The 72,089-nt window shown below is 42.7% G+C and overlaps 2 protein-coding genes across 3 annotated transcripts; one reads left to right on the forward strand and one right to left on the reverse strand.

Annotated features, from left to right (window-relative positions):
- Window positions 1–9,217: 9,217 nt before the first annotated feature.
- RPAP3 (RNA polymerase II associated protein 3) lies at window positions 9,218–35,080 on the reverse strand. 2 transcript variants are annotated; one of them, XM_066633543.1, is made up of 17 exons: window positions 35,049–35,080; window positions 33,381–33,590; window positions 31,984–32,124; window positions 30,072–30,194; window positions 27,383–27,510; window positions 25,911–26,032; window positions 24,807–24,877; window positions 24,590–24,721; window positions 22,605–22,732; window positions 20,696–20,817; window positions 19,100–19,170; window positions 18,854–18,970; window positions 17,804–18,033; window positions 13,491–13,689; window positions 12,985–13,082; window positions 11,604–11,704; window positions 9,218–10,737 (listed from the first exon to the last, which is right to left on the reverse strand). In XM_066633543.1, the coding sequence occupies exons 2-17, from the start codon at window positions 33,531–33,533 to the stop codon at window positions 10,652–10,654; spliced, it is 2,022 nt and encodes a 673-aa protein (XP_066489640.1). In that variant the 5' UTR covers window positions 33,534–33,590; window positions 35,049–35,080; the 3' UTR covers window positions 9,218–10,651. The 2 variants fall into 2 exon arrangements, with proteins under 2 accessions (XP_066489640.1, XP_066489639.1); XM_066633542.1 differs by lacking the exon at window positions 35,049–35,080 and adding an exon at window positions 34,957–35,039.
- Window positions 35,081–35,423: 343 nt separating this feature from the next.
- Window positions 35,424–48,672, forward strand: ATP23 (ATP23 metallopeptidase and ATP synthase assembly factor homolog). Its single transcript, XM_066634131.1, has 6 exons — window positions 35,424–35,761; window positions 39,271–39,316; window positions 39,419–39,500; window positions 45,083–45,220; window positions 46,890–46,973; window positions 48,210–48,672. The coding sequence occupies exons 1-6, from the start codon at window positions 35,575–35,577 to the stop codon at window positions 48,411–48,413; spliced, it is 741 nt and encodes a 246-aa protein (XP_066490228.1). The 5' UTR covers window positions 35,424–35,574; the 3' UTR covers window positions 48,414–48,672.
- Window positions 48,673–72,089: the final 23,417 nt, after the last annotated feature.

A 72,089-nucleotide genomic window follows, 5' to 3' on the forward strand; every position in this document is an offset into this window, starting at 1 on the left:
CTCAGAATAATCAGTTTCATAGGTCAGTTTTGAGTTAAGAAAATCCATTTTTTGTTCCCTAAGGCAGTTGTGTTTTCATTTTATGGTTAATTGGCCATAACTTTTGACAGAATACAGCTATTCCAATGCCGTTTGTTGCGTTCCATTCAGCATAACTAGTACCACTGGCTCTCAAGTGGTCGCAAACATGCTTTATGGCATGTTTTTAAAATTCAAGGCCAGAGCAGCAGTCACTGTGTCAGCAAAGCACACCATTAGGATAACACTGTCAATCTGATTTAGGGTCAAATTACACATGCATGGAACATCAGGTGGCAAACAATCATGAGTAAACATGTCCGCATTGCGCACAGACATGTTCCTTCCCTGCTCCATGTCTTCATATTTCCTCCTGAACATGTGCAAGACACTTTCCTCCTATGGCAGTACATGTTTTAATAATGCTCTTCTCTTTTGTCTCTGAAGAAGAAAAGAACAAGGCAAGTGGTACAAGAATATCCCGCATATAGCATTGCGCTGAACCAGTTTGAGAGCATTTCATATAATGAACAGCAAACAGTGCAATATAGAAAGCCGCAAGGAAGTGCCACAATTCATCTTAAAATTGTTTCCAAAAAATGCATTTTTTTCTCTAACTTGGAATTTTAAACCAAAGGAGATCTGGATATGTCACAGTTATCTAACATTCATAAATGTGTGGGAAGCAATGGGAAAGGTATTAGCTAAAAATAGCACATCGTCATTCATTTTGTTTATTTTTGTATGACCAAAAAGACTGAGATGGTCCCCCAGGGTTTTGTGAATTTTCTTGCTATGTTATAGTAGGTGTTGAACATGAAACAACATACAGATCTACCCCCACCATAAATATTTTGAAACGGTCACTTCTGGTTACCCACCAATTTTTCGTAAAAACAACCATCAGGATGTTTCAGTTTAGTAACTATTTATTAGCAGATTTCTGTCACTCTTTTCCCAATCAGTCCCCAAGACTAGCTGTCATTGCTAACATGAGCAGCTTTTCACATTTTCCTTGCTCTGACTTACCTTTGATAAGATCTGAACACCATGAAAAGGAACAAGTTGTTAAAAGTGCATAAATAGATACTCAGGCAGCTCTGCTGTGTGTAGTATATTTATAACCCTATATCGCCTCTTACATAATAGCCATTGTGTTGAACTTCTGATCCCTTCTTGGTTGAATTCTGGCACATGGAATTTCAGCATGGCTGAAGATCAGTGGGTCAATTTCTTTATCCATAGTAACAGTGATGAAATAGCTTTACACAGACCTCCTAAAACTTCTCTTGCACTCCTGAGCTATCAGTAACACTCTGATGCATTTGTTCAAAAGTCAAAACACTTTGTTTTGTATTTTGTATTTGTAGCTATGGTCCTTCTCTTCATATTGTTGTGGTTTACTTTCCCCCTCTGCACACACAGAAATACTTTAAAGTGTATTCATTGATGTTGATTAAATTAAATATACTTTGGACCAGTAATAGCTTTTTAAATGAGAACGTGCACCAACTGGGTTTGCTAAACAGTTCACCTCCGTAGAGCTGTCCAAAGAAGTGCTCTGAATTCCATTCAAACTGGCATATGTGCCTGTAGTAAGGATTCTATTCTCACACAGAACTTGGCAAAATGGTTAGCCCCCATCAAATCAAAAGGGGCCTGGAATGGATCTCAAAGGATTGCAATAGCATCATTCTAATTTATCTGTAAAACCTTGCAAGGAGGAGTGAATGCTTCCAGTAACAAATGCTGCCATCTATCCTTCTATTACCTTTCCATAGCCATGGGATAATGGCTGCTGGTACAGGTATAGGCTAAGCCGTTAGTGACTTGACCCACTCTGCCTCCTGCGGCCAGCCTGGGGCAAGCTCCTTCATTGGTCCTCCAGCAAGTGAGGGCAGAGTTGAGCTCTGGACGGTGCATTTTGTCCAACTGAGCTCAGTCCAGGAGCAGCAGTGTCCCCTCCCTCCCTTTGTACAGTCTGAAGACTAGCTGGTTGTTGTTTCCAGGGCCAGGTAGGAATTTTTTGCTGCTATCCTGACTAGCCATGGATGGCAGTTTTTTCACCAACCCGATTGGTGTTGGTTGGGATGGTTTTTGTTGGTTAGTTAAGGTTTCCACTGGTCACTTGGCATGAAGCATGTGGGGTTGGAGTGGGTAGGTACATCTCAGTGTCCAATCCAAGGCAACAAGGTCAGGGGGTGAGCCAGTACCACTCATATCATGGCTTATGGACTCAAAGGGGCAGGCTGGCAAGTCCCTTGACTGGACTCACAAGGCTTGATAAGGTTCATCCTGCAGGCTAAGCAGTCCAGCTGCCTTGACCGTTTGGGGCTGACTATGACAGGCTGTTTCAGTCTGGTGACTGAAGATGGTCTCCAGTTGGATGGTTCACCCTTGAGACTCTTGGGGGAGGTAGACGGCTAGGACTGTTTCCCTTTATTATGTTCCCTCATGCTGGGGGTTAATTCCATCTTGTTCCCCAATCTGCCCTGCTGCAATGTATACATTTAAATAAAGTGACTCCGTTAATACCCAAGCTGGTGTCCTTTTTTGGTGGGCGCAAGGGCAATGCTCTTTAAAGTCATTTTTCATCAGCATTGGTGACAGAGGACAATCATGGGCATACCGTTGGCTGAATTTTGACCGTGACTGTAGTTTCACGGAGTGCCAGAAAGATATGACTCTCTGCCGTACAGAAAAAGAATATGAACACTCAAACTTCCCTGGAATGCTACATGAGATATATTAGTAAAATAATGACATGACTTTTATCTTGTACAATAATATCAAAAGATGTCAGAGGATTTGAAAAGGCTGCTAGTTGGCTTTCAAGCTTGAAGGCTGTTCTGACAAGACTAAAGAGGAATTTAGGGCAATAGATGCGTTGCTGTAACCTCTCATCTGAAGTGGCAGGGAACAGAGTGTTCCTATTGAGGAAGATTTTGAATTGACCTATTTCCCATCATAACACTCCACAAATACAATCTTCAGGCAGCTTTGACAGGCTTTGACAGTCTATAGTTTGCCATAGCTTTGACAGTCTATGCTCTTTGGAAGGAAGTCACAACCCTTTCAGTATTTTCATGAGGTGTTCATATTTAGCTTAACTGAACAAATCATTCATTGTCCCCCACTTTGGGGAAGTGGGGACCATGGAGCAATATCAGAGTTCTTCCTAATATGTGATATCTTTCTTGTCCAGAATCCAAACTGATAATTTTGTCCCCAAATATCACTTGTATTTCCTGATAGTTTTAACTGAAAAGCCCTAAAAGTGACAATGAGCAGGTTCAAATGTCATCAGAGCCCTTGTTTATCAGAACTGTAGTTTAAGAAGTCTGGATAAGCACCGCAGATGATCACCAAATCTGGCTTTTTCCATTTCATCCTGATTTGTTTTGGCTTTGTCCCCCACTGCTGATCCTCTCAGTGAGGGCCCAGATGAAATCTCAGTTCTTACCTGACACTGGCAAAATGTCACCTCATCAGCTAAGCTGTTACTATTGGTTGGGAGGGGTATTGTTAACCAATCACTATCTTTTGTGGATATTTCTGATTGTCACAACCAAGTGAAAATTACAAAGGCCAGCTCTAATGCTTTCCAAGAAAAGTTGATCATTCTTTACTCATACTCCACAATTATATTAAAAGCTCTCTGATGTTAATGCCATAAATAAAGTCCTTGGAAGTCTTTTAAAAACTTTACTGACAAGCCATATCCCCATTACTGTTGAATTTTTTTGTTGGAATGAGTAAGAGTTGATACAAGATACCTTTGATCCCTTCCACATTTCTTTGTTTGGTAAGAGAGATGGTATAGCAGCAATGCTAGATATCTATGTATTTCAGACAAACCATAGTTACAGAAAATAAACCATGGTTCCAGGGGACATCCAAACAGACCAAATTTGACTGAAGCAGCATCTCAACTTCTTCTAATTACCTTGGAAGAATTCAGGCACTAACATGTTTGCATGAACATGTAGTCATTGCTTGGTTGTATCTAGAATTTCAATTTCATGAAGATTTTCCCCCCAGTTAATATTTAAGGCAGCAACAACAGAACGATAAAAATAACTGAAAGTAGCATTAGAACACGTAGAGGAATAAGCCCACCAATTAAGTTACTTAAAATAACCGACTTAGGAAAGGATGTCAGAATTTTTAGCAGGGCATTTTTTAAAATTCTGACAAACAAGTTCACAGAAAAAAAGAAATGTCTGATAATTTTGAGGACATCTACATGGCTTTCCTTCCCCCCCCCAAGCCATCAATACATGTACAACGCATTATAGCTCTGAGAACAATATAGTATTGTGAGATTTAAGGCCTACAACAGCTTGAATACCAAGCAAGTCTCTTATTAATGCAATAAAGAGTGATTCTGTGAAGCTTTAGCAACATATCATTCATCACGAAACATTGGACCATCTAGTGAAAGCATTTTCCTAAGTTATCCTGACAATAAGTTGGCCCTCAAAGTCTGGAGGGGATCTGTTCCAGGACCCCCTCCCCCCCATGGATACCGAATTCCAGATAATGAAATTGGGGGGGGGCGGGCGGGCTGCACAGCACCACAATTACTTACCTGGGGGCTATGCCCGGCCCTCCAGAGGCCGTGAGTGGTCTCTTATCTCTTCAGAAGCCTCTTGGACGCAACTGGAAGGCGCAACTTCCAGTTTGCACTGGAGAACCTGAAATGCCTTCCAGTCACATCTAGGAGACCTTCTGCAGCACGGGCTGTGCCTGGCTTCACTACGCCTCAGAGCACATCCAGACATGACCGCTAGCCCAAAATGGATGTGCCTTCTGGTCGCAGCCAGGAGGTCCGGATATTCAAATCTGTGGATCCCAAGGATCCACTGGGATTTTAACTGCTAGTTAAAGTTAATATGCAAATAGAACTTGGAATTTCCATATATGTCAGACCAACATGAAGTTGGGAAGCCCTGCCAAAAACTAAGTAAATATGGATGAATTCTGAAGTGGGTATGCAGCATTTTTCTCCATTTACACATCAAGGACCCCAGTGATCAAGAGAGCTGCTGTACTCAAAGCTTTCAACAGGAACTTACAGGAATGTTGAAAACTCTGAAATATCCTTGATGAATCTTCAAATAATGCTTTCAGAAAATCAGCAACATCCCAGAAGCAGTTCGAGGAAGGGAAGGCATTGAAATAAAGTGTTGTCAGCGTGTTTTTTTGTTTTTTTTAAGACAGAAGAAAAGAACAGGGGTCCAACTTGGTTGTACCCATCCAGGAAAGAGCCAAAGTAAAACGCTCCTTGAACATAACAGTTCAGAACACGACAGCAGTGAAAATAAGAATTCAGCTTAGGAATTTTTAGGCAAGGGATTCAAAAGAAAATGGTAGGTATACTGCATTCTACAAATCTGTGGCACAGAACACTGCATACAGTGTTATCACAATTAACAACAAGTGAAGAGTTTTAGGGAACCTGGACAATACTTTCAGGTGTTGAGGACAGAGATTACCCAAAGGTGGAAGCGATAGAGTCCAGACTACATGTGATGTCCCATTATGAGACTTAGGGATCAATTCTACCTAACTTTCCAGTGCCGTTCCAATGAGGCATGCTCTGCGATTTGTGGTGGGCAGTCAGAGGCCTACTCAATATAATTTTTGTTCTATTATGATTGTGGCTGCACTGGTGCTAGAAAGTTGAATAGGATGGAGCCCTTAAAATGCTTGCCTTTGCTGCCATAAATAGTATGTGTGTGTGGGCACGATCTACATCAAGACGGTGGGGCTAAGAGGGACAACACTTCTGAGAAAGTGCATTGCAACAGCAGACTGCACATCATGGAAGGAGTAGGAGACCAAATATGGGAAATCTTATCTTTTAGTGGTATAATGCACTCTTAATTATCTGCAGGTTCAGAACTCACACATTTAACTCAACACAGGTCACAACCCACATCAGGAGGGCCTCACTGTACCTCCCAGATGTGACTGGAAAAGACTTCTGGTCATACCTGGAGGGAATTGCAAGGAGTGGAGAGGCCATGCGTGGCCTCCCTGTGCCTCAGAAGGCTTCCGAAAGGCTCTTCAGTTTTTGGTGAAAACTGGAAGCGTCTTTCTTAGGCCTCCAGAGGAGGCCGCCTGCAACTGGAAGAGTCTTCTGGTTGCGTCCATGAGGTACGAGCCCTTCCTCACAGATTCCATTATTTGCAGGTTTTGGTATGTGCGGGGGTCTGGGAACAGATCCCCTGCAAATATAGAGGGCTGACTGTATTTACTGTAGGTCTTTGACCTGTGATGGATGGCTGGAAGCAAATGTGGCCATGAGAGTGGAAGTCTAAAAACAAACTGTTCTGGACTTTCTCTTATTTGTTGATGAAACCCTTTGGGTCAGAGTAACAATAGTCAATGTTAGTGCACTCTGTTACACGTCTTTCATTGCATAGATCATAGCAGATCACTCCAAGGCCACAATCCTAACCAATTTTCCAGCACTGCTCCATGCAGGCGCATGTATTGTATACACAGTAGCTTGAATCACTTTACTCTTCTATTTGTTAAATAAAAAACAGGCAGGGGAGAGGGGCCAATATGTCCATTGGGCCATCATACATGTTTTGTTTGCATGAAACACCCACTTTATACTTTCAATGAATGAAATGTCATCCACTAGCTCCCCCACACATTTAAATGGCAGTGCTACCTAGGTAAGTGTAATGAATGGATCTTAAAAGTGATTCAATGCAGACAGCTAGTACAGTTTTGATTCTGTTGTGGGCTGTAACTAAACCCTAGTACTGAACCAGGAGTGTACCTGGTTAAATGTCAATCACAGCAGTTTTGAAAGGAAAACCCCCTCTTAAGATGAACTGAAAGCATGGACAGCAGCCACACTTACTGCACATTCATGAGTCCCGCCCCAGCAATGCCACCTTCTAAAGCACAACACCTTTACACATAACACAGCATTTGTCTGAACGTGACAAATGCAGTACTTGGGGAGAGATGATCCCTGGGCACCTAGCATCCCTCATCACAGGAAGGATCTTTTCCTCAAAATACAAAGCCTAACACCCTAACGCATGGGGAGTGAGGCGCAAAGCTTGCTGGGTTGCTCACGGCTGTACGGTAAACATGGATGCGTCGCACACTTAAGAGTGGCTGAGGAAGGCTCAAAGCTATTGCCTCTTTCAAGCTTCACTGTGTACTTGAGAAGTATAAAATGCTTGAGACTGACTGACCTATAATAGAGACTAAATTTCTAGAATCTTTCCCCAGAAGCTAGAAAACTGAAATTCGAAATGCATTTAGTCTAAGGGTCCAATCCTATCCAACTTTCCAGCTCTGCTGCAGTCACGATGCAGCCCTGAGATAGGGGAACAAATACTCCCTTACCTTGAGGAGGCCTCTGCGACTGCCCCACCACCACTGGATGCTGCACACACCCCATTGGCATGGATGAATCAGTGCTAGAAAGTTGGATAGGATTGGACCCTAAGACCCTAGATATTGAGACAATTCTGAAAACAATGCTTAGGTAAGAGCCTAAGGGCACTAACAATAAATTAGATGAATTAACAGTTGGCCAGCAACATTCATTTACCCAATAAAATAGTGAGTCTGGATTACATCAAATGAAATGCTTCATTATGGTTATTTGTCAACAACAAAATGTTGCCTGGGGAATAGCATGCATAGATAGCTCCTCAATAAAAACACAAAATACAGTTTCAGTAAACTATTACCGAATGATTTAGCACTTAGAATTTGGACATCTTATTGCATCGCTAAAGATAGCTCAAATGGTACTTGAAAACCAGCCTGCCTAGGAGCCAAGGGAGGAGCAAAATACTCTTATCTAGCCCAGACACAGTGTATTGTATATCTTACTGAATTGTATGGCTGGCAGTTGCAGGCATAAAATTACATTTACAGCCAGCCAACATTTGAATGAAACAAACAGATGTGATGTTCAGATTCAAGCCTCTTCCATTAGACTGAAAAAATCATTTTATTCAAAAATCCTCAGTAATCTGGTCCATGTTGCTCATTTTTTCTGCATTAGAATAACTGGTGCTCATGCTTATTTTGACATTTTAATACTCCTGTCAAGTTGGACATCAGTATGAGGATATTCAGTAGATAAGCTAGTCTGCAATATCAGCTAAATGGCAGTGAACATGAATCCCTCCACCTATAAAACCTGTTACCCTTTGGGTTAAAGGAAAAAAGTCTTTAATTGTTTGCCCGTATTAACCTGGCTGACTGACTGCAGAGGGTTCAAACTCTGAGTAACCAGAAAGCTAAATATTTTCACAGACAAGAATATTCACCATTTGGCATGCAACCTAATCCGGCTACATTGGCATTGATCAGTTGCATCCTCAGAAACCCCTAAACGCAAAGCCTGGTACTCCAACCGCTCTCTGTGGCAAAAACAGAGACTCCCAAATCAAAGCAGAAGCCACAAGTAGAATTTCCTTTAGACCTTCTTTCTCTATGGTTGTGGGAGAAAGAGGTAAGGGCTGCAAATGTATGCTTTGAGGTTTCCTGAGTGGTTGGTGGCAATGACCACTTTGTGGACCTTTGGATTCCTCTCCCCTCTGGTCTGTATACAGAAGGTTGCCAACCCCTGATATACACCATGTAAATCTTTTCCATGCCACTCCATGGGAGATATTAATTGAGATATTGGTGAGCTGTTTCCTGTCCCAAAAGTCATTTTTCCGCCAACAGTGTGAATTCTGAAACTCCACAACACTTTGTTTAATAAAACCAAGAAAAGCATCCTTGTCATCTTATCTTTAGCTGTGCAAGCTAAAAAGCTTAACCTGGGCTTAGACCCAGAGAACTTCAAGCAGAACTATTCTTATGTGCATGGAGTTGTGAGTCCCATCTTCTGAGTCGCTGCAGCCCTCTGTACCCCTCGTCCCTTACAGCCACTCTCAAGGGGTTCCCAAGGGGAACCTACAGAAGATCAAGAGATTTACTGCAAGAGAAAGCAATGGGCTGATAACAAGCAGAGATTATTCTTCCACTCACCCAATTTTCTCTGAACCCATCCTGTAACTAAACAATTTCAGATTTTATCTCATCTAGCCTGAAAAAAATTGGCAAAGCAATGAATGATGAGTTCTTAGCAAAAGTTGGTCCTTTGGACCCTACCCTATGTTAACAACTAAAATAGGAACAAAAAACAGACAAACCAAGAGAAACAGAATTAGACTAGGAATTTATTTTCCTTAAATAAGAACTATACAATACCTACTCAGAGAAAAACCAACGTGGTTCACTGAAACATGTAAGTAATTATAAATAAAAGTAAAAACAGCAAACTTGGGTGGTTGAGTGCCTATCAGGCTGCAAGCAAAATGGGGCAAACTACTGATGCACACAGGCAGCCCAATCCTATGGGTTGCTGGCGTCATGCGGTACAGTGGCGCAGAAATGTCTCCCATTGTAGCCCACTGGGCCAGAGCAGCTGCTGGAGTCTTCTTGGGGTAAGGGAACATTGATTCCCTTACCACCATGTAGAAATCTGCTGGCCTCAGTGGGTCTCCTTGGATCTGCACCAGCTCAGGTGGTGCACAACCAAGGAGGTCTGTGTTGGGCGGTGTAGCTCTGAAGAGGGCACAGAATTTGGCAGCAGCTTCTGCCTCCATCCCTGTCCCCCTCCTGGGCCCGATCTGCCCACCAGTCCTCGCTACCTCACCCAGTTTTGCCACTCCCCCGTCCCTAAAAGCCTCCTGCCACTTGGCAGGGATACTAACTGCTGGGAACTCTTCACCAGCGTCCTTCTGGCACTAAGGCCAAATGCCAACTGGCACTGGCCTTTCTGCCGGCACTGGAAGTCTCTCAACAGTGAGAAAACATCTTATGGCACTTTTGCAACACCTGGCGCTGGTGCTGGGGATCTCAAGATTGGGTTGTACGTCTGCTCAGTGGCCCCCTGAAACCATGAGTGCTGAAGTGGCAGTTGGGTGGGGAGACACAGAACAACTGGAGGGTGACCCTTAAATAGCTGGAGGTGGCATTACAGTATGGGAGATGCAACATCTGCAATAGATTCCTCTTCAATTAAAAACCATCAACTCTGAAACACTGTAAACAAACAATGGTGAATTTATTCATAAGAACAAAAATACAGAATCATTCTTAACAAGCAAATTAGTTAGTACACAAAAGACAAAATGTATAAAATATTTTCATAGCCCATTATCAGCCGTGATTCTACAATATGACCAATGAGAGAGCCTATTCAAACCAGGTTCTGCAATGCTATAGGTTCTCGGCCTAACTGCAGGGTTACTTTATCTTTTTCTTTCCAAATAAATATAACTTCATCTGTTTTTACAAGTGTGGATCCAAAAATAAAAAATAAAAAAATAAATGCATGGAATACTGCATGCGTGGTGAGCTTTTTCTTTTGCCCCTTTCTCACTTCATCTCCAAAAGCCATTTCTGAGAGTTGGGAGACCTTCCAGCATGGCTTCTGATGTGGCACGCACTGGGAAGATGCAACCTGGGTGGTGGGGAAATTGGGAGACTCCCTCATGTTTGAGTGAAAGGCACTTTGGATCCATTATCTAAATTACTGCCTTCAGGCAAGGTGTAGAATGAGCTGTACTGAAGATAAGACCATCACATCTCAAACGCTGTATCTTACCCTAAGGTGTTGCACTGAAGAATCTTTCAATCCTGACTGTTCCAAATGACCAAACAATGAACGTGCAGCTACAAGGGAAGAGATTTTAACACATTTTCTTATGCTTTTTCTCAATTATATATTTTCTGTTTTAGATATAGAGTTACAGAATTTTCATTAAATCCATTCCTGCATAATCATGGAAAGGCAGCCTCGATATCCATACAAAACAATCAATGTCACTTTCAACATTCACTAATTCTTGAGGTCAGAATGGCCATCACATAGAGGCCCATCATACTTTGCCTCAAAGAAAGAAGGAGGAAGGAACAAAATGATAAGCATTCTAAAACAATAGGATCATTTAAACAAATGAGTAAATATAAACTTTCCATGGTTATCTGCCAATCTGACTTTGGGAAAAAAAAAATCCTATCTTGTCACTTAGGACCCCAACACTGACACACTGGACAACATAGCACAGACTCATGCAGGGTGAATCACATCTGAGGCATACTTTTGGTAGCTTATGTGTGCTTAACTATGAACAGGATTGGGCTGTAACTTGCAATTATGTTTTCCTATAGAAAACAGACACCTTCCGAACCAGATAATTAGATGCAGCAAAACATGTACTAACAGGTTCATCATTTTCTACTTCTACTAGAGCAATAAGTATTTGCAGAAAATTCTGCAAAGAAAAAAATGTGAATTATATTAACTGGCCATCAAACTGGAGCCAGATAATCTTGTTTTCTAACTTTTCCTTTGAGGAGAAAGCAATATTTTCCAATTTCCCCCACAACAATTGATTAAAATATCCTTATCAAATAAATAAATAAATACTCTCAGGATTCTGCAAGATCCTACATCTGAACGTTAATCATAGTTGGCTTAAATCTCTGAACACAAGAACCCCATTGCAAGAGAGATTCATGATTGCATTTTTACTTACTGTTTTTCTCAGAGTCTGAGAGAAACATTACTGCCATATCAAATCTTTTTGATTCTGACAATTTCTGCAGAATTTCTAGAATGAGTGAAGGTTCCTCTTTCCTAGGAGACATGAATAACATACATCTGTAAATAACATGTTACAAATAACTAACTTGGAAAAAATCATGACATGACTATAAAGCTGATAATAAAAAGTAAAACATACAAATAATAATTAAAAAGATCTAGCTGCATGTGAACTAATGTTAAAAGGGACAGAAGTAATTACCCTGAAGACCTATGACAAGCTACAAAGAACTGCTGATAATCTGAAAATCAAGACAGATCCAGAACCTGAACACACACACCTTAATGAACTTGTCTGTTATTAATTCTGAAAATTAGAATCCTTTGAATAAAAGAGCCAGGAGTTATTCCCACCTAAGGCTAACAATCTGTCACTTTTCCATGACAACTATTCCATCTTTTAGAATTATTCAAGACCATTTTACTGACAATGAGTTTTTGTTTATGCTTCCTACCAAGATCACTTCAAATAGATAATGTCCAATCTTCATTTTCTCCTTAAAAAGACCTTGTTTATCAGGTCCTGGGGCTCCAGCACATTGCTTTTGTTCAAGAATAATCAATAGTCCTATACTTAGATACCTAAGAACGCATGAGCTGGCCTTAGTTGAAAGTCATTATTTGTGGTCACCACAAACACTGCATCTCTCAAGGCCCAAGAACTTTGACTCTAACTTTGCATTCCCCACTGGAAGCATTCCGAGTATCTCCAAAACACAACACAAAGCTAAAAATTGATCCTCACCCCCCCCCCCGAGAGTTGGGGAGAAATGGTTTATTTTGTTTTGTGGAAGCAATAAAAATTTCTCGAAAGCACAGCATGAAGTCAGAGATGGCAAATGTCCCCTCTCTTGAGTTACAAGCTTGAAGAGGGGCAAGGAATCGCTTTGGATTTTGTGCTGTACTTTAGAGGTTCTTGGTGCCTTCAATGTACAATGTGAAATCATATGTGAACAAAGTGACAATTGTTATGGAGACCATATTTATTGGCTGTTGCACAACAAGCCATTTTCATTCAAGTATTCTAAAAGACAAAATGGCAAGAGTATGTCTTCTCTCTGAGCATTACTTTTGCTGCTGATCTTTTTCCTGAACTGTAAAGTTTCCTACAGAATAAGATACTCTCTCTTATACAGAATATCTGAAGCAATATTGATTCTAGATACTGACAAGCTTTTAACAAGCAGAACTCACTTCCAACTGCATCCAGAAATATGCTGTGAAAAACAGCAACACCATTTTCAGCCAGGGACCAAGAAAAAAAAGCACTTTTAAAAAGGAAATCATCAAAAAATCCAGGAATTTAAACTTACCCAGTATAAAACTCCTGCAGAATTTTCAAAATTTGGCAAAATACATCTGGATCCAAGGATTTTTGGAACAGACTTGGATAAAGTGATGGATCAATTTGCTTGGGGAGAACAAAAGTATTGACATGTAAGAAAGTTATTATTAAACACTATTATAGTTAATCTTCTACAGTGTATCAAAAAGAAAAATTTAATGAGTGAAACAAACCCGTTAATACATTAATACTACCTCCATGAACCTAAGAATGCCTTCTAGAAGGCCAAAAATTGCAATGTCCGGTTTTCGGCCAAAAACCAGAATTCACGATTTTTGGCCTTCTGGAGGCCTCAGAAAATCTTCTGAGGGCCAGGAAGGCATCCCCAGCCCTCAGACGGTCTGGACATGACCGGAAAGCAGCACTGGTCGCTTTCAGAGGATTTCAGTTGCCCAAACCCCTTTCTTCATCCATGAGGACCCACTGTAGGTTTCTCCATTCCAGACCAAATGTTAGCCATAACTTTTATCTTACCTTTAAGTATATGTACAATTGATCTGGGTAGCCTTTTAATTTTCTGAAGTCTGATTCAAGTTGAAAAGAATTTATAGGAACTGGAGGTACAGGAAATGCAGAAACTGGAAGAAGTGTTTGGTTTTCTATCTCAACTTGTTTTTCCATATTGGGAAGCTGAGAGGCAGGTGACGGTTTCTCTTTCACATTGCTAAGAGGCCTAAAAACATTAAGGCAGACACAATGAGGATGATTGCTTTTATTTTGAGTCAGGTTTTAGGAAATGCATACCATTCTATAATTTACAAAGCAGAACACAACTGCTTTTGCAGTCAGCCTTATTATGGTTAGCATGGACATTTCACTGAAATGAATGCAAAGCATGTAAATTGCTTTGTGAAAAGCCTCAGATTGAGAAGTCAACAGCCACACAAACATCTTTCACTTGTTAGTTCCTCACTGGACCAAAATGATCTGCATGTTTCCTATATGCACACATAAACTTACCCCATTTTAGAAATGCATGCTGTCTGTTAACAGCGAGTGAATTTACACCACTGCACAATGCAAGAATTAATTGGTGCAAATTACATGAAATATTGCACCTCTTCAACATGGTGCATGGTCTTCCACCAAGAGTGACAAGTCATGTGGTGATCTGCAGACACAATCTTCCCCAAGACAAATTTCAGTAGTAACTTCATTTAAAACTACTTGTGTGAACACAGCCATTTCTCACATCCTGATTAGACTATTGTAACATGTTCTATCTGGGGCTACCCAGATAGTATTAGGAAACTGCAACTGGTGCAGAATGCTACAGTCAAGTCACTGTACACTGAAGCCACTTTCGGCTCAGATATGTCATTCCTTGTTGTTCAATTTCCATTAGCTTCAAATTGGTTTCTAATTCAAGATGCTGGTTATTAACCTTATAGCTCTAAGGGTATGGGCCTTAGGTACATTAAGAACTGTTTGCTCCCACAGGTTTCTATCCACTCACATCTTTTTGAAGCCCCGCTCCACATGCTGACACCTGCAGAGGCCCAACTGGCTGGTATGTGTGACAATATCAGGAGTGGCGTCCACATCCTGGAACTCCCTTGCCTAGAAGTTTGCACTGCCCATCTCCTGGTTTTCAGGCACCTTTCAAAAGACATCTCTCTCTAGTGGAGATTTGGGGATTCTGCAAAGTTCAGGGCAGTGTCTCTTAGTAGTCATGGTTTCCATCTTGTTTCTGGACTTTTATTGTACTGTGTTTTCTACATTGTTTTAATGTTGCTGTTAGGTGCTCTGAAGCTTTAGGTGACAATGTGAAATAAAAGCCAACTACAAATAATCCTGTGAACAATCATCAGCCCTAAAACCTACCGCAGATACCCGTCTATAAGTTGATCTCACACAGATAAGACGAGGGCAGGTTTTGAGCCCAAAATCATGGAATTTGCTATGACCCTCGGCGAGGGGGGGGGTTTAACTTAGGGAGGTGTCTGACTATAATTTTGTCTGATTTTACCCGAGGCCAGATCCTGAAAAATGTCCAGTAATTGTTATCTAAGAACTATACCATCTAATTTATTAAAAATAAAGTAAAAGATCATAAAATACATTTGTGTACATGGAAGGGGGGGGGCAGATCTCCATACATACCAGTGCAAAAACAGGGGAAAGGTGTGGGGGCTGGAAGATCTCTATATAGGCATCACAGCAACACCAGCTGAAAACCCCTTGCACACTCAGAGCCAACAGATGGAAGTGGGGGGGGGGGCAGATCTCCATACAGACCAGTGCAAAAACAGGGGGAAGGTGTGAAGGAGGGAAGATCTCTATATAGACATCACAGCAACAACAGTGCAAAAGCCCTTGGGGCTGAATCCTATGCATGTCTACTCAGAAGTAAGTCCCATTATAGTCAATGAGGCTTAATCCCAGGAAAGTGTAGGTATGTACCTCTTTACAATGCAGATAGATTTTATCTTATTTTTACAATGCAAATAACCTGAACAAAAGCACAAGGGAGGAACACTGAGTGGAAGGAAAAGGGATTGCCATACCCTACCTTCCAAGCGGAAAGCACAAATTGGAGAGATTTCTAATGCAGCCACCTTGCTACCATGTGTAGCTCCTCACTTTCTCCTTAGGCAAGCCTGTCCACGTGGTGCTCCCAGTCCCATGCTCCTGCAAAGTCTTGCAAAGCAAGGCTTTGCAGCTTGTGTCCATGCTGGGGCTGCAGCCTGTTTCTTTTGCAGAACAAAAGAGAGAGCTCCGGAGTCCATGACTTGCTCCCATCATGCCCGCAAGTACAGGCTGCAGTCTCTAGCAGCGAAAGAAGCACAGCAGCAAACGGAGGGCGCTGCAAGCCAGAGGGAAGCTCTTCTGGGCTTTTGATAGCTGCCGCGATACCCTTAAACCACCCAAGCTCCTCAGTGACCCGGAGATAAGACGAAGAGGCAATCCACACTGGATTTCAAAGCATGAATTTTTCGCCTTATAGGCAAGTGTCTACGGTATTTACATTATATGTGTAGCCCTTAAAATGAGCTATAAGGACTAACAATATAAACATACATTTTAGATCCACTTGTAATTTTTAAAGGGCTATAACTTGCCCGGGTTCTTGGTTCTTCCTGAGAGTCCTGATTCGAGAAAGAGAGCCCCTCAACATCGGAGGTGAAGTGGGTGGTGACTGGAACAGGACATTTTGCCTGTGCAATTTCCTACCAAAAAATGTTTTTTATTTTCTTTTCAGCACCATGCAAGAACAACTTTATTTGGCCAGCTCTTTTACATTTTGTTGGGTTTTATGCTACAATTTTAATTGCTTTTCTGTCGAGTTTGTTCTTTAATATTTAAATTGTTTTCATGGCTATACTGCTGATTATATTTTTATTTTAAGTCTTTATATATAGCTTTGGCTGAGGAGTGGCTAACACATGTTATGTGTAAAACTTGAGTTTGTCTGAGGTGGACCAGAGGGAAAACTGCTGCAGGAGAAGAGGCTGCAGTACCAGCAGAGGGAAGGTAGAGGCTGCTGTGTGCAGAGGCCTATAAAAGGGGCTGCACAAGCAGAGAGGGAATGGACCACCAGGGAAAAGCTGCCGTGAGGAGCCTTGGAGAGTGAGCTCTACAGAGGAAGGGGACCACCAGGGAAGCTGACCAGAGAAGAAGCTGCAGGAAGGAGAGAGCTGGGGGAGAGACCAAGCTGCAGAGCGGAGCTGAAACCTGAGAGCTGAGGAGAGAGTTGCAGCAAGGAGCCCCTGGGAGAGCCTCAAAGATCCAGGGAACAAACATCGAGCCTTTGCCTCAAGTCCTGCTGCCTCCTGCCTGCCTCAGGTCCTCACTCAATTGGGGAATTTGGAACAAAGGTGTTTTTTGGTTTTTTTTGGTTCAGGTTCCATTCCTCACAATAAAAGCCTTGAACTTACGTTGGTTTCAGTGGTCTCTGTCAACCCTGCATCACACACACAACAATGCTTCTGGCAATCATGCAACAAAGCTTTTAAATTAGAGTTAGTTTAGAACTACAGACTATTTTTTAAGAACGATTAAATACAAAAAGCTATGTACTGAATATTTTAAGACTATTGATATGAACTGTTATAGCCAAAACACATTTGCTAAGGAAATGAGTAAGAAAGACCAATAAGTCCTCCTAATATGCAATTTCAGAACAAAATGGAGTTTAAATCACTAAACTTTCACAACTGCAGTAGTAAAAGCTCTGCTGCAAATTCATAACAAAGAAAAAACATGTCAAACGTACAAGCCCTCTTAACGCTGATTATAGTGTAGCCACTTGCTTTCCTGTAATTTATCTGTCACTTCATTTGACTTATTCAGGGGTTGGAACTTGGCATCAAGAATGCATTCTTATCAACTGTATAGCATATGGAGTTTCTTGAAGCTATAAAAATATGAGAAATGAGAAAATCCAATACGTCCCTTGTGTATTTACATAACAGATGTATCTGAAAAAGCACTGTTGAAATGTGATATTTGAAATTCATTTAAAAGCACACATGCTGTCAAGTAATGACGATGATGATGGTTACTATTAACTGCCTTGAACAGCACAATCCTATGCGTGTCTACTCAGAAGTAAGTCCAATTTATTTCAATGGGAGTTACTCCCAGGTAAGTGAGTATAGGATCGAGCACTGAATTTCTCCATACCTGTGTGTAGCTTAAAAAAAGCAAAGTACCACCAAAACAACAATCTGAATTACTATTCAGTTATAATTGTATTAGTAAGACTTCCCTCCCACCCAACAAGTACTTAGTTGAACACACGATCCTGCAGCCACAATATATGATACTAAAATCAGCACACTTACTGTACTGCTGTGGAATTGCCTATTTCTTCTATTTTCAATAGCTTTGCTTTAGGAGTATCAGCTGGAGAACAGAAATCAGCCTTGTTTGAGTTCTTTATAGATGCAGAAGCCTGTCCTGCTTCTAGGCTCACAGAACCAGACTTCTTAGATTCTAGATGGGTGGTAGTCACCAAACTATCTCCTGGCATTTCTTCATCCACTTCTTCAATGACTATTCTTCTCAAGGGTTTCTAAACAGAACAAAACCCTGTAGTGAGTCAATGACAATTATGGAAGAAGCTCAGCCAGTATTCTGATGAACAACAAAATGCATTCCTGAAGAAAAGATGTGTGAGTTTTAATATGCTGTCGTGCTCTTCATTTTTGCAACATCAAGTTCATTATGGCATGAATGTGCACAGGTAAGTACACAAAAGACATTATCATCCCACTAGTAAAAGGCTTTTTCTTTCCTTTTTCACATCCTAGTCAAACTGGAAGAGCAGGATAACCATAACTACTAAATCTATCTGAATGTTCTGCTTTTCCTTTTACCTGCCTTCCCTGCGTTTCTTCTCTTATGCCCCTAAAATAAAGAAACTGAGCTCTCAGAGTAGATCTATATGAACTTCACATATTTTCCTCTCTCACGCTCTGAAGATGTTTCTCTTTTATACATGCAGCCTGGATTTTGTACTCCAAGTTCAAGGAACTTGGCTTGGATATGTGCCATCTCAGATCCAACAAAAGTATGCCTCTGAATACTAATTGCAGGTGTAGGATAAATAGTATGCCTTTCTCTCCTGGTTGTGGGCTTTCCAGAGGCAGTTGGTGAGTCACTGGGGGAAACAGAATGCTGGGCTTCAAGGGACTTTGGCCTGATCCATCCGAGCTTCTCTTATGCCCTTATGCTGGAAGAAGGGAGGCACTGGCTGCTGGCAGAGGGCAGGGGAGCAAGCTACAATTCTGTTTGTTAACGCATGCAGAAATTCCTGTTACATGCCACACACATATTTTGATGTGTTATTGAAAGTTATTAAAAAAATGATACCATTTATCATTTCTACTTACTGTTGACCTAAGATGCAAAGGTTTATCAATGGGTTTCACCAAATATTGTGTTTCTGTTTCATTCTCTGATTGTCCATGATATTCCTGAACTGTCCAAAGCCCTTTTGCAATTAGTTCCTTGAAAAGATTTATCAAAAAACCATCTTTAAGAATTTGCAAGATTTAAAATTCACAAAATGCATAGATTAAATGAAAATAAATTTACTGTAGTTGAAAAATAACTATACCACATGTAAATGCACTTACGTTCTTAAGTTTTGTTATTTCATTTATTGCTTGCTTATTTCCAGGTTCCAGTTTCAAGACAGTTTCAAAATCTGACAAAACAGACAACAAAGAAAGCCATCTTTAATACATTCTTTATAAAAGATGCCACAGCATCCTATTTACACATTATTTTTGCACATTTTTATACCACACTTCCTATAAGGAGCTCAGGGTGGTGTACATGGATTTTTCCCTCCTGTTATCCTCCCAATAACCCTGTGAGGTAGTTTAGGCCGAGAGAGACTGACTGGCCCAAGGTCACTCTGGACGTTTCTTGGCTGAACAGGAATCTGAACCTGGATCTTCTGGGTCTAACTCCTGAACCACTGCACCACCCTTGCTCTTTATTTAACTGGTTTCTTAATTTAAAAAAAAAGAATAAATAAGACATTACAAAACAAGGAGGAGGGTTAGAGGGGGATATGGGAAGGTGGGTAATATGTAAAAAGAATCCTGTTTGATGACTTATGTGAGAGTCAACACCATCTTTTTCTCCACTTAAACACACATGTGAGTGAAAGCTGACCAGGAAGATTTCTTCTTTGTGATCTTTTCATAATATGATTATTTCATATTGCAGAAGATCAGGTGCTTAATGTCTAATTTTTAAGGAACAATCCAGCCAAAATCAAGCATTAGGAGGTCCTACTGAATTCAATGGGAAAGCACTTGAAATGCCTCCCACTAGTACCAATGGGGTTTGCTTAATGCTAGCACAATTATATCCCTAATTTATAAACTAGTAAAAATGATCATAACTCTAAATACTGGCTCAAGAACTGCTACAATTTTAACTGTTGCTGAAACTGCACTAAAAGCAGATCATTTCAAATGTTTGGACATTCAGAACTGTGGCAAAGCAACAAACTAGGAACCATTAAAATGGACCCAAGTGGTATCGGCAGGGGATTTGTTCCCAAACTACCCCCCTGCCAAGATGCCAACTTCCACAAATAGAGGGATGCCCCGGACCTGACCGGAAGGTACTTTGAGGGGTGTGGGGAGGCCGTGGAAGACCCTTCTGGTCACATCTGGGAGGTCCTTGAGACATTCCAGACATCGAGTCAGCATCCAAGTTGAGTCAAATCTACAGGTGCCAAACCTGCAGATAAGGAGGACCCACTATATTTTTGCTTGCTTCATTTTAGGTTAAAATAACATTCCCTCTTCTTTCAGGAACCATGATTCCAATATAGCAGGACAGCAGGTCAACTCAGATCACCAAATTCACTAGACTCTCAATTTTCAGTTTAGACAGGGTCATCATACTATATCTCCTTTTTCAAGAGAATGAAAATGTCTTTATATAAGTAAAATTAAGGTTTAAGTAATGCCCTCTGAACAAGAGTTAGGTAGACAAAAATTAAACCCAAATATCCTTGCAGTCACCCAGTGATCTGAAATACCACAGTAGTCCAGAACAATAAAACTGGAATAAGCTAGTCACCACATATGCAGGCTTTTTGTTATCCCATGTAAAATGTGGATGAAGAGTAGCTTCTTTTACGCAGAGAAACTCAAACAGGCAAGAGGTAGCAAGCATACATCAAAAACATTTATCATTCAAAATCTTACCTTGTAGAGCTTCTTTTAGCTTTCCAAGAGCTGCTCTAGCAGTCCCTCTTCTTGCATATGCTTTAGAATAGGAAGAATCTATTAATACAGCTTGAGCACAATCTTCTTCTGCTTCTTCATATCTTTTCAAGAGGAAAAAAAGGTTACTTATTCCTGCTAATTAGATCAGGTATTGTTTTCATTCCTTCAGCCTACAGTTTAGACCAAAGTTTCCAAACTTAACACCATAGCTGAGCAGACATTCGATCAGTAATGTTCAACTAGAGTTTGCAATATCATCTGAAGAGTTGAACGTGTTCCTGTTTCGAGTTGTTACATGAAAACAAATGCGGAGACATGTCCTAACGCAAGTCACCTATGAATTAAAGCTTAAAGTGATGCTTATTTGGAAACTCCAAAAACCTTCCAGGTGACTATGATGTAAAGAACAACATTAATTTAAACATGGCTAAGAAAGACTTGTGATCCTGAAGGCACCCAGATAGGTCTTTATGTTAGAATTCCAAGCATCCTAGCTTTTTCTTGGTTCTTATGGCTAATGGTTAAAACAACTGGGAAGATCAGAGAGACCACAATTACAGTCCAGGTCTCAGAATTCACAGAAGAATTCACAGAAAAAGAATATTTTAATCTATCAAATTGCTGAAATACACAATTGGATTAACTATACTCAACTAGCATATACTATAGCAATGCAGTTTTCCCTTGTTGGAGGTCTTCAAGCAGAAGCCTTGACAGGCATCCTTTGGAGAAACTCTATAGAGAGTTTCCTGCTTCAAGCAGGGGATTCAGCCTACATAGCAAAAGATGCCTATTAAGCCTCTGCTTGAATAACTAGGGAGAACCCACAATTTCCCCTAGCAATCAATTCCACTGTTGAACTGCTCTCACTGTTAAATTCTTCTTGATATTCAACTGAAATCTCCCTTGCTGTAGCTCAACCCCATTAGATTTAGTTCTACTCTCTGGGGCAGCAGACAGCCCTTCAGATATTTAAAGAGAGCCCTTAGCATCCTCTTCTCCAGGCTAAACATACCAAGTTCCCTCAACCTTTCCTCACAGGATTTGTTTTCAAGACCCCTCTCCAACTTTGTTGTCCCTCTCTGAACCTTTTCCAGTTTGGCTCCAGCCTTCTCAAAGCTCCAGCATCTCACCTGGTCCTCTTGCCAGTGTGTAGTGAGATGAAAAAGAGTTGAAAATCACTGCTTTAGAGCAGGGGTGTCAAACTCATTTCATACAGAGGGCCGAAGTTAGCATTCAGGGCTCCAGCTGAGGGCCAGGTCATTAAGTGGAAAGTGTCATCATTAAGCAGTTAATGGTCAGAAATCAGACTCTGTTCTCATATAGAAACTCATTAACTGCAAATGACAGAAGAGAAAGTACTCAAATCTTGATCATATTTCAAGATTTGGGAAAGCCCAATTTTCGTGTGGGCTGCCATTTCAGTAGTAACATCTCAGCAGCTGAGAGCTCGATGGACGGATAAAAAGCTTCTGGGGGCCACATCTGGCCCCCGGGCCTTATGTTTGACACCCCTGCTCTAGAGGGACTGAGCATGTGGGATAGAGTGGAAATACTACTTATTGCAACTTGGAAGGTATGGTTCTACTAATGCAACCTAAAATTGCACTACCCTTCTTTGTAGGTACATTATACTGCTAACTCAAGTTCAGCTTGTAAACCACTGCAACATCCACTCTCACATGTTGTACTGCCAAGCCAGGCATTGCCCATTCAATACCTCTGCCTTTGATTGTTTCAAAGATTCTGACACAGTGGAATGAATGAAAAGACTGCTCATCTGTACAAATTTTTAGACGACTGCATGAAAATTAGCAATGAGTTATTTTGAACTGAATTCTAAGAAAAATTGCAGGTTATGAGAAACAGTAAATTCAATATCACTCACTTCTGAATTTTCAGGTAGGCCATAGCTCTATTTGCTGGCAGTAGCGCATTGGTGCCATCTGCTGCTATGCCACGTGTGTAGCATTCTATTGCTGCTTCATATTTACCTTCTTTGAAATATCTATTACCCTATGATTTTGGAAGAGAACAATGTATTTATAAACAGTAACATGAGGAGTCTCAACAGGCTTATACAAGTTGCTTACACTTTGAAAAAACAAAACTTTAAATGTGTGATTCTACTTCCTCATTTATTCACTTCCTCACTCTGCAAATGGGAGAAGAGAATGAAAATATGACCATATGAAATGTTTTCCAGCCATATGCAATTTTCTGCTTGTTTGGCATAGGCCAATGCAATTTATATTTAGTGTGGCAGTTAGGTCAGGGCTATGGTTGGGCTGTCACCATACTAGACTTGCTGAAATAAAAAAAATGCAAACATCAGCTTAAAGAATACCAATTTCATAGAGAACACGATATTGCATATGGAAGAATGTTCCCCATTACCCATAATCATGAATTTATAAGGGAATATAAATAAATAGAAGCAGGCAATTTTGATGGTACTTAAGCCATATAATAAATAAGATATTTCACTGGTAGTGAAAGATGGTGATGTGAATATTCAGCAGCAGACTTCATATTTTCTGGAGATGTGCAAGGGTCAAGAAATTTTGGAAAGCAGCTCTATATTATATTGAGCACGTAATAAGGTATAATATCCCAAAGGATCCACTAGAAATTTTATTGAACTATTTACAAGAGAAGGTTGAGATAGAGCATATTGAGATGGTTATAAATCTTCTTACTGCTGTCAGACTTTTGATAGATGGATATTAAGGGAAAAAAATGGGTCTGCCACCCATTCCCTAATGGTTTTATAATGTATGAAGACTGCAAGATTAACAAAATTTACCCCATCCAAGTTCCCAATGGCTAGAGGAGTTTGTTTCTGGTGAAGACAGGATAGGCACAAGTCTTACTAATAAGTAAAATAAATAACTGTTTGCAAACACCTCTACCAATGGCAAATCAGTACACAATAAATGAAAAAAATGGTCTGCTTGAAATATTTTTGAATGATAAGTTCCAAGATGACATTTGCTCCACGGCCCATTTCCTTGATATGAAGCATCATTTTATTTGTGTTTGTATTTTTGTTGCACTGTTAATAATTTACTGATTTTCTAGAATTTTTAAAATAGGTTGGACTGATAGTGATTAAATTTTTCTAGATGTTTTCCTATTTAGCCCATTTTTACAGAATGACAAATTGCAGTGGCTCATAGTGCATAGATAGCATTACAAACTTTGCTACGTAAAAAACTTGTACCACATAACGCAGGTGTGGCCAAACGTGCTTAAGAGCCACATACAATAAACTTCAGGTGTTCTCAATATTCTCAAAGTGTTCTTCAAGAGTCTCAATATTAAGAAGCATTTACAATCTTAAATATATTTACTTGCTATGACAGTGATTTTCAACCTTTTTCAACACATGGCACACTGATAAGGTGCTAAAATTGTTAAAAAACAGATGGTGTGCCTCAGCAATTAACAAGGCACACCACACTGCCAACAGGGGGCTCACATCCTCCAATGGCTCTACTAACAAATGAGCCACCCCCAAACTCTCACAGCACACCTGTGGACCATTTGAGGCACACCAATTTGCCCTGGTACACTGGTTGAAAATAGCTGCGTTATGAACATTAAACTTAGATCCAGTGGTCTCTCAGTTTAGATCTGGCAAATAATTATAAATCTTGAAAATTTCTTATTTACCTTTTATATTAATTCTGATGCAAAACAGAGCTCAGCCAACTTATTTTTGAGAGTCGCACATTATATGTCAAAAAGATGTAAGTGGCTCTCAAGTCATAGTTTGGCCACCCATTGTATTTTAGGATGACTGTATAATTCAAATTTGTTGCCTTTCCTGCCTTCCCCCTGCTGCATCATGATAAATACTGTCATACTCACCAAATCCTTTTCGGCAATAGCCTTTTGCTTAAGTTGCTGCTCTTCAATTTCTTTAACTTCTTGTTCTGTAATTTCTACATTTGTACAAGCATCTGGTTCTTTAGTTTCAGAATTCTTTTTTGACCCAAGAGCCTGAAACAAAGTAAACATGTGCAAAGCATTGCTATTATAAAGCTAAAAAAAAGTTCATTAAGCAATTTTAACAAGCTTTGTTTACCTGTTCAATTTTTCTAAGTTCACTTTTTGCTTCAAAGTTGTTTGCATCCAGTTCAAGAACTTTTTCATAATCTGAATAGTAAGATAAACAAAAGTAGACTTTTCAAACCATCCAATGTATTGTGTAAGAAAAAAAAGCAAGTGACTGAAGCATTTGAAAAATCTAATGCAAGTTTGATAATTGTTCATAAATAGTACTTTTTATAAATTGATGCATGTAATTAACTTCATGTTAAAATTCTGGATGTCCTGTATCTGATGCAAAGTCAGGGACAGGGCATCTGAGAATTTAAACATGGAGCCCTTCAGAACGAAAGGAAACTGGTGAGCTATGTGGACGATCAAAGGGGGGAGCAATTGCAACAGCAGTCCTGCAAGGCACCAACTCAAAATTCTCTGATGTTCCCATCCCAATGCAGTGTTGGGTCATCCAGAATATTAATCTGGAGCCAACAGAAGGAGAATGTTGCTAATTACCCTTTCCATGGTAAGCTACAGCGACACATGGTCACCTGGTAAGTACAGGGATGCCTACAAAGTGATGGTAGGGGGAAATAGAGCCACTATTTGGATTGTGTTCTCCTTTGTATTGCCGCATTGGGGGGAGGGAGGGAGGGTGCAAAGCAAGTGACCAAGGACCCCTAAAGCCTGGCACCAAGGCTTTCCAGACATAGTGATTTGGAAGCAGCCTGCTATAAGCATCCATAAATATTTCTTCATTAGCTGAGCTTTACTGTGTGTGCTTCAGCAAAGATTGCAGAAATCAAAATGGTTATAGGCAGAGTGACCAAAATTAGTACTAGCTAACTCAGGGGTGCTCAAACTTTCAACTTTAGGGATGCTGGACCTTTAACAAGTGTATAGAAGAGAGAATTTCAGCAGGTGCAACTTGTCATCCCACAGATGACAAGCTGCACCTGCTGAAATTATCTCTCCTATACAATTTTAAAGGTCCAGGATCCCTAAAGTTGAAAGTTTGAGCACCCCTGAGCTAACTACTGGGTCACTCAACACAGAAATTAATATTTTTTCCCCTCCAGAAGCATAGCTATGAAGAAGCATAAAACAGCTCAAGAGCTATACATTAAACACACACATATATTACCTTCCTTGGCACCCTCAAAATTCTGCAAAGCAAAGCGAGCGGCTCCTCGTCTGGCATAAGCCTTTGTGTAATTCTTATTCAGAGCGAGTGCTAAACTACAGTCCGATTCCGACACCGAATACCTGGAATCATATTACATTTGTTACTATGAGAACAAAAATCATACACAAATACATACACATGGAACTTTTGCCAGTGCTCACCCACCCCAACTGGGGAGAAGCTTTAGGAATCTTAAAATTCCTGATAATATTCTTTGGCATACTATTTCCCAAGGCAACCATAGCCTGGAGGCTCTTGTGTTGCTGCTCCAAATGCTACTGCAAGAAATCAGTGAGGGTCCACAGGACAAGGATGTTTCATAAGTGTTTATACCTGTGCATTCAGAATGGCCACATCAAGCTGTTTTTGATCATGTACTCGCATTCCATCTTGTTTTTAGATTAACGGTTATTGGATGTGGTGCCAACTTTCTGGAAGCCTGAGGCCAAAGCCCTGCACTGAGCCGCCCATAACACAACTGGGCTCCTGCGCCCCTCTCCCCCAGTAGGGAACAATGACTCAACTTATCTTCCCTGCAGGCAGTGGGAACATCTCCTGCTAATTGGGCAAAGAGACACCTTTTAAGTGTATAAAGTATATTTAGCAGGTGGACAGCAACTGTTACATTTAATCCCAGTATGGAGACAGATCCAGTGGCTGCTGCAGGTGTCTCTTCTGCACCTTTTTAAACACTGAAGTGAATACCCTGGGGACAGGGAACCATTTATTGATTTATTTTGCTGTGTAAACTACTTTTAAACTGAACCATACTTCAAAATAATGCATGTCATTATAATTAAACTGCAGGTAAAGGGTAAGAATGTGAACACTGGCAAGAATGTGAACCCTCTTCTCCAGCACTACACCCTATGAGTGTGCAAAGGCAAAAATGGGTGGGAGAAGAAATAAACTATAGATTTATTTCAACAGTAAACCTCTTTTGGTTGTATTTCAATATTAGGGGATTCTCTTTGCCTTGATCAAGGCAAGACAAAAAACTTAAAACATTTTAACGCAAAGATTTTCATACAAATGCAAATGTAGTTATTTTAAAAGTTTATTTTTACTTTCCGATACTTCTTCGCTTTGAAGGGCTTGCAACACTCAATTTCTAGTTCCTACAATACTGTAGCAGAAGAGACAAAATTTCTCTACCTTATCCCATTTATAAAAAGTTAGGGGGAACTCAGTAACTATTTACAGGTTTGGAGGTAAATTAACCCTCAAGAGATATAGTAGGAATCTTTATTTTTTTTCCTCCCCAAGTACAAAAGGAAAATCTTGATTTGCAAAGGTGACAGGATGTTTTAGAAGATATGGTGATGATGCAACATAGCTATCTAGATCTCCAAGACACACACAATACATTTAATTATGCAAAAAAAATCCTTACTTATGAGTAGAACAATGATATCCAATACAAGTCTTACTTTTTCAGTCGAAAAAAAGCAGATGCCCTGTTTGTAGGCAAAACTGGATTGTAAGGATCTGCATTCATTCCTTTTGTATAGCAATCTATTGCAGCATCATAATTTCCTTGTTTAAAATAATTATTGCCCTAATTAAAACAAACAAAAAAGAAAAAAATGACAAGTGCTACAAATATATTGCAATTTTTGCAAGGAAGAGCTCAGCAAGACCATGTGAAACTTGCTTCAAACTCTTGTCCTTTTTTAGGAAAGGCAATCAGAAATTCATTCACAATATTCTCTTACAAATGATGTCTTTATGCTGCTAAACCAGTGGTTCTCAACCTTTAGAAGCCTGTGGACCACTGAGGCAAAAATTGCAATCATCATAGACCATATGTGGCTGTGGGTGGTCTAGTCTCTGCTCTTTCTGGTGGGCCAAGCACTCCCTGTGAACTATCAGAGAGGATGGAGAATGGACTGCCATGTGGCTGTGGGCGATCCATTCGTCACCGTCTTTGGTGGTCTGCGGACAATTGCTTGCTGGCAGGATACCGGAAGTGAACAAAGGCTATTTTTTTCTCAGGGTCTATTTTTTTCTGAGGGTCTCAATGACCACCTATGGTCCACGGACCTCAGGATGGAAACCAGTGTGCTAAACAACCATGGGCAACAAAAGGAGAAAGGAACAATCCTTCTCAACATTCTGGAGAAAGAGAATAAATTCATCAGATGCTTGCCCCAGTTCTCATTTGTATCTTCAAAAACATTTACTGAACAATCCTATGCATGTCCAGTCAGAAGTAAGTCCCCGTGAGTTCAGTGGGACTCTTTTCTAGGTAAGTGAATAAAGGACTACTACTTTACCCACCTACCCACACAATTTGATTTCAGAACTGGCTTTGGAATACAGAACCTATGGCGGTAGAAGAAGAGTAACCCTGTTGATTTGCTTGGATTTAGGGAAGGAGGTACGGTCTGGAGGTGCCTTGCCTGAAGAAGCTAAATGGGAGTAACCCTGGGCATGATTTGGAAGGACAAAAGAGTCAACTGCGATAAGCTGCCAAGAGCTGGAGGAGTATGGAGGTCAGCTGCCAAGAACAACACCTGGTTGATTTGTGGCTGCTCCTTCTGGAAAGCTCAGAAGGCATGTGTTGGCAAAACAATGATGACCACACATAAAGGAAAACATATGGAAGTTCTTTAAGTTTCTCATAGAACATTAATTGTAAAAACGCCATCTGTAAAAATGGGGTTTGGAGATATGTGAACCACCTTCGGTCTACAAGAATTTCACTCATTGTGAGAGTCAGTAAGAAAGGTAGCATCGAAATATTGTATAATCGATATCGTATACACTTATCTGGACAAAGGTAGGATATACATTTTTCAAATTAAAAAAAAAATCAACGATTGTATTCAGAACCATCTATTTGGGCCAATGGTTATTGATTTGTGATGATTCTGTTCCTCCCAGAAGGCAGATTCCAGAAGATGCAGCTGTGATGCTCTTATATTTTTCCAAGGAAATTTTTCTAGAGATTTTTCTTTTACTTTCTTAGGATTTAATATTTTTCTTTCTTGAAAGAAAATATGTTTGTTCTACCATCTATATCAGCAGTTCTCAACCATTGGAACTAGTACCATCAGTGGTACTTTAGATGGTACCCAGTGGTACATGTGAGAGCCCCAGACCCTCACTGCCTGACAGCAAGACCAGCAATGCAACATGACAAAAACAAATACTGATCTACATTAAGTTGTTGGATAAGGTCAGATAAAGTACAGGGCACAGTGTCACTAGCATTCCAATAACACCCAGGTCACCACATTAAACACATCACAGCACCCTAATCACCTTTTTGAAAAGTCAATAGAAGTGAATCAAGATTATGTAGAAATTAAAAGATAAATCAGAACCTCATTCAGGACATGAAAAAAAAATTGAAAAATAACGTAGAACATGGGCAGCCCATTCCTGAGCTGCCCGGGACGCCCAGCCTCGGCGGCACCAAGAACAGCTGCCGCCGGATCCTGTGCACCCTGGGCTACTGTGGACGGCATCTTGGGAGAACAGAACTTTTGTTCCCTTCTTCCCGGTAAGATAAGCAGCTCTGCAATGGGGCTACTCACTTTATCACCGAGCAAAATGTTGGTGGTAAAGGCATTTGTGTAGAGTGCTGAGCCCTTCACGAACGCCTTGGATCTGGTCGAGCGGAGCTCCACGAACCTGCCTCCCTCCCTCCCCCCGGTACACCTCCCGCCTGCCCCCCTCCCCAGAACCCCTTCTCCCTGCTCTGCTTACTGTGCTGCAGCTCGGTGGTCCATAAGACCACAGAGCCACTGAGGCTGGGCGCCTGTCCTGCACTAGCCCAGCGCTAGCCCAGCACCGGCCAGTGCTGGGCTAGTACGGGCAGTAGCCTGGTGGTGAGGCTCACAAACATGCCTTATGGCATGTTTGCGACAGTGCACGGCAGCACGAAGTCATGGTGCTGAGCCCAGGATTGGGCTCTAAAATGTCAAATATCTGTAATAAAACTTCATTGTATATGGAAAAAATTCAAAATTCACTTTTAAGAAGAAAGGGCTTCTTAAAAGCTTTGCATACATTCACAGGTCTTAAGAACATGAGCTTCCTTAGAATCTTATCCAATATGCATTCTAAATGGGTACTGAGAAAGAAATTTCATTTTTAAAATGCCACAATAACCTTTTCCTTTTCAGCAAGTGCCTTTTCTGTATCTATACGGATTCCATCTTCTTCAGAATCTGATTCCAGAGACAAAGAGTCATGGGTGCTATCTTCCTTATCAAGTTCCTCAAGTATCTTATCCTGAAATGACACACATTTAAAAGGCAACTATGATTTAACCAAAAAAAAGTATGTATGGACAAGCAATAGTGGTAGTAAAGCAGGAATGTTAAAATACCACTTGTGATTGAACTTCTCCTTCAACATAATGGGTTACTTCAGAAATCAATTCTGTGCTTCCATAGTCCTGCTTCCTCTCTTTTCCCCTAACAGCTAACAGGTTTGCATGACCATAGTTTGCCATGAACCTGAACATGTTACATGTCTTATAGTGTTGTGTGAGATTTGTTATGCGTTATTGTGTTACGTTATAAACTATGTTATGTATGTGTTGTGTTACAGATAACAACCTATTCTGACTGCCTCCAACTTCTTCCCAAAAAAAGGTAATGAGGCATTTCTTTTGTATATTTGGAAATACATTTACAGTTTTTTGCTAATAAACTATAATATTCATTGTTAAGTGTGAATTATGAAACTATTTGAACTCTGCTTAAATGTAACTACACCAGTTGTTCGCATCCTTCAGTCTCGGAAGACTATGGTATTGCGCTCTGAATAGTGGTTCCGGAACAGTGTCCTCTCCAGTGCACGAAGCCTGGGTAAGGTAGATATGGAGGATAGACTGTTACCTATGCAGCAAATCCCCCCTCTCCACGTCGCTGAAATAGTCCAATGGAAAGGCAGAGGCCAATACAGTTGGTTCCAGTGGCGTTGCAGGAGTTGCCAGAACGTGACTGTGTTCAGCCATGAACTGCCTCAGGGACTCCAGCTCCGGATTTTGCCTCGAGGTTGACTCCTGAAGACTTTTCCATAACTGGATGTAGCCACAAGGCAGTGGAGGTTTGGGATCAGAGTTTTCCTTCTCTCAGATGAGCTGCCTTCCCAGGCTAACGAGTCCCATCTACCCTGTGGCTGTTTAGTCACCTCTTACAACAAGTACAGCCAAATTGAGAGCCTATTCTTATCCCCAGCCCCCAGGGGAATGTAGCAATTGTTACCCTGCACATGCCAGATCTTGTCTGATCTTGGAAGCTAAGCAGGGTCAGGCCTGGTTAGTACTTGGATGGGAGACTGCCTGGAAATACCAGCTGCTGTAGGCTTATACCATAGTCTTTCGAGACGGAAGGTTGCCAACCAATGTAACTACAGGTCCAGCCTATTTATACATGGATTTTTTATACACAGATTTGACTCAAAACGAATTGCCCCTGCAAATAAGAAAGAATGTGCTGATTCCCGGAGAAGGGGAAAAATGCATCTCTTTAAAATCAGTTTTAAAAACTGAACAGTCCTTTAACAATAGCCTCCTTAATGAGAGAGAGAGAGAGAGAGAGAGAGAGGGCAGCAGGCTAACAATTCATCAGTCCTTCTCTCTCCTTCGGACCCCTCCCTTCCCCCAGCATGTGAAAGAAAGGTGATCATTTTGCATTGGTGAAGGGAGGAGCTGAGTGAAGTGCTGATGGATTGTCTTCTTAATGACTCTTATCTTAGAGTCAGAAGGTCAGCAAGACTGTTTTTCAATCACTGGAGGAAAGAAACTTTGTTTTTTAAATTGATTTGCTATAGTGCAAATCACTATTTTTTATAGATTTTTCTATAAAAAATTTAAAAAATTTCTAAAAAAATCACTAGTTTTTTATTTTTTTTTTAAATCCATGTGAGTGCTTGGAACGGAACCCATGCGAATAATTAGTCTCAACCTGTATATGTTATTATTATTTTAGAAAGTTTTAATGCTAAATATCTAATTTCACAGAGCAAAACCTGTGTACGTTACCCTAGTCTTATAATAATTATGTTAACATACCACATCAAGTTTTCCCCATGCCTCATAATCATAGGATTTTATCTTGTTCTTTTTGTTTTCTTCAGTAGTTTTCTTCGAGGATGCTTTAATTTTGCTTTTCTTCTTTTTCTTATAAGCTTCATTTCGAATGGGTGGTAAAACCTAAAGAGAAGGAAATTCAGCAGTTTATATTCACACATCTTTTTAATAATTGAGAAACTGTCTGTTTACAGCAGTAAAAACCTATTACTGGTCCATACCAGATCCCATTTCATGCATCTAATGAACTTACTGAGCAACTATTGGCTCTCAATGTGGATGTGAATTCCCATCTGCACCAAAAGACATGCTTCCATTTCAGTGGGACTCATTGAACATTAAAGGTGGAAGTATATTTTCTCTGTTTTAGCAAGTAAAGCAGTGCGAGTGGTTTCAAACTGAGTAGCAAGGGTGGAGAGGAGTACTTGTCCACTGAACCCTCAGGGAATAATATATAGTTTCTCTACAAAATCAGGGCAGGAGGTCTGGCTCCGTTGGTAGAGCTGCCGCCTTGTATGCCTGAAGATCTGAGGCTGCCAGTTCGACACAAGTGGAAGTACCCGAGAACTGATGACATGCTGCTATACTGATGAGCTGACCCTCAGTGGCAGAGAGGAGTTGCCGTCAAGTGGAGCGTGGGAGGTGAAGGGCCAGAGGCCAGACCAGGAAGGAATCCAGCTGGAACGAGGAGTTCTATGAAAGACTAGAACTATTCAACTGTAAAAATCCCTACAGGGGTTTAGAACAGCCTGCCTATGTAAACCACCTTGGATTAAAGTCTGAGGAGCAATCTGACGACCAAAGAAAAGTGGTATATAAATACCTGTATAAATAAATATAAATATATAAGGTGTCAGGCCAGGTCACGCACCGAATGTGGTCCTACCTGGACGACTCCTGAAACCCCTTTAAACACTCGGGGCACTGGCAGCATGAAGGAGAACCTTCTTCCATCTCCCACTTGCAGACCAAGGACAATTTGTTTTTGGGTTGCAGCTGGAGTTCACTGCAATTCCTGCTTCCATTGCCCAGTAACCCCAGAGAGTGGGGAGATGGGACAAGGGAAGAACAGCCAGTTTTTTACTTTTTTGTTAAGTTGAGTTTCATTTAAAAAGTTCCCAGATGCCCCATTTCTGACACCAAATCAGAAGTAGGGGATCTGGACATATTAAACTGAAGTCTGACACAAAGAGGAAGGTTAGCTACAGTTGCTCCCTCCTCCAAAGGCCCCGTAAGCTAGGGAAACCCAGGGCAATGGGATAGGGTAAGAGAAGCTGCAGCAGTCCTTCCTCCTTGTATCAAGCTCCTATGTATCAACATAGAAACATATTTTTATTTTAGTATCTCCACCAATCTTAAAATAAACACATTCAATTTACCGTTTCTGGAGCTCCACTTTGCTGCCTCAAATCTGAATCCTTTTCTTGAATATCCTTTTCCCAGTTTTCTAAGTCTCTCACAAAATCTTGCAGCTCTTCAGCATTTTGCCGCACTTGCAGCTGTAACTCTACTGCTTTGTTTGGTGAAGTCATCTGGCAAACCAATGGATTGGGGGGAAAGCCAGGTGGCTAAGAAGTATTTTCAAAACGCTGTATAATAAAATAGTGTAAGCAGTATCAGCAGGTGCACATTCATATGAGCATTATATGATAGAACAGCATTATATATCAGAGCAGCGATTTTCAACCTTTTTCAACCCACAGCACACTGACAAGGCTCTAAAACTATCAAGGGACACCATCTGTTATTTGACAATGGTCAAGGCACACTGTGCTGCTGTCAGGGGACACCCCCCAGTTTGCAAGTGTGTGCAAATATAAGAACATAAGAACAGCCCCACTGGATCAGGCCATAGGCCCATCTAGTCCAGCTTCCTGTATCTCACAGCGGCCCACCAAATGCTCCAGGGAGCACACCAGATAACAAGAGACTTCATACTGGTGCCCTCCCTTGCATCTGGCATTCTGACATATAGGGAGATAAATACTTTGAGGGTCTTTTTTCTGGTTGTTATTATTTGTGCTAATAAAGTTTGGGAACCGCTGGTTTAGGCTGCCATCCTATCCACACCTATCTGAGAGTAAGCACCAGTGATTACAATAGAATTTACTTTTAAGTAGACATGCATAGGATTGGGCTCTTAGGTTTAGACCAGGGGTCTCCAAACTTTTTAGCCATAGGGCCGCATCAAATATCTGGTGTGGTGTGGAGGGCCAGAAAAGAAATTTAAATAAATAAATTGGAGATGGAACTTAGATGAGTGAATAAATGAATGAATGGGCTCATTCACTCAACCTCTCTGGCCCTCAGAACACTCTCCAGACACAATCAGAGCACAGTTCTGGTCACGTTCAGTTGAGTGGGCCAGAGGCTTTCAGGGGACAAGAGGTTGGCTGCAGGCCGGAAAGAGACTTGCTGCGGGCCGCATCTGATCCCTGGGCCGGGGTTTGGAGACCCCTGGTTTAGACATTGGATTTAGACCTGCAAGATTCAGGTTCAGATCCCCAAATCAGCCACGAAGCTTGTCGGGAGAGCTTGGGCCAGTCACACACACTCTCTCTCGCACCTACCTCACAGGGTTGTTGTAAGGACAGGAGGTAGGGAGTAACTGTGAACGCCACCCTGAGCAAGGCACTTTCTCTGTTCGTGTCTTAGGACACAACCCCAAACACACTTACCTGGGAGTAAGCCCCACTGACTATAATGGGACTTGCTTCTGAGTAGACCTGCATAGGCTTGGGCTCTGTCGCTGCAGTGCTCTCCACACTTACCTGGGAGTAAGCCCCAATGACCATAATGGGACTTACTTCCGAGTAGACCGACACGGGATGGGCTCCCAGTTACACGGCTAAGAAGGAAGGCCTCTGCGCTGCCTAAGTTTCACGCAGCCCCCAAAAGGGCCCCCACAGGCTCCTCCCCACCCCGCCACCTCAGCTCCGCAGCCCGCGCCCTCACCTGCGCGCTCGAAGCCCGCCCCTCTCTCCTCAGCCACCGCCACTTTCTCTTCCCATCACACCCCACGCGGCAGTGAGGGACTATTGACCCACCACGTCAGAGCCAGCCCACCTCCGTTGCCATGGAAATAACGATCTGAACCGCCAACAACGCGCATGCGCGCCTACAGTCACGTGGGTGAGCTTGAAGCCCTTCCCTTCCACAGGAAAGTTCCTTCCTAATTGGCTGAGAACAAAAGGGGGCAGTGCCGAGAGTGTCGAAAAGGCAGAACGCAACAGCACGCATTGAGCGTCAAGCGTGACGTTTTGGAGCTCGCGCCACAACCCCACGGGAAGCAGCTCGTCACTGATTGGCTAAGAAGAGAAGGGGCGGAGCCGAGCTGGTCGAAAGGCAACACGCTTTGAGCATGACGTCGGTGATCTCGCGCCACACCCCCACGAGAAGCGGCTCGTTCCTGATTGGCCTAGAAGAGAAGGGCGGTGCCGAGTGTGTGGGAACGGCGCATGAACTTTGAAAGGCGAGGGAGCAGCGGTGCCTTGTGACGGTTCGTGGGGAAGTACGGCGGCCGGCGAGGCGAAGGAGTGGGCGAGCGAGGGGTAAGCCCCGCCCCCACCCCCCATGGCTCCAGAGCAGCCGACCCCCCAGCCGAGGAGCGGCCCCGCCGAGGAGGAGGACGACTACGGCTACGGCCTCTTCCCGGAGCGGCAGCACGGCGAGCGGAAGAGGCCGCAGTCCTTCCTGTACAAGAGCCTCTTCACCTTCAACCACAAGTGCCAGATCATGCTCAGGATCGCCCTGGACACCAGTGAGTGCGGCGGCAGGACCCCTCCCAGCCCCCCGAGTGTGCTCACACCTTCTCCTGGGTGTGGGAAGATCACAAGGCGAGGGGGCAGAAAATATTTCTTTACCCAACATTTGCTTGGCCTGTGGAACGCCCTGCCGCAGGATCGTACCGCAGGATAGGGTGGCATCTAGTCTGGAGACCTTCAGAAGGGGATTGCACAGATCTCTGGAGGGAAAGCCTGTGGAACTCCCTGCCACAGGATGTGGGGGTGCACCTGGTCTGGATACCTTTAAAAAGGGTTTGGACAAATTCCTGGAGAAAAAGTCTGTGGAACTCCTTGCCACAGGCTGTGGTGGTGGCATCTGGCCTGAATGTTTTTAAAAGGGGATTGGACACATTTCTGGAGGAAAAGTCCATCGCGGGTTACAGGTCGTAACGTGGAGGATCGCAGGGTGTTGTTAAGACCTACCACAAAATAACAGGGTATCCAAGGGTGGGCTGTGGAGTCTCACAGCATTCTTCATCTGGCTACACCAGTGAGTGCTTTCCGAACTTTTTAGCGCAGCACCAACTTTTAAAAATGACAATCCATCATGACCCACTAGACCAGTGGCTCCCAAACTGTGTCCCAATTTTGGATAGGTCACAAAACTCAGGAGGCACATTGATTCCTCCCAGTCACACCCTGCACACATACATGCTTTCCTCTTCCCTCCCCTCCCCCCAAAAAGGTGTTCACATGTTCTCCTATGTATGGGAAGATCACACTTCAAGGGGGGTGTTAACACCAACCACAAAGTAAAAGGGCATCAAAAGGTGAACTGTGGAGTCTAACAGGGTTTTTCATCTGGCTATACCAGTGAGTGCTTCCTGAACTCTTTTGCAGTCGGACCCACTATTTAAAATGACAATCTATCATGACTCACTAGACCGGTAATTCCCAAACTGTGGGTCGAGACCCAGTTTTGGGTGGGTCGCAAAACTAACAAGGCAGATTAGGCAATGTGCTTAAAAGGTTAAGCTGTTTCTGCCTAATGTTGCATATTCACAATAGAGACTAAATGTGTACACCAAAAAACAAGCTGTTATTTGGGGAAGGGGAACTTTGCTCCACCCAATCATCCATCATGGTCATATCCCTTTGCATTCATTAATCAGGCAGACCTGGTCTGAGGGGAACACAGTGCCACAGAATGTTCCCAGTCGAATGAATGTGGAGCTCAACAAACGCTCCAGAAGGCAGTGTTGTTCCTCCCCCAAATATAGTAAAAAGGATAAAAACAGAGGCTTGAGCATCTAGTAAAGCAAAACACTTTTTTTAAAGGCTTGTAAAGCTCGGGGGATCTCAACAGAGTTTCATATCAAAAAGTGGGTCCCAATGCTAAAAAAGTTTGGGAACCACTGCACTAGGTTTAAAAAAAATAGAGAAATAAATATTTATTATTAATAGTAAATTACTAATTAATAATAATCATGATGCTTTGCTCTCAAGTCTGCTAGAGATTTTACATATAGTATGTATGTGTAGATATTTGCTAGACTGGTACTAGAAATGGAGTTCCCCCCCAAACCTTTATCATCATTCCAGGGTACCCAAAAGATTGAACTGGAGAGCAAGATGTGCAGTTAGGAACTTCCAGGCCAGTCACAATGCTGTAACTGGGTTCACACTTGAACTATGGCATGCTAATTACTAGGGAAAATCAGAAAAAGGTGTCATTTTAATCTGCAGGATCCCAAGATTACTTTGTACCATAGGTTAGCATGCCAGTTAATGATTTTCTTCAGCAAACCAGGCAAGGGTACTTTCAAAGTTCTTGTTTTTTGTTTTTTTTTAAATGTTTCAAAAAAATTTTGCAGCCACCGAAAATCTGCTGTGGGTTTGGGAAACGCTGGGCTAGACAGATAGGTGGTAGGCAGAAGGACAGGGAAAGCAGGGGAGGTATGATGAAAGTGAAGTAATAACTTGAGGTTTTTGTGAAATCTACACAATTTCACAATGTTTGATTTCAGTTTGTGAAATCAAGAGATGGAAGTATTGTGCAGACTTGGATTGTCTGCAGGTAGTTTTGTGCAGACTTGCCCCTGAAAGATATGGGACCATTCCCTTGGATGAAGGAAAAAAATGGTTATACTGTGCACCATATTTGGGAAATTTAAATTCTAGCCCTTTTACTCCACACCCAGTCTTCAGCTCTTACTTGAAGCTCGAAGATTCCTCCTGAGGCAGATATCTGGACAATGGAGGGAAACCTTTAAAGCAGGAGTTTCGAGGTGTTTCACAGCTGAAGCTGACATTGCAACTCCCAACTCATTAGTAGGTAGCACCACATGTGCCATGTGCCACTATGTCCCATAAGAAGACAGTCCCCAAACCTAAAACAAAAATTTATTTCAAAGCGAGGATGTAATCTGGAAATGAGTCCCAGTAAAAACATCCATTACCTTGCCCCTAAAGTCACACTATGTGCATTCCAGTCAGACAAAGTGAAATATTAACTTCTGCTCCTGGTCCAAATAAGACAACCTGACACCTGATTAAGATGAAGGTGCAAAAATGTCATGCCACTCAAAAAAACTTACGGGCTCATCTTCTAACAAAACACGATCCTGTAAAAGGTGCGTGAGTTGATGCCTGTTGTTGGCCCCTCCGTTGCAATGTTAGTAAGGCCATCAGGTTAAGGTTCTGCATTTTTGCTTATGCTGTTTCATGTACACTGATAGTACTATAAGCTTTTTTTTTAGGCTTTTGCGTGATACATAATTTGCATGTTAAAATTTCATTTATTTGTATAGTAGATTTATATGCCATCCTTCAGTATAAAACTCTCAGGGCAGCACAGAAAATAAAAACAATAAAATGACAAGTGCAGTAAATCTCTAAAGTCTCAGAAAGCTGCAAGACACCCACACAACAGGTCAATAAAATCCAAGAAAATGATTTTTACTAAGCAGTTAAGTCAATTATAAAACATATTGGAATGACTGTGCAAGGAAGTGCACTGGCATCCTTAGTTACGGACATCTGAGTTTCAGATGGCAAGTGCATTGGCACTTTCATGCAGGCATGGTGTGTCCTTTGGTGGTGCTTTTGTGCAGGCATGATAGTGAGCTGGGCCGGCAAGAACAGAACCTAACCTGTACATACACAGGGGAAAGGCAGCCCACTCCTATCCAGCACTGGCACAGTGGGGCCGCATGGCCCAAGCTGTATCCAGTGTTGGGATTGAGCAAGCTGGAGGTCTTCTCAGAGTAAGAGAACATTTGTTCCCTTGTCCTGTGTCAGGCCCCTGACTACCTAATGGGGCTACTCTGATCTGTGCCAGAAACTTGGCACAGCCCTGTGTAGGGCTTCCAAGCCTGGAAAGGGGGTTAGGATATGGCAGGTGCCTCCTCCTCCTGCAAAGTGTGTGGTATTTCACAACAGTGAAAATTACGTTATTATATTGTCACACTTTTCCTGACAGTGTGAGTGTTGTGGCACAAGATTCATACTTAAGAACAAATAATTGCATTGATATTTGTTCTAGATCCATATGCTAAACTATTGCTTGATGCTATGAAGAATTCTGGCTGGTAAGTGAATTTTTGTCCCAAAGTACTTTATGTATTTATAGTATGTAAAGCTGGTGGTCCTGCTTAAATGTTTACCTGTATGATCACACTTGGGTCTCTTAGCACTGTCTTCAAAGACCGACACTTCTCCTGTGAAGACTGTGATGGATGTGTCAGTGGAGGATTTGATTCTTCAACATCACAGGTAGATATTGAATAATATGATCTAATCTTGGCAGTGTTGAATCATTGTATTCCCAGTTGTTTTAGCAAAAGAAGATTGCTATTTAACTGCTCTTAAATACCGATGAGCATTTAGGTTATGTTCATGATTTCTCTAAACAAATGTTTGTTTTTATTGTAGTTATAGTCTTTAAATATTAAGAGAATATGCACTGCTAATGAAGTATACACAGCTAAATGGAGTAAGTACCTCTGAGAATAGTACTGCTAGTGGCATGGTTTCAGTGAGAGGCATTTGCTACAAATCAGGAATTCTATTAAACTGGAGCATTCCATTAAACAGTGCTTTCCAATGCAAACATTGGTAATAGTAAATTTAACGCATAGTGGGTATAAGCCATAACAAGAGCTGTAAAAATCATAATGCCAAACAGACTACCAACAGCAGAATGGAATTGTGCATATTGGAGAAAAGGGTGTCCTGGTTTTCTCTGGTTCTGATGCTGAAATTAGTGGGGCACAACTTCCATGTCGTGGCCATGCTGATTTCAGGCGTGTTTATTGTGTTTGGGGGACAGAAGGGTCACAGAATCTCTGTCATTGGTTTCTTGGGCAATCCTCTTGCATCAGAAGCACACACGGAGAACCAACCTCTGTAGCCAGACAGGCTGCCTCAAGCTGAGTATTGCTTAAGAGACGTGGGCCCAATCCTATTGGGGCGTTGCGCTGCCAAAACTGTCATTCTGACACCGCAAAGTCCTTTACGGTGGCATGAAAGGCAAGCTGCTGTCATGTGCTGCCAGGCCACTGCCATAAATGGTGAGAAGCAGCAGCTCTGGGAGGTCTGCAGCACTGGTAAATTTGTAGCTGGGATGGTTTGTGGGTGGAGATTGGGAGTAAGGGGGCATATTAGGGAAGGAACCAGGGTTGGGGAGGGAGGTGGTCATGCACATAGGATCTTATCCCCCATTTTTCTGCCTGACCCACTCCCTGGCTCTCCTCGGACACCACCAAAATGACTGTTATATGTCCATGGAGACCCATAAAAAATCAGGCACCCTACCGGGAGTAAATAAACATAAGAACATAAGAACAGCCCCACTGGATCAGGCCATAGGCCCATCTAGTCCAGCTTCCTGTATCTCACAGCGGCCCACCAAATGCCCCAGGGAGCACACCAGATAACAAGAGACCTCGTCCTGGTGCTCTCCCCTACATCTGGCATTCTGACTTAACCCATTCCTAAAATCAGGAGGTTGCGCATACACATCATGGCTTGTACCCCATAATGGATTTTTCCTCCAGAAACTCGTCCAATCCCCTTTTAAAGGCGTCTAGGCTAGACGCCAGCACCACATCCTGTGGCAAGGAGTTCCACAGACTGACCACGCGCTGAGTAAAGAAATATTTTCTTTTGTCTGTCCTAATCCGCCCAACACTCAATTTTAGTGGATGTCCCCTGGTTCTGGTATTATGTGAGAGTGTAAAGAGCATCTCCCTATCCACTCTGTCCATCCCCTGCATAATTTTGTATGTCTCAATCATGTCCCCCCTCAAGCGTCTCTTTTCTAGGCTGAAGAGGCCCAAACGCCGTAGCCTTTCCTCATAAGGAAGGTGCCCCAGCCCTGTAATCAGCTTAGTCGCTCTCTTTTGCACCTTTTCCATTTCCACTATGTCTTTTTTGAGATGCGGCGACCAGAACTGGACACAATACTCCAGGTGTGGCCTTACCATCGATTTGTACAACGGCATTATAATATTAGCCGTTTTGTTCTCAATACCCTTCCTAATGATCCCAAGCATAGAATTGGCCTTCTTCACTGCCGCCGCACATTGGGTCGACACTTTCATCGACCTGTCCACCACCACCCCAAGATCTCTCTCCTGATCTGTCACAGACAGCTCAGAACCCATCAGCCTATATCTAAAGTTTTGATTTTTTGCCCCAATGTGCATGACTTTACACTTACTGACATTGAAGCGCATCTGCCATTTTGCTGCCCATTCTGCCAGTCTGGAGAGATCCTTCTGGAGCTCCTCACAATCACTTCTGGTCTTTACCACTCGGAAAAGTTTGGTGTCGTCTGCAAACTTAGCCACTTCACTGCTCAACCCTGTCTCCAGGTCATTTATGAAGAGGTTGAAAAGCACCGGTCCCAGGACAGATCCTTGGGGCACACCGCTTTTCACCTCTCTCCATTGTGAAAATTGCCCATTGACACCCACTCTCTGCTTCCTGGTCTCCAACCAGTTCTCAATCCACGAGAGGACCTGTCCTCTAATTCCCTGACTGTGGAGTTTTTTCAGTAGCCTTTGGTGAGGGACCGTGTCAAATGCCTTCTGAAAGTCCAGATATATAATGTCCACGGGTTCTCCCGCATCCACATGCCTGTTGACCTTTTCAAAGAATTCTATAAGGTTTGTGAGGCAAGACTTACCCTTACAGAAGCCATGCTGACTCTCCCTCAGCAAGGCCTGTTCGTCTATGTGTTTTGAGATCCTATCTTTGATGAGGCATTCCACCATCTTACCCGGTATGGATGTTAGGCTGACAGGCCTATAGTTTCCCGGGTCCCCCCTCTTTCCCTTTTTAAAAATAGGCGTGACATTTGCTATCCTCCAATCTTCTGGTACCGTGGCTGTTTTGAGGGACAAGTTGCATACCTTAGTCAAGAGATCTGCAACTTCATTCTTCAATTCCTTAATAACCCTTGGGTGTATGCCATCAGGGCCCGGTGACTTATTGATCTTTAATTTATCAATGAGGTCTGAAACATCTTCTCTTTTAACCTCTATCTGACTTAACTCCTCGGTTAGGAGGGGCCGTTCGGGCAGCGGTATCTGCCCGAGGTCTTCTGCCGTGAAGACAGATGCAAAGAACTCATTTAATTTCTCTGCCATCTCTAAGTCTCCTTTTATCTCCCCTTTCCCTCCCTCACCATCCAGAGGGCCAACCGCTTCTCTGGCGGGTTTCCTGCTTCTAACATATTTGAAGAAGCTTTTATTATTCCCCTTAATGTTGCTGGCCATGCGTTCCTCATAGTCTCGCTTGGCCTCCCCTATCACCTTCTTACATTTCTTTTGCCACAGTTTATGTTCCTTTTTATTCTCTTCATTAGGGCAAGACTTCCATTTACGGAAGGAAGCTTCCTTGCCCTTCACAGCCTCTCTAACTTGGCTGGTTAGCCATGCGGGCACTCTCCTGGATTTAGTGGAACCCTTCTTTCTTTGCGGTATACACCTCTGCTGGGCCTCTGTTACTGTTGTTTTAAGCAGCCTCCATGCACTCTGAAGAGACTGGACTCTTTTTACCCTCCCTTTCAACCTCCTTCTAACCAGCCTCCTCATTTGAGGGAAGTCCGCCCGTCGGAAGTCAAGGGTTTTTGTTAGAGATTTGCCTGGTATTCTTCCCCCAATGTGCACGTCAAAACGGATCGCAGCATGATCACTGTTCCCCAATGGCTCAGTAACGTTTACATCTCTAACCAGGTCCTGCGTACCGCACAAAATTAAATCCAGAGTCACCTGTCCTCTGGTGGGCTCCGTGACTAGCTGATCTAAGCCACAGTCATTTAGCACGTCAAGAAATCCGGTTTCCTTATCGTGACCAGAACACAAATTGACCCAGTCAATATGAGGATAATTGAAGTCCCCCATGATTACAACCCTGTCCTTCCTTGTCACCTCCCTGATCTGTTTCCTCATTTCAAGGTCCCCATCAGATTTCTGGTCTGGAGGACGATAGCACGCCCCCAGTATTACATCGCTGCACAAGCCTGGTAATTTAACCCACAGAGATTCTACGGTGGAGTCGGACCCACCTTCAATCTCTACTTTGCTGGATTCTATCCCTTCCTTAACATAAAGGGCCACCCCACCTCCAACACGCCCCTGCCTGTCCCTCCTGTAGAGTTTATAGCCCGGGATTGCGGTATCCCACTGATTCTCCGCATTCCACCAGGTTTCCGTTATGCCCACTATGTCAATATTTTCCCTTGTCACCAGACATTCCAGTTCTCCCACCTTTGCTCGTAGACTTCGGGCATTTGCATAAAAGCATTTATACACGGAATGCCCCAGGATGGGCTGCTTATTCGCTCCTTTGTCCCCGCATCCTCTCATTGTGCCAAACCGTCTATCACATCCCATCACCCTACCTTTCCCAATTTCTTCTCCTACCCTGCCTTTGTCTTGTTGTTCTCTAACATCCCCATCCTCATCCCATAGGGATGAGGAGTCCCGAACCGGATGCCCCTCGGCTCCTGTCGGCCTTCCCCCAGGGATCAGTTTAAAAGCTGCTCTGCCACCTTTTTAATGTTAACACCTTTTTATGTTATGTTTTTAATGTTAATGTTATGACCATGTATATGTTAAAATATTTTTAGTTATTTTGTTGGCAACCTTCAGTCTCGAAAGACTATGGTATCGTGCTCTGAAAGGTGGTTCTGGAACAGCGTCTAGTGTGGCTGAAAAGGCCAATTCAGAACTGACAATCCCTTCCACACTGGGAGCAAGTGCAGTCTGTCCCTGGTCTGTCTCCCTGGCTATGGGCCTTCCTTCCTTGCCTCTTTGCCTCAGACTGGTGGCCAAGTGTCTCTTCAAACTAGGAAAGGCCATGCTGCACAGCCTGCCTCCAAGTGGGCCGCTCAGAGGCCAGGGTTTCCCACTTGTTGAGGTCCATCCCTAAGGCCTTCAGATCCCTCTTGCAGATGTCCTTGTATCACAGCTGTGGTCTACCTGTAGGGCGCTTTCCTTGCATGAGTTCTCCATAGAGGAGATCCTTTGGGATCCGGCCATCATCCATTCTTACAACATGACCGAGCCAACGCAGGAGTCTCTTGTTTCAGCAGTGCATACATGCTAGGGATTCCAGCACGTTCCAGGACTGTGTTGTTTGGAACTTTGTCCTGCCAGGTGATGCTGAGAATGCGTCGGAGGCAGCACATGTGGAAAGTGTTCAGTTTCCTCTCCTGTTGTGAGCGAAGAGTCCTTGACTCGCTGCAGTACAGAAGTGTACTCAGGACACAAGCTCTGTTACCTCCCTCAGCATGTAGTGCAGCCCCCATTGATATGGCAGCGTGCTGTAATGTGGTGGGGGATAGGATTGTTCACTTGGAGAGAGAGAGGGCCTATTTTTCATCAAATGCACAGTAACCTAATAAGCCAGATACCTTTCTCTTCTTCCACCTCCACTGAGAATCGACAGAGTTTCTCTGTCCTGAGTTCCTTCATTCACGGTGGGAGGACTGTGGCTGGATTGATATGTATCCTTTCTTCCCACATTGCTTGCATCACACTGAGCAGGTGGGCCGGAGGGACTCTCTCTTCTCACTTGTGTATAGCCAGCTTGTGCCTGTGAGAAGGAGGGAGAGGGGGAAACCAGATACTGTCTGTTCCCATTTCCCCCACTTGTTAGATCTGACAGACCAATGTTCCGTACGCAAGTGTTTTTATTCCTAGCCATCACAGATCAAAGCTATAAGCCAGAAAGAGCTGAAAGCAGAGTTCATTGCTCAGGGTTATAAAACAAAACCTATAACTCCCAGGTACAAATATTTGCTGGATTATACTGTGAATATTTTTCTTTTCTTACTTGCTTTGTAGATTGTACTATGCCAGAACAATATTCACCATCAATCTCATATGAACCGAGTGGTTACACATGAGCTTATCCATGCATTTGATCACTGCCGTGCACATGTGGACTGGTTCAATAATGTCAAGCACTTAGCTTGTTCAGAGGTAAGTTAACAAGCTTAATTCACACAGATGAAGATTAATAATGCTGCACGGGACATTTTTTTACACAGTAAAGCCCAGAACAATTCTACAGTACCACTAGTTTGAATTCTGAACTTAATCATCTAGATCAGTGGTTCCCAACATGTTGTCACTTGCATACCCCTTGGCAACCCATTTTGGTAAATTGTACCTCTCATATTAGCAAAATGTGTGCAATTTAGGGCGCAATCCTAACCAACTTTCCAGCTCTGACATAGCTGTGCCAATGTGGTGTGCACTGCATCCTGCAGTGGGAAGGTAGTCAAGGGGACCTCCTCAAGCTAAGGACATGTTTGTTACCTTACCTTGGGGGCTGCATTGTGGCTAAGTCAGTGCTGGAAAGTTGGTTAGGATTGCACTCTTAGTTGTTGTTATTTCATATTTATATGTTTTCAACCAGTGATCCATATCTGATCCATATACACAGATTGATGACCAGAAATTACCAGTTTGTGGAGCTTTCACGTGGCTAGCCTTTCTGGAAGGATGGCTAAACTAATGGTAGCCTTTCTGGAAGGCTAAACTAATGGCAGCCAGAAGTATCAAGTCTCCTTTGCTTGTACGGGTCTGTGTGACATTGAAGCAGATCAGACACCAGTATCAAAAAAGTAGGGCATGCACAGAAATGTCAGAAATTGGTAGTGTATGAATTACGAATTTGTAAAAGTACAGATATTTTGTATTGAATTAATAAAACAAGAACAAAATCAACAATTTTCTCTCTGATTCTTTTTTCCATTTCCTTGTTTTTTCTCACTGTAGAGGAACTAGGATTAGCACTTAACTTCTAAATTGTGTTTTGAAGTGAGTTTTCAAAGTATGGTTTGGAGGTTTGTGCTAACCATAGTTGCCTGATTCAGATGGCACAATAAACTGTTGTCAGAGAAATCTGGAAATGGAGGGAGAAATTGATGCATGAGAGACAGGAAGAAGCTTGTTTGAGTTCCACCATATCGCCTTCCTTTTTTAAAATCCATAATTTTTTGAAAACAATCTTAGTAAGACAAGTGATAATACCACCATTCAAGCGCAATAGATAACAAGAATAATTAAATAAGCCAGATAATATTTATGGACTTAAACAGCACCAAGCACCTTATCTATTGCACATCAAGAAACTAACAGTTTTCAGCACATGTTGTTGGTTTAAGTGTTGTGTAAAGAGCATGGTGCCTGAAACCATGTTGTGGATAGGGTTACAGATTGTAAAACAAAGTGGGACTGAAGTGCAGTGCAGTACAAACTGAAGATGGTTCCTTCTGTTCATTCTGGCACCAAATTGTAGAGCTGGGGTTTTGCACGCTAGAATTCTCCATTCCTGTTTTCACATATGAAATCCAAAAGGAAGTCTCACTCAGAAGTGTAGGTTAATTGCTACAACTGAGATGTTATTGTCTTTCCCTCAGACCTTTTTCAGTAAGATATTTAAAAATTCTATTGTTACGTTTTCTCACCCCCACCATTTTATAATTCCAGGATATACAAGGCAGGTGCAGAACCATTAAAAGGATGGTTTAGTTACATGACGTCTTTCCTAATGCTCTTTTAGCCAGAGAACTCACGGGACCTATGGAATTAAATGAGAGATTCTGTTCTCAAGGGGTTTCGTTTTTATTTTTTGCTGTCCTAGATTCGAGCTGCCAACCTAAGTGGAGATTGCTCACTTCTAAATGAAATGACCCGGTTTAAATTTGGATTGAGGCAGCACCAACAAGTAAGTTAATGTTAAAAGAATAAGAGGAGCAGATTTACACACTACTCAGTCCTATCAAACTTTCCAGTGCTGTTGCAGCCACATGCAGCCCCAAGGTAAGAGAACAAACATGAGAGTCTCTGCTGCAACCTGACCCCCCTCTTGGGCCTGAAAGCCCTACATGGGGGCTACTTGGTTCTGTGCCAGTGATTGAGCTGGCACAGTTCTGAGTATACACATTGATGCTGCTGGGGCTCAACACAGCATAAGGGAACAAATGTTCCCTTACTTTGAGGAGACCTTCGGCTGCCTCTCTGCCCATTCAGGATACATTGTGACTGTTCTGGTGCTGCTGTATTGCACCCGGTTAGGATTGGGCTGTTAATCTACCATTTCCCATGCCATTAAAAAGAGTTTTGTGCCCAACACTCATTTTCCTGGGTGGAAAAAGCACTTGATGAAACTGCCTCTTTTGGTCCTTTCTCATAAAGTCTAGGTAAGGTTTCTGTTTGAACTCCTTATGTTTTAAGGTGTATTCGTGGCAGCAATCTCTTTCAGTCATAAAGCACAGTCCTGTGCATGTCTGCTCAGAGTATGTTCAGCTGTGTTCCACGGAGCTTACTCACAGGAAAATTTGTATAGGATTGCAACCTTGATTGCTCATTCCAGTTTGGAGAAGTAATTTTGGGCTGGCTGAAAAGAGAAGTGTTGCTTGGTTTATGTTCCAGGGTTCCAGTTGCTTATTCTAGGCAAGTTGCTTCCTGAGGTTTGAAGGTATTGAAAATGTTCAGATAAACAGCAATGTTTTGGATCAGTTTTCATTTAACAACTGGCTGCATTAGGCTAATGCTAATTCTCAATGCCAGTAATTATTCATTATTAGGAAATATTCAAATATTGGCAGTTTTAATGAAATGTAAGAATCTGGTCCTCTTTGTTGAAAGGAGATCAGAGTACTGCAATGCTGATGGGAGCATTCAAAGCAGCAGTTCTATAAGGAGTTACTTATAATTCATAGAAATTCTCCATAACCAGTTTGATGTACTTTGCACTCTGAATCTTGCTGTCTTCCCAAGATTGTGGTACACATATTGAATTGAAAGTAGTCCCCTTTTGGATTAGTTAGCAGTATTCTTTTGAAGTCATTCCTGTGGTTTATCACTGTTAATAACGTTTATCAGCACTTGTCAGCACATCAAATGACTTACAGTAACTTTGTAGCTTGGGTACTGACCTTGTTTTCCTCACCTTTCCCAGACCTGCGTAAGAGACCGAGCTGTTCGCTCCATCTTGGCTGTAAGAAAAGTCAGTAGAGAGATGGCAGAGAAAGCTGTGGATGAAGTCTTCGAATCATGCTTCAATGATCACGAGCCCTTTGGCAGAGTGCCTCACAGTAAATCAGATGCAAAATATGCATACCGAGATTTTCAGAATCGTGGCCGATACTATACAAATTTATAGATTGAATTGGTCATCTCCAGCTGCTAAGCTGTATTTAAGGACAGTTTCCAAAAGAGAAGTTATACTGGACTTCTGAAGATAATTGGACATTGTGAATGAGGGAATATCTGTATTGTGTTCCTCCTGGTTAAGTTTTTCAATCGGCATCAGAGCTGATCTAGCAATTTTTTTGTTCAATACACAGAAATATGTTTAAGTATTGTACAAGGAACTATGTTTGCAAATGTTTTTGTTTTGGTTGAATAAACAGTATTTCATTTATGGTTTTTATGCATGTGGTGGTGGTGTCGGGGGTTGACTGATCTGACAGTATTTTTGTATCATTCCGTAGTTGTATAGCTGGAAAAAAGCTGACACACATCTAGTCCAACATCATATGACAAGTTAGAACCAACCAGCAACAGTCTTAACAAATAACTCTACTACCCAGACTTTAGTGTGCTATAAATAAAGAACATTGTGCAACACAGCACAAGTGTTTGTGAAAAACACACCTAGATAAAGCAGCGCCATGAGAGCCACTCTTTATGACACCATTGGTAACACCAATTCCTGCTTCACTTTCACCATCCCACCAACTCTCTTAAGGCTCTATCCTATCCAAATTTCCAGTGCTAATGCAACTGTGTCAATAGGATGTATGCTACATCGTGTTATGGTGGGGGAAGGGGTGGTCACAGAGGATTCCTCAAGCTAAGGAAATGTTTTTCCCTTACCTTGAAGCTGTATTGTGGCTACATCAGCACTGTAAAGCTGGATAGGATTGGACCCTTCGTTCAGGGATGGTGTGGTATGGAAAGCAGGATGTGTGGTCTGGAGGTGGAGCTATCGTCTTGCCTAGAAAAGCTAAGCAGTATTTGGCTCAGGTCTCACCTTGGATAGATGACCAGAAGCTACTGGCTAGAGACACAGGAATGTGGAGGAGTCAACTGGCAAGAAATGGATAACATCTTGAGAACCTTAGGCATGCTTTGCAGCGGCCTGTAGAAGCTTGAAAAACACAAGAGCTGAGTAGCCAGATTGCACTATCAAGGGGAAACACGGGAGAAATGGAGGGTTCTATTATGCATTTCTCTTTTGGAATAACATTAGTTTTAAAAAACCGTTTGAAAAAAAAATTGGATTTATGTTCAGCCTGCCTGTCGATGTAAATCGCCTTGAGTCTACAAGACTCAAGTCTATATAAGAAAGACAGTATATGAATACTATAATGAATAAATAAATAAATATTCTTGGGCTTACTCTAATCCAGTGTCTCACAACCAGTGGTATGGGTACCACAACTGGTATTTGATGTGGTGTCTGGTGGTACTTGCAGGAGCCCTGGACACCTGTTGTGCAGCAGTGAAACCAGGAATACAATTCAACAAACAGTGATAGGAGATTTGGCTTGGCAAGCAGAGTCCCAAAGCATGCCTTTCCAAGCTTGAAAAAGCCCTCCCATCCACCCTGAGGCTCTTACTGGTGTTTGTCACATTGCATCTGGCATCCCAACCCAGAAGTAAGTGGCAATGATGTCATCACCAGTTACTTCTGGTGGCATTTTGAATAGGTGGACCATGTGAAGTGGTACAGCAGAGGGCAACCTTGAGAAACACAGCTGTCATCGCACAAGACCTGGAGTTGGAAATGCATTTTGCTTTGCTCCTAATTAGGTTGGTGCTCCCTGGCAATCATGGCTTCCTAGCTACATGGTCTGTGTTCTGGAGTAGCCTTACCTACAAAAGTATACAGCTATGTTTTGCATACACAAATCCAAAATATATTGTTTCTTTCAGCTAGAACACATTTTCATTTTCCTTGCAAGTGGAACCACTAGACATTTTACTATGCCTGATTAAAATGTGGAAGGACCTTTGAGGGTCACATAAAATTACCTTGGGGGCCAGATTGGCCTGTTGGCCACCCCTGGCTTAGTACATTGCCATGGAAAATAGCTATGCTGCGTAGAGAAGAAATATAAGTGTTGATTGGACTTTGGCCCTTGCAAAGGTTTCACATGCCGCAACATTCAGAGTATGACAGCACTTCAATTATCATTGCAGGGGTAATTTAGGTAGGTGAAACGTAATTGCTTGATGTGGTTGTACTTCTGTAATTTCTGTGTAATGCTGTTATTGATTCAGAGAAAATTATTCCAGCTAACGAAGAGATCTATGATAACTGCCCTGGTTATATTTTGGGAGAGTTAAAAGGGCAGTCTTTTGAAGTGGGTATACAAGTAAAAATGATGCTCTCTCAACTCACAGGAAAAGCTAAGTGGGTTGATGCTGATAGATCAGCGTGTGGCTGGGGCTCAAATACGAACTGTGCCCAATATTGACAGATTCAACCTGCAATGAGGTAATTAAAAAATCAATTCAGCCTGATTTTGTCTTTTAAAAAATGTGGTGGTGTGCATCAGCACTTAGATGTTGGATTGGATACCACCCATCTGAGGATTAACTACCTTCGTTGTCTTGCCAAACACAGCTTCATATTCTCTCTCTCCCCCCCCCCCCCCATATTTCATGTGGAGAATTTCTAATCTTGTTTTCAAGAGGTAATTTTATCAGTAATCCACTGTTGCATAGCTGCGGGCTGCAAAGTGACTGAATATCGGAACAAAAGCAGTTAGAAAAATACTCTATACACCTATGGAGAAAATTGCACACTGAATTCTAAAGTTCCTTCCTTTGAAGCAATCTAGCCAGCCTTCTGCATTTTCAAAATTCCCCTGGGGCGCAGCTTAGCCTTGCAGTGCATAATGTTGCTTCTTAATATTCCTTTAACCTTTGCCTCTTTTTTCAGTCCATGTTTTGCATGACATTGCAGTTACAGGAGGCACATAAAAGTCATTCATATAATCTCTCCACCATCTCTCCATCTTGCATAAAGTTATTGTTGATAATACAGGTGGAACCTCCTTATTCATGGATTTTTTTATCCTTGGATCTGGTTCAATGCGAATCTCCTGGACCTTTTTTCATCTTCGGATCTGGCTCAACGCGGGTCCCCTGGACCTGCACTGAGCCAGACTCTGTTGTACCTGAGCCCTCCAAAACTCTGGAGGGCTTTCTGAAGCCCACAGAGGCAGCATGTATCCACCTGCTGCTTCTATGGGGTTCAGAATGGCCTGGAGTGGTGGAAAAATGCCCTCTAGGGACTTCCTCAGGCCTCAGAAAACCACGTGGCTTTTTTTTTTTTTGCCTCTCCAGGCCGTTCTGAAGCCCACAGAGGCAGCAGGTGGATGCGCACTGCCTCTGCGGGCTTCAGAAAGTCCTCTGGAGGGAATCAAACTACAGTTCCTGTCCCCTAAGGAGGGAGAAAGGGGCTAAAAATTACTGATTTGATTATCCCCCGTGGAGACCAAGGCACCACCTCTAATGATATTAAGGGCCCAATCCTATTCAACTTTCTAGCACCAATACAGCCACAGTACAGTCCTGAGTCTTCAAGCGTTCCCTTACCTTGAGGAGGCCTCTGTGACTCCGCAGGATGCAGCACAAGCCCTGTTGGCATGGCTGCAGTGGTCAAGTGGCAAGTAGAGCACCCTCAGCTGGTCCCTCAGCTGGATTATTCCATGCTGAAGCATCACAAAGAGAGTGTGGTGAGCAGAGCATTGCTGCTGGATAGCCCACATGCCCCTGTGTCTAATTGGCTTGAAATTGCACCCCACCCCTGGAAGCATGCCGCTGCTGGGTGCCTCACTGCTGCCACTCATCCTGGTGAATGGGAGGGGGTCCACAGGGGTGGGAGCCCACAAAAATGTTTTGCATTGGTCCCTGCAACTCCTAAAGCCAGCCTTGGCTATATTGAAATCAAAAAGACTTGATACAACAGAACAATCAAGCTGCCTTGGGTGCCCTTCGGGGAGAAAGGTGGAATATAAATCGAATAAATAAATAAGTAAATAAACAATTACAATCCACAGGTACTTATATGCCCCATTCCTTTCTCTTTGCTCTGTGATAAGTCATTCTTGACACTTTGTCAGGGGCTCGTGGAGAAATGGATGGAGCTGGCTTTTCCGAGGAAGAAAAAGAGCCCTTGTGTGCATGTTAATTGTCTCTGAATTATAGCCAATGCAAGACTGTAGTCATAAGCTTTACACAATCATTCCATGTTTTTCCTGTTTATTTGAAATGAATGAAGATTTCACTCTTTATACATACAAGTGTGCCTTCATCATCACCATCATCAATCACGTATTATACTGTATCTATTGCGCTACCAAGCACCATATGGAAGCTAGAAGAGCCATGGGCCAATCAGGAAACTTGTAATCTAATAAAATATGACATGCATGGAAATAGAATGAGCAGAGAACGTGCTCAGTGAAAAATTAGGGGAGGGAAATGAAGGATAATGAAGCAAAGCAAAAATTAAAATAGTATGAGTTTTCATTAACTTTCTGAAGACTAGAAGAAAATAAATCAGTTGGTGGAAGAACATTCCAAGTATCTTAAGATAAAAATAGCAAAGCCAAAGAAATAATATATGAGATGCAACACTTAAAAAGGAAAAACAACAACTAGTGTCTGTGGTAGCAATTTTCAACCACAATGCCATGGCACATTGGTGTACCATGAGTGGTCCACAGGTGTGCCACAGGAATTTGGGGAAAGGTCATTCATTAATAGGGCCAATGGGGGATGTGAGCCCCCCACCTGCAGCATGGTATGCCTTGTCCATTGTCAAAAACCTGATGGTGTGCCTTGACCATTTTAGTGCCTTGTCCGTGTGCCATGCCAAAGATTGAAAATTGCTGTTCTATGGAGTGAAGTGTATAATTAGAAAGCAATCTTAAAACAAGAAAGACACAAGTAAATTAGAGAAGCTTGAAACAGGCAGCCCAATCCTAACCAGTGCTGGTGTAACAGGGCTGTATGGCCCATGCTGTATCCAGTGCTGGGAAGGGGAAGGCTCTAGAGTTCTCCTCGGGGTAAGGGAACATTTTTTCCTTACCAATTGGCAAGCCCCAGCCTGCATAATAGAGCTACTTGGATCTGTGCCAGCTAAATCGCTGGTGCAAGAAACTCCTTGTCAGGCTTTGATGCCCAGAAGGGGCGAATAGGATATGGCAGTAGTTCTCAAACGTCTTAGCGCCAGAACCCACTTTTTCAAATGACACTCTATTGGGAACCACCCAGGTTTAGCAGCCTTTTACAAAGGAGATCTAGAAAAATAATATTTTATTTCTTTATAAGTAATAATAACCAGAAAAAAAGACCTTCAAAGATTTGTGTCCCTATTTTACACATGCTTGCAAACTGCAGGAGGTCAGCTCCTTGCAGGGCAGTTAGCAGCTATCTCGCAAACTGCAGGAGCTTAGCTCTTTGCAGAGTAATTAGCAGCTACAGTATCTGTTTTTTGAACAGCCTCAGGGCTTGAAGCAATTATTTATCTGATCTTTCCATCACCCATTGGCAACCCACCAAGGTCGCAACCCACCGGTGGGTCCTGACCCACAGTTTGGGAACCACTGGGATATGGCATAGGCCAACACTGCTGCTCCCGCCTCCCTCCTGGGCCAGAACTGCCCCTTCTTTGCCCTCCCCCCCGCCCCATTACTCCCCGCCCCAATCCGCCCCCCACCCCTGCACCACCTGGCAGGAGCTTGCTTACCTGCTCTGTTGATGCTTACTGCATCTGGATTCAGTGCTGGTGGGGTGGCGTGAGCCTTCCCACTGACACAGCCTACTCTCTGGTTGCTGCAGACATGCTTTACGGCATGTTTGCAGCACCCTAGGCCTGCATAAAGTAAGCAGGATTGCGCCATTAATCTAGTAAAGAAAAGGGAACCCATGCAAGGAAGTATATAAATGATAAAGACAATCGAAATAAGCAGAGCGAAAAATGAAATGAACAGAAAATAAAATTGTGAGATACTGAATATTGAAAAGAAGAAACAGGAAGACCTGTTTTATTGTAACATTACAACACATCTATTATTGTATTACAATATGTAATGTAGGTATGTATAAAAATTGTATGTAACAATATTGTATTATGTTGTGACACTATAACAGTTTTAGAAATTTAAAAAAAAACACCGAATAAGAGATTTTAGAAGAACACTGCTTAAAAATAGCTCTCAGAAATGTTATGAGGGAAAAACTGATACAAGTAGGAGCATAGATCTGACAGGCAAAAGAAAAAGAACTGTCTGAAAATGACTCCAAGGCTGTGGGCCTGCTGTGTAGAATGAAGGATGGAACCATCCAGAGGTAGCGAGGCAGAAGAATAAAGAGAATGTTTGGCCATGCTGTGGACAGGATGTTGGATTTGGATGTCAAATATTTGAGATAAAATGCTTGTTCAGCCATGAAGCTGTTGGGTAATCTCTCTCTCTCTCTCTCTCCCTTAAAAAAAAAAATCCTAACTTGCTTTGCAAGTTTGTAGGGTCACCATGAGGACGGGGTCTGTTGCAACTCACTTTGCACAATTGCCTTTGAGTAACAGATCAACCTAAATAAACAAATAGGTCTTGCAGCTGCTAGAGCAGTTATTTTCAACCTTTTTCATCTCGTGGCACACTGACAAGGCACTAAAATTGTCAATGCACACCATCAGGTTTTTGACAATAGACAAGGCACACCATGCTGCCAGTGGGGGGCTGACATCCCCCATTGGCCCTACTAATAAATGACTTTCTCCCAAATTCCTGTGGCACACCTGCAGACCACTCATGGCACACCAGTGTGCCACGGCACAGTGGTTGAATATGGCTGTGCAAGAGGATGTCAAAGAGTCCTCCTCGTACAAGCTGAAGTCCCTAACTCACTAGTAGTGTTTTGGATACAATCCAGGATCCTTAGAGCCTTCCCATTCCCTGGAACTGGCTGGGCCGAAAGTGGGGAACTAGCTACATATACACAGCCCGGCTGCTAGCCTGTGTCAGCCACATGGGGAAAGCACAGAAACAATGCTCTGATGTGCTGGGGGGGGGGGGGTATTAAGGCCCATGGGCCAGCTGCAGCCTGCAGGAACTCTTTATCCAGCCTGCATGATAATTGGGCTCTCCCAGTACTACCATCAGTTGCTGAGAGCTGTGAAGCAGAAGCCGTGAAGCAGCTGAGAGCAGAAGCAGCACTGCTGAAAGGGTGGCGCTGGGAGAGACCAGTAATCATGCAGGCCACCCTTTCAATTATCATGCAGGCCGCATGTTTTCAATGTGTCTTGAAAATATGTTCAAGGTTTGTACGTATATTTTCTCTTCTATTGTTTGAAGCTAATGAGTTCCTGTGACATAAAAAATGCGAGAAGAGAGAGAGAGAAAAAAAATGCTTATTTATGGTCATCAGTTGCTTAATGATGTCATGTCCTGCTTAATGACATCACTTCTGGCCCTCGGTACTGCCATGAAATGAATTTGACAGCCCTGGTCTGATCTGTACTGTTCCTACTGGCCTTTTCACTTTAACCTGAGACAATAAAAAGGTGATGCTGTTAAATTTCTCACAGTGCTTCTTGGCTCAATAGGTCATTTTGTTGCTTTTCTAATAATAACATTAGTAAGGAAAAAATAACCCCAGGAAAAACCAATTCCTGCCTTTACAGAGTATGGAAAGTCATCAGTACAGCAGAGGGAGCTGGAGTACCGCTGAAAGGGAGGTCTGGCATGAATAGAAAGTCTGAAGCAATTTCAGCGTGCATTTCCATTTTTATTTAAATCTGTATTTTAATCAAATTTACATAACTCTAATGTTAAAATAGATTAGAAATTAAACACACTTCCCCTGCATTGTTCAGCTCCTAGAGGGTTCAAAAATGAAATATTTACTTCCTCGTAATAATGATCTGGAAAATGCAAGTGGAATAGATTTGGCATCCTTCGCGGAGAGGATGTTTTGTGAGAGAAGGAAGACTCTGGTGTTGGAGAATGAGGCCTAGTGGCAGCACAGCTGCTCCAAAATGTAAGAGTCAGCGTGATCCACACGAGGGACTGCGGGGGCTCTCAGTTTGGAAAACGGCAATCACGGTAGCCAAAATGCCAGGCTTGTTGTGGGGTTAACCAGACTGCGACGCGTAATTTACATGTTAGTTGTAAAGGTATGATCCTGCCAAGAAAAAGCCCGTCTAGATCTCCATTGACTGTAATAGAAAGCTAAGGACATGCTGGCTAGACTATTGCCTAGAAAGTAATGGCACAAACAGCATAATCTTAGGAACATTTTCTCAGAAGTGACCATGCTGAGTTCAGCTTACTCCAGAGGGACAGCCCAATCCTAACTAAATCCACAAGTGGCATGCAACAGTGCTAGCATGGCTTCCGCTGCATCATGCAGGGGAATTTTGGCTGCCGGAGGTTTCCTTGGGGTAGAAAGACATTTGTCCTCTTGCCCTGGGGCAAGTCCCATCAGCCTCAGTGGGTCAACTGAGATCTGTTCCAGTGATATCGCTGGTACAAGTCCGAGTTGATCCAGGCAGGTGGCTCAGGCCCAGTAAAGGGGTTAGGATACAGTGTGTGCTGGTGCAGTTGATCCCGACACCCTCCTGGGTCCCAGCCACCTACCATGCCCCATCAACTCTGCATTCCCCCGCCCTACCCTTGTGCCAGACTTACCTGGCACAGTGGGTCTTACTTTATGGTGCTCTTGCTACAGCACACGCCTGTGGAGCACATGTTCTACTGCAGCAGCCCAGTAAAAGAATTGGTCTGTAAGCGTGCTTAAGAGTTCAGCCTTATGTTCACAGGATGTTCAGTATGAGTTCAGTATGTTCACAGGATCATGTACTAAATTGCTAGTAATAGCCAGAGGCATTCTCCAATTCATTGTAATAGGCGACTAATTTGTTTTTTATATTCTTTGCAAGTAAGTACAGGATTTGTTCTTCTGGGTCAAACAAGTTGGACATCTAGCTTAGCATTTCTTCTAAAATTAGTGACTACTACTGTTCTTCCTGTCCCAAATATTCCTCAGAGAGAGGTATGCTTTGGCTTACTTCAGTGGTGTCCAAAGTTTTTAGCAGGAGGGCCACATCATCTCTCTGACACTGTGTTGGGGGCCAAGGCAAAAAAAATAATAATTTAATTTACATTTAAAATTTGAATAAATTTGCATATATTTACATAAATGAATATATTAAAGATGAACTTATATGAATGAATGAAGGTCTTGTAATAGCTCAAGGCCTATAAAAGGCCTTGCACAAAGCAAGGTTGGCCTTTCCTTTGCTGCCACTACTGCATCACAGACGTGAAACAGCAAGCAGTGGAGGGAGCCCTCATCCCACAGCTCATGTGAGAGGTCAAACAATCGCCCTCACACTGAGAGCCGTTGCGTTGGGCCAGTGTGGGCTCCAACAAATCTCCGGAGGGCCAGAGCTCATTGGAGAATGGGGGCTCCCTGAGGGCCACATTGAGAGGCCTCGAGGGCCGCAAGTGGCCCCAGGGCCGGGGTTTGGGCACCCCTGGTTTACTTCACAGGTTAGTGTTTTGGACATAAAGATGCAAAGTTGGAAATAGGAGATGCAGAAGCTAGAAGTGGGGGGTAGTATTTGGTACACTGCCTCAGGTGCCAGGGGGTCTTGTGCCAGTTCTGATGGTCTTTTCTTTTCAAGTACTGCTCTTTTTATTCTAGCTAAACAAACTCAAAAATCTCCTGCAAAATGAAAAGAAAAGGAAAGGACAAAAGGAAATCTTTCTTTCTTTCTTTCTTTCTTTCTTTCTTTCTTTCTTTCTTTCTTTCTTTCTTTCTTTCTTTCTTTCTTTCTTTCTTTCTTTCTTTCTTTCTACCACAGTCAAGGGCACACAAGGTGGCTGACAAAATAAAACACCAATATAATTAAAGATAAAAACATAAAAACAAAACAATAAAACACCCAATGTGTGTTTTTACCAAGTGTGTTTTTCCAAATTGTTTAGTACAGCACCCAAAGCACCCACCGTTATTGGTGCTATCCTTGCCTTTCTTTGCTAGAGTTGCTCGACCTCACTCTGAAGATCTTTGTACTTGGTTGCTTTTTCATAATTTCATACTCTTGTCTTCAATTCACGCATCCCCAGGTGTTGCCACATTTATTAGTGGAAGGGGCTTCACATAATTATAATGCCACCAGGGCCAACGGGCCTGTAAAAATGTGCTGGTGGGTCAAATAGACCCCTTCCTGTATGCCAAAAGTTCTAAACCAGAGGTACTCAAGTATCAGTTGTACTTGAGGTAGTGTCCAGTGGTACACACAGGACTCCCAGACCTCCACCGCCTGGCAGCAAGACCAGCAATGCCATGTGACAAGTAGTGGTAGGAGACTCGGCTTGGCGGGCAGAGCTCCAGCATGCACTTTTTGCAGGCTCAAAAAACCCTCCTATCTGCCCTGAGCCTCTTACTGGTGTTTGTTGCATTGTGTCTGGCCTCCCAATTCAGAAGTAAATGGCAATGACATCTTTGCCAGTTACTTCCATTGGTACTTCCAATAGGTGGACCCAGGGCTTTTTTTGTATTAGAACACAGGCACCTTTTTCCCCCCCCACTAGCTCCACCCTTTTGTTTTTGCACTGCTGGCTAGGGCAGGATTCGAACCTCCAACTCCGCCCCCTTTTTTTTTGCCCTGCTGGCTAGGGCAGGATTCGAACCTCCGACCCCGTGCTCCACAGCCCAGCACTCTCTCCATTGGGCTATAGGAACTCCTGTAGTCAAAAGTGCTTTTTGCACTGCTGGCTAAGGCAGGATTCAAACCTCTGACCTTGTGCTTCACAGCCTAGCACCCTCTCCATTGGGCCATAGGAACTCCTATAGCCAAAGTGCTCAGAACTAATATAGATGGTCCTGAACCCAGCTGGTGGCCATCAGCACCTCAAATATTAGTTCCAAACACTTTAAGTCTAGGAGCTCCTATGGCTCAATTGCTAAAGTGCTGGTCTATGGAGCCAGAGGTTGGGGGTTCTAAATCCCCATGAGGAATAATTTTTTTCTTCTTTTTTTTTTTAGGTGGGGAGGTGCTCCATGGCTGCAAAATATAAAGGTTGGTTGTCAGTTGCCAAAAGGGGGACCAGTTGAGGCTGCAAAACTCCTCAAAGTTCAGTCCCAGGCAGGCTTTTTTTTTGCCTTTTTTTGTGAGTTCCTGCACCTTTTTTTTTTCTTTCACAAAAAAAGCACTGGGTGGACCATGTGAAGTGGTACGGCAGGGGACAAATTGAGAAATGCTGGTCTATGCTATGAGAGAGTGCTGTTTCAAAAGACATGTTCTCCATTTTGTGAGAGTTAAGAGCCAAAAAAGTCACAAATGATCGATGAGGTACTTTAGAAAAAAAAATGATAATACAATACCTGTTCCAAAGTTCTGAAGTTGAGTTCCTACTTTTTTCTCCTTGGAAAATGTCACAGGCTTTCAGGTTCTATCCTGAGAAGGAACACCGTTGTGTATGGCAGGATTCAGTATTGCCTCACAACAGAGGTTGCTGCTTTCGAGCACTGGATGAAAAGATTGCAGAATACAATTTGCTACATTTGTAAAGTTCCTTGGGATCCCTTGGTGTGAAAGCCACTAAATAAATGTAAGATCATTATCACTGTTGCTTGTTACTCAGGAGGAGAAAGAGTGAGCTATTCCCAACCTATTCTCATAAATCTTTTCAGCAACCTCATCCTATTAAAGCCTTAGGCTTTATTCATTCAGGTCACAAATTACTGAACAGAAGTGGAAATAATGGGATACTGATAGAAAATTGTCTTTTTCCACACCATGACTATAAATAAGATACTTATGCCAACTTTTCAGAAGCAGATTTCGAGCTAGTCATTTAAATCAAGATCCAATGGAAGGAATAATATGGAAATGATTAATAAGCTTTGCCATCTTTTTATGCAGATTATTTATTGTATACTACATACATAAATATTCTGAAAGGGAAAATATTTATCTGGCCCGGTGACATTTTTCTATGGATTTTTTTTTTTTTTTTTTTGTGGATGGATGTCTGCTGGGATATTTTTCTTTTAAAATAAGAGTTATTAAGACATATGGATTTATTTTTGCAAGTGTATGATACTTTTATTACTTTCCCTGTAATTTTACTATAATTTTATTTTCACTGTACTTTCTCTCATATCAAAATTGGGTTTATCATAAAATGATAAACATTTTACAAAAACTCTGGCAAAGGACATTGTACACACATTTTTTTACACTGAATAAAGGTTCTGATCTTGTAGCTCTCTTATATACATTGTGGTTCTGGTACATGCGTAGAACCATTCATGATCAGACAAGTTCATATTCTCTTCAGCACCAAGGACAGATTTTGACAATACTGATGAAAATGAGGAATCCTCTACTCATGTGGACCACAGTCTAGCTACTCTTGTCCTTTGGGCTTTGAAATTTTAATACCAGCCAAGCTGACAATTTTCCCCTTCCCTCACAATAACTGTACAACAAACATTCTAATAATATTGTTTTCCCATTAGCTAGAATGTTTGTGAACATCCCATACCGTCACACCAGTTCATTGTCTGTGTCAGTGGCTACACCATCATAAGCATAATAAAATATATTTTGTAGTTACTGATTTACTCCTGCTGTGCAAGGCCAGCAATGAAATAGTCATATGGGTATTTTTCAAAAGGGGAAAAAGAACATTAAGGATACCCATCATCATATCAGTAATACTTCCTGCCATTTTGTGAATCTTTTTTAAAAATTATTATTTCCCTTTTGAAAATGTACTAGAGTTTGTGAATTCTCCTTTATCTTGTTTTTCCCTTATTAGAAAGATTAGCAAGACTTTTTGAAAAGGGGTGCAATTGGCAGAAAGGATGAATTGGGGGGGGGTGTCTCACATCCATACACACATAGGCCCCCCAAATGCTCAAAGGCCTGCTACAATGTGACACCAATGTGTTGGAACAAGTCAGAAAACTGTTCAGATGGAAGTCTAGAATGCAATAACAATCCAGCCATAAATATATATATTGCCAAAGTGCAGGGCACTCCTTTTATATTGGAGACATAATAGTGTATAAATAGTATCTTTTATCATACTTTACATGAACACTAGTATCAGTTGCCGTTTAGCATGCATAGTAATTGTTCATTTGGTTTGTTATTGTGTTGGAGTTAATCTGTTGAGAAAGGTGAGCTTATATACAGAGCACAACGGGGTATTTCTGTTGTGGCCAAAAGGCTACTCTAGATCAGGGGTGTCAAAACTCATTTCATACAGAGGGCCAAAGTTAGCATTCATGTGGCCTGTTGAGGGCTGGAAGTGACATCATTAAGCAGAAAGTGACACCATTAAGTGGATAATGGCCAGAAATAAGCACTTATTCTCACATAGAAACTCATTAGCTACAAATGACAGAAGAGAAAATGTGCAAATTTTGTTCATATTTTCAAGATATCAGAGAGCCTAATTATCAAGCTAACCCAATGATAACAAGGGCTGGGTAAATTGTTTCTAGGAGCCGAATTCAGCCCACGGGCCCTATGTTTGACACAGCTGCTCTAGCTCAGGGGTGTCCAAACTTTTTGGCAGGAGGGCCACATCATCTCTCTGACATTGTTTTAGGGGCTGTAAAAAAAAAAAAAGAATTAATGTACATTTCAAATTTGAATACATTTACATAAATTAATAGAGATGGAACTTCTATGAATGGATGAAGGTTTCAAAATAGCTTGAGGGCTATAAAAGGCCTAGCATAAAGTGAGGCCAGCCTTTCCTTCACTGTATCACAGATGTGAAACAGCAAGCAGTGGAGGGAGCCCTCGTCCCACAGCTCACGCAAGAGGTCGAACAGTCACCCTCATGCTGAGAGCAGCTGCATCGGGCCAGCATGGGTTCCAGCAAGTCTCCGGAGGGCCAGACACTCATTGGAAACTGGGGGCTCCCTGTGGGCCAGATTGGGAGTCCCCGAGGGTCGCAAGTGGCTCTCAGGCCAGAGTTTGGGCACCCCTGCTCTAGATAATGCCTACATAAACTATATATGCCACACTTGCAATAGAGCCACAGGAACGGCACTTGTTAAGGGACTCCTGCGCTGCGATGCTTCTTACACATACACTGCTACCCTGGGATTCTCCTCTTATGCTTGCAAAGGAGAAAAAACAAGTGACCCAGACCAACTGTGCCTGCTAAGGATATGTTGCCATCGAGGCAGACTCTTTTAGGCATCTATATTCTGCTACCAACCACAGCCTGACTGGTTAGAAAAGAGATCAAGGGTACAATCCTAAGCAACTTTTCAGCACTGGCATAGCTGTGCCAGAGGGGCTTGTGCAGCATCTGAAGTTGGGGGACAGCCATGGAGGCCTCCTCAACATAAGGGAATGTTTGTTCCCTTACCTCAAAGACCCATTGCCCTTACTTCAGCACTGGAAAATGGTTTAGGATTGCACCCATGCAGCACAATCCAAACTGCATTTTGGTCCGTCGGAAGTCCCTTGTGCTGGCCCAAGAGGGTTGCAAACATGCTGGGGCGTGGGGAGAGCGGGCTGTGGGCATCCCTGGCTGTGGGTAGGTGGGTAGTGGGAGGCAGGGCTGGGACCCAGCAGTTATGCCAGATCCCAACCCCTGTTCCCTGGGGCCTCAGAGTGGCTTCAAGCCGTTCTGCTTTACTTGGACTTGCGCCATCTCAGGAAGTGGCGCAAGCATAAGAACATAAGAACATAAGAACAGCCCCACTGGATCAGGCCATAGGCCCATCTAGTCCAGCTTCCTGTATCTCACAGCGGCCCACCAAATGCCCCAGGGAGCACACCAGATAACAAGAGACCTCATCCTGGTGCCCTCCCTTGCATCTGGCATTCTGACATAACCCATTTCTAAAATCAGGAGGTTGCGCCTACACATCATGGCTTGTACCCCGTAATGGATTTTCCTCCAGAAACTTGTCCAATCCCCTTTTAAAGGCGTCTAGGCTAAGCCCTAGGAGACCCATAGGGGCCAGGGTGCCTTACCCAGAGGTAGGGTAAAAGTCTGGCTGAGCCACTTTGTGCCCCTATCCTGCGCTGGATACAGTGCAAGCCTCTTGGCTTGCCTGTTCCAACACAGGATAGGATTGCGCCCTTAATTACTCCTGCATTAGGAAGATTGCAACTGTTTGCATAAGAAGGCCAGAACGTTAAGAAGCCAAGGCCCTTATGCACTAATGAAAAATAGACCCAATATTTGTACATTTTCCTTTTTCTAAAAGAAATCTAAATTGCATAGCGCTTCTGTGCCTAATTGAATGTCACAATACCAGTGAGTAATTGCACTGTCTATAAAAGAAATTTGTTCCAAAGTCAAAATGTCACCTTGCTGTCAAATAATCCCATAGATTACCATAAACAGAGCGGGAGAAATTGTACTGTGACTGGAAAGATATGTGATGTGAATCCTAGTCATTACCCAAGACATGACTTCCATCGTAATTATCTGCCTATCACAATCGCTTCCTTTTGCCACAGTTCGCTTACCTGCTGCCACACATAAACTCATTAACATTTCTGTTGATACAATACTATTTGTGGAGTTAACCTTTTCCACAAAATGCGGTGAAAACGCCTTCATTCCGATAGATTCGGTAATGCCATCTACAAGCACTCGCTCAAAGTGCTCACAGCTCTCTTTTCCTTATTTATGCCTAAACTAAAAATCTGTTTAGCAGCTGGCTGGCTTCCATTATGATGTGTTTGCCCTGTGCAAAACGGGGGAAGGTTTCCCAAGTACCTTCCTTGTTGATTGCTTCAATAGTCATGAATTGAAGTCCCCTTTTAAGCATTGCCGTAGCACCAAGGGAGCTGTTTTACTGTGGGTTCCTCCCTTAGCTCTGCTATAATGATTAAATGCCCACAGCTATGTTGTTGATGCAGTGGCATAGTTGGAGGGGGGCGGAGCACTCAGCTTGGCAGGGAGGTGGGTGAGCGGCCTCCTTGCCAGGCTGAGTGCTTCAGCCCCCCTCCAGCTACGCCACCGCGTTGATGCTTCCTACACGGGTCCTACGGCAGTGCTATGAAATGGATGCTGGGAGAAGCCGTTCCCATAGCACAATGGTAGTGTTGCAAGACAGTAGCATCATTAGGGCTTGCGTCAACCGATACAGGATGCCAGCATGTCACCCCCATGATGCTCCTATGCAGTGGGCAGGGCAATGCCCCAGGTGGTGGGCATGGTGACTGCACCCCTGGTTTTTTGGCTATGATAGATAGAATAGAGATATTTCAGTGCAGTTTGTTTCATTGCATTCTGCATGAAATTATACATGGAATGATATATAACATGATGGTACTATTTGAAAATACCAAGATTTTAAAAATTTTGGCCAGCAGCGGTGTCAGCCCCCCAGGCACATCACCCAGTACGACATGCATCTCCCACACACCCCTAGTGACGCCACTCTTTTAAGGGCCCCTGAGAGCACAAACCTAAAGGAGCACTCAGCTGGTACAAGTCCCTTGCACCAGCCTTGGGGGGGGGGGGGTCGCAAACATGCCATAAAACACATTTGCATCTTCTCATGTGTTGGCTTGTGAAGCCTGGTGTTCCGGAAGTTCAGGGGTGATTTAATGACATAATCATGTCACCTGCAACCTTCCGGGCTATCACATTGCTTTAAATGTGAAAATCCCACCATTGGACTGCCTCAGTTCAATGATCTTCGACCCACTCAGCAGGAGGTCTGGTCTAGAGGGTAGAGCCTCCGTCTGCCTGAAGATAACATCCACAAGATCGCCAGTTCGAGGCCACCGGCACCGTGCGACCTTGAAGCAGCTGACAAGCTGAAGCCGAGCTATTTCCATCTGCTCTGAGCGTGGGAGGATGGAGGCCAGAAAGTGAAGCCAGATCAGAATGAAACACCTTGAATGTGGTGGTTCTTGAAAGAAAGAACTTTCTTTCAAATTGTAAAAATCCCTATTTAATTAGTGACTTAGATAAAGCCTGCCTGTGTAAACCGCCTTGAATAAAGTCTTGAATAAAGACCAAGAAAGGTGGTATATAAATACCTGTTGTTGTTGTTGTTGTTGTTGTTCACTCCAGGCCCAGTTGCTTCATTTTCTTGTTGGCAAGTGGCAAAAATGTGATTGTTGGCCTGACCATGAGGCAGCCTGACCTGGAGTGGGCTGAAGATTGCTGAATGGAAGCTCTGGTGTGTGGTGTCACCCCTCCTGAGGGTGACACCCAGTGTGGTCTTCACCCCCCCCACACACCCTTTGTGACACAATTGGCTGTAGATTTAGGTATGGCTCATGCTTGGCCCTGCCAATCTTGTAGCTTCCCACGCTGCTGACATCTGGCCTCTGAGTGGTATTGGCATTGAAAATAACCCTACCACATCCTTGCCACACATGACCTTTGTCTCTGTTGCCGACTAATACCAGACCTCGCAGAAGTAACTGACATGCTACAGAGATCACATCTGAATTGAGATGAAAAGGCAGACTGATATTTTGGGCAAGCCATCACTTTTCAATCTCAGTGAAAAGATGGGAATCACAAGAATGTATTTCTCAAGATGGCACAAATTTTTTGTGTGTGTTCATGCGTGTGTAACCATGTGGGTTACAGAGCTTTGTTTAGCATGTTTCCGTTGCCAAAGAATGAAAGAAGCTCTCAAATGAAAAGTGACTTGTCTCTTTGGCAACGAGAACAGCTGCATTACCAATATCAAAACAAGATCTAGCTGCACGTATTTCTCCCCTCTGTGTGTGTGCAGCATGTATTGCTTTTTTAGTTTGTGACCAAAAGAGTGTCCTACAGAAACATAAAAGTTCTGTATAAATGATGAGTCTGAACTCCCAGACAAAGCACATTTTATTGCAAAAAGAAAAGAAATAACTACAATCCTATGCATGTCTATGCAGAAATAAGTCTCGTGTTCAGTGAGGCTTACTCTCAGGAAAGTGTGCATCTTTTCATTCAGAATCCAGACAGCCTCCAGACAGTGTTCCTGAACATCCACAGCTTCCTTGGAATGAGATGGCAATACAGTTGGGTGTCAACAGCATATTGGTGACACCCCAGTCCAAATCCCTGGATGGTCTCCCCTGGCGGTTTCATGTAGATGTGAAAAAGCATGGGGGACAGAAAAGAACCATGTGGCACTCCACACTGTAAATGCCAGGGTGCTGAACAGGAGTCCCCCAGCATCACCATCTGGGACCCGTCAGCCAAGAAGGAGCAGAACCACTGTGAAGCAGTGCTCCCAATCACCACCTTGGCCAGCTGGGACAGAAGGATACCATGGTTGATGGTATCAAAAGCTGCTGAGACGTCCAGCAGAACCAGCAGGGACACATTCCCCATGTCTAGTTCTTGGTGAAGATCAACCAACAAGGGGACCAAAGTTATCTCTGTCCCAAAGCCTGGGTTGAAGCTGGATTGAAAGGGGAACAGATAATTCATCTCATCTAGGATCTCCTGGAGCTGAGATACCGCCACCAACTCAATCAGCTTACCCAAGAAAGGACGATTGGAAGCTGGTCAATAATTATTTAAATTGGTGGAATCCAGAGGTTATTTTTTCAGGATGCTAGGCATCACTCCCTCCTCTAAAGATGAACTCACAATGGGTTCTACCCAATCAGACAGATTGGCCAATGTGGATCATATTAGCCAAGCTGGGCAATGGGTTAAGCAGGCATGAAGATGTTCTCCAGCTCTAGAGGACCATATCCACATCCTCAAGCCATATAAAGTGGGAAGAATCCATAATGGTGGAATTGATAAATACCATAGGAACAGCTTCCTGAATTGTTAAACTAGAGTTCAAGCCATGATAAATATAAGCGATTTTATCTGCCTTGCAAAACTCATCACAGTGATCAGTCACACATAAGATTATGCTGGAAATCTTATACTAGAAGAAAATTGGGATGAAAAAGAATTTACAATTCAGACTCAAAAAAGTGATAGTGATAACATTAAGGGAATCCATTAGTGATTATGGTGCTTTTGTAGAAATGATGTCCTACAACAGAATAAAGCCAAACACTGTAATAGCCCAATCCCAACCAAATTCCTGTGCTGTGGTGCAGCAGTACAGCCTCCACTGAATCCAGCATGAGAACTGTGGCTGATGGAGGTCTCCTCAAGGTGAGGTGACCTTTATCCCCTTAACCCAGGTAAAGCCCGAGCAGCGTCTATGCGGCTACTTGGATCCACACCAGCTTTATAGCTGGTGTAAATCAGTGCTGCCCTGTGTCAGGCTTTCAGACTCAGGAGGGGGGGACAGGATATGGCATAGACCTCTAACCCTGTCCCTGCCCCTTCCCAGGTGTGATCTGCCAACCTCCCCACCCTTTCCTGCCCTTGCCACCTCTGTCCTGCTGCTAATTGCCAAGGCCAATAAAGAAGGTAGGTGCAAATCTTTTCCAAGCCTTTGTTGAATGGCTTGAGCAGCACTTTGACTGGGAAAGCATCCAGCAACACCACCTTTTGACTTGCCACAGTTTATGTGGGAGGAAAACGGAACATTTTGCAAGGGAAGATGATGAATAGACAAAGGAGATTGTTTTAGGTTACGGATTGTTTCAAACTGCACCAGAGCCCTCAATACTCAAAAGAAACTGAATACTCAAAGCTGATAGTGCAGATTTGAACTGTCTAGTCATAACCTTTGTGCTCAAGCCACTGGAAGATTTGCAGTGATATGTGCATTCTAAAGACATAATTCTAAATTATGAACTATGCTATATTTTGAACAGTACCAAGTCAAGTTTTCCAGAACTGTTTGCATATCATATAGCTGTGTCAAAAGCTGCCAGCACCAATTTCATTTGAATATGCATCAAGAAAAGCAGGTACTTAAACTTGATTTGTGCATTTTTAAATGCTCTATTTATTTTAGGTGCAAGCATCTAAGAACACAATAACACATCTAGGAAGGCTAAAGAGCATCTCTCACACACTCCTTCAGTGTTCTCTTTTGATCAGGGTTTTGTCTTAAACACTTCGTCTACCTCTGAAGGCACCTTGAACAGATCCTCTGATGAAGACCTCACTCTTATAGCAACTACATACAGTAATTCCATCTTTAGTCTGCACACATTTCATTCCATGTCATTGTTCCATTCATACACATGAAAGCAGAATTTGGAGTATAATTATTTAGCTAGTAGGAAATTTTATTGCTTGCTCTATTATAGCATGTTCCATGGCAGACATTCTCAAACTCTTGAGTTTAACAGATAGTATGTACTTTCTGATGTTGCCAAGTGATCCAGACCACTAAGAGCTGCTGACTTCTACCAGTCTAAAAGCAAAGACTAGAACTCTGAATACCACAAAACCTCTCTCTCTCTCTCTCTCTCTCTCTCTCTCTCTCTCTCACACACACACACACACACACACACACACACACACACACACAAATGTTGGGGAAAATTCACACATTATAATGCAGTCTCTCTCTCTCTCCCTCTCTCTCACACACACACACGCAAATGTTGGGAAAAATTCACACATTATAATGCAGTCTCTGTCTCTGTCTCTGTCTCTCTCTCTCTCTCTCTCACACACACACACACACACACACACACACATGTTGGGAAAAATTCACACATTAATTATAATGCAGTCTCTCTCTCTCTCTCTCTCTCTCTGTGTGTGTGTGTGTGTGTGTGAATATGGAGAGAGATGCATTGATATTAAAATAATAACATTCAGTTCAGAGCTGAACAAGATTGTTTCCGCCCCTTTTCCTTTGATTCCTGAATGGTTTGACAGCTCTCTATTGAATTCAGGTATCTGATACTTAAATTTTATTCCAAAGGAATTCTCATACTTTGCCTTTTTATGGGTGTATTAGTAACCAGAAATTCAATCTTTAATTGTAAGAAACTATTGTTTCACGTTACTCCTTGAGAGCAATCATAACTTTAGATGAGGGTATAAATGGTGAATTTCTAGAAAGGACAGTACTGTTCACTGAAATGAGTTGCTGATAAAGAATAATGTTATTTCAATGAACTGTCTCAAAATAGAGTTGAGCAGAAATACTCTGAGAAATCCCGATTCTGAGACAGTTGTATGCTCCAAACTGTTACTTGATAGGTAAGAGGATATGGCAGGAGTGGGATAAGGACAAAACAGGACAACACATATACATACATACATACATACATACATACATACGTAAATATGTATGTATATGTATCTGTGTCCTGTTTTGTTCTTATCCTACTCCTGAACTCTAAGAAATTTGGGCAGGAGGTCTGGTCTAGAGGGTAGAGCCTCCGTTAGCCCGAAGATAACATCAGAAGGTCGCCAGTTCGAGGACAGCAGCAGCTCCCTGAACGGCTGAGAATGGCGAGTCCTTGAAGCAGCTGACAAGCCAAGCTGAGTGATTCCACCTGCTCTTGGTGTGAGCAAGAAGCATCTTGGCTGCCCTCCATGTGAGAGATGGAGCTGCTTGTCAGCCTGCGTGGGAGGCCAGAAGTGAGACCAAACCAGGAAGATCCATTTTGAAATGTTGTTGGTTCTTGAAAGAGAGAATCTCTATGACTGTAAAAAATCCCCTTGAGGGATTTAGAAACACCTGCCTATGTAAACCGCCTTGAATATAGTCAGAGGAGTAATCCGATGACCACAAAGGCGGTATATAAATAACTAGTTATTATTAGTAGTATTTGTTTGTTTGTTTACTTACTTACAGGCAGCCCAATCCTGAGCTGCCCAGGGTGCATAACTGCAGTGGCACTGAAAATGGCTGCTGCCGCTGCATCCTCTGTGCCCAAGGCAGCCACAGGCAGCACCTCGGGAGAAGGGGACTTTTGTCCCCTTCCCCCAGGTAAGTGTAGTAGCCCCCCAATGGGGCTACTCAATTCACCGCCAACCCAAAGGTGGATGCTGAATCAAGAGCCTCCATGTAAGGCCTCCCTCTCTACCTGCTCCCTCCCTCCCGCCCCCTCCCCAGCTCCTACCTCCCCAACACACCTCCTCCTTGCCCTCTGCCTGCCTCCCCCTCCCCGGAACGCCTCCTCCCCGCCTCCCCCCACGTCCCCACTTACCTCTCCACTGCTAGGTGGTCTGCGCGACTGCCAAGTGGCAGAGGTCAGGTGCCCGCCTGGCGCTGGCCCAGTACTTGCCCAGTGGTAGGACCCGCAAATGTGCCTTATGACACATTTGCGACAGTGTGCACCAGCAGTGAGCTGGCACGCCAAGCCCAGGATTGGGCTCTTACTTCCTTCCTTCCTTAGTAAGGGCCCAATCCTATCCAACTTTCCAGCACCGGTGCAGCCACAATGCAACCCCAAGGTAAGGGAACAAATGTTCCCATACCTCAAGGAGATCTCACAGGATACAGTGCACACCCCATTGGCACAGTGGCACCGGCACTGGAAAATTGGATAGGATTGGGCCCTTACTTACTTACTGCATTTGTATTCTGCCTTTCTCCCCAAAGAGACCCAAGGCAGCTTGCAACAATAAATCATTAAGCAGAAAGAAATTAATTTTTTCCCATTTAATGGGAAAAATTACAGATGCTTCTCCAGTTTTAAGCTATGAACGATTACTTTTCTTGGACTATTATATAAATACAAATACAATTAAAAACACAATTAAAACAATAAATAAAACACAATGAATATAAACATATTTTATATTTAATAAACAATTAAAACAAATTAAAAACACTTCACAATATGTAGCATCTTAAAAAAAAGCAATCAGATGTTAAAAGAATAAAAGAGCAACAACTGTTACCCTGCACATGCCTGATCTTGTCTGATCTCGGAAGCTAAGCAGGGTCAGGCCTGGTTGATACTTGGATGGGAGACCGCCTGGGAATACCAGGTGCTGTAGGCTTATACCATAGTCTTTCGAGACTGAAGGTTGCCAAACAAAAGAGCAACAATTTAATAAAAGCCCCAAGACTGTGAAAATCAGATGTTAAAAAAAAGATGTTAAAAGATGTTAGAAAGGCCAAGAAGGCTTGTTTAAAAAGAAATGTCTTCATGCCTGAAAATTTAAAATAAAATGAATGTATCTGTTCCTATCACAGAACAGTCGCATGGGGGAAACACAGCATGTCTTGCTAGTCTCAAAGCAACGTTTGCTAAACAGTTGGGACGCACCAGTGTTGGGTGATTGTTGGTGGGTTGTTGGCAAGTCATCAAGTTGGCAAGTCATCAAGTGGGTCACAACCTGATTGTTGGTGGGCTGTGAAGCTGAAACCGATTATCTGATAGCTGACAAGGAAAGCGTATTGAGCCCTATGGAAAGTGAAACTGAGCTGCACATATGCGTTTACTCACAAGTAGGTAAATGTGCCTTGACTCTTAACAAAGGTTGGGGGAAGGGGAACATAAGGCCAACAGAATGGTCCAAATCCAAAGTATGTGAAGCTCATCAAATGTTCCAGAAGGCAGTCCTCCACTGTGCAAGGTGACCAGGTACAATGAAGGTTAGAGTGCCTACCTTTAACCATTGTATAGAAGAGGGAATTTTAGAACTTGCAGCTCAGCATGGGAGAGTTTAAATGCCAAATGCCATACAATAGTTAAAGGTATAGGCACTCTGTCCTCCATTGCAGCTGGTCATCCTGCCCCCACCATAGTAAAAAGAATAAAAACAGAGGCTTGAGCAGCTGGTAAAGTGAGGTGGGTCCCAATAGGTTGTCATTTTAAAAAGTGGGTGCCAGTGCTAAAAGGTTTAGAAACCACTGTCTTAAAGGAACAAAAACCTGTATCCTTTGGGGAATATGATTGCTTCTCGACTCCTTCTCTTCATCAGTCCAAGAAATAGACATTAAAATGCATCTTCATAGCCAT

This window comes from Tiliqua scincoides, chromosome 7 (assembly GCF_035046505.1).
Source record: "Tiliqua scincoides isolate rTilSci1 chromosome 7, rTilSci1.hap2, whole genome shotgun sequence".
Taxonomy (NCBI): domain Eukaryota; kingdom Metazoa; phylum Chordata; class Lepidosauria; order Squamata; family Scincidae; genus Tiliqua; species Tiliqua scincoides.

Bases quoted from the DNA above. Each gene is read 5' to 3' on its own strand.
- RPAP3 (XM_066633543.1), bottom strand. From the start codon at position 33,533: ATGACTTCACCAAACAAAGCAGTAGAGTTACAGCTGCAAGTGCGGCAA. The intron at 27,511-30,071 runs GTTATTGTGGCA...TGTTTTAATTAG, and splicing joins CACTTGCTGAAAAGGAAAAG to GGCAATAATTATTTTAAACA. The intron at 11,705-12,984 runs GTAAGTTTAAAT...CATGTCTCCTAG, and splicing joins CTGCAGGAGTTTTATACTGG to GAAAGAGGAACCTTCACTCA.
- ATP23 (XM_066634131.1), top strand. From the start codon at position 35,575: ATGGCTCCAGAGCAGCCGACCCCCCAGCCGAGGAGCGGCCCCGCCGAG. The intron at 39,501-45,082 runs GTAGATATTGAA...CTTGCTTTGTAG, and splicing joins TTGATTCTTCAACATCACAG to ATTGTACTATGCCAGAACAA. The intron at 46,974-48,209 runs GTAAGTTAATGT...CACCTTTCCCAG, and splicing joins GATTGAGGCAGCACCAACAA to ACCTGCGTAAGAGACCGAGC.